Source organism: Tinamus guttatus, unplaced genomic scaffold (genome assembly GCF_059628265.1).
Source record: "Tinamus guttatus ecotype Peru unplaced genomic scaffold, ASM5962826v1 Tinamus_guttatus_pri_ptg000489l, whole genome shotgun sequence".
Lineage (NCBI taxonomy): Eukaryota > Metazoa > Chordata > Aves > Tinamiformes > Tinamidae > Tinamus > Tinamus guttatus.
This window is the reverse complement of record NW_028289023.1, coordinates 2450780-2510530: the sequence shown is the minus strand read 5'-3', so window position 1 is coordinate 2510530 and position 59751 is coordinate 2450780. Positions and strand designations below refer to the sequence as shown.

General features: G+C 43.7%; 2 protein-coding genes across 2 annotated transcripts; one reads left to right on the top strand and one right to left on the bottom strand.

Annotated features, from left to right (window-relative positions):
- The first annotated feature begins 9772 nt into the window (after positions 1 to 9772).
- Positions 9773 to 14001, top strand: SYPL1 (synaptophysin like 1). The gene is made up of 5 exons (XM_010220214.2): positions 9773 to 9851; positions 10409 to 10527; positions 11704 to 11908; positions 12748 to 12936; positions 13669 to 14001. Exons 1-5 carry the CDS (start codon positions 9783 to 9785, stop codon positions 13792 to 13794), a joined length of 708 nt encoding a protein of 235 aa, XP_010218516.2. The 5' UTR covers positions 9773 to 9782; the 3' UTR covers positions 13795 to 14001.
- Positions 14002 to 32940: 18939 nt separating this feature from the next.
- On the bottom strand, positions 32941 to 58962 carry CDHR3 (cadherin related family member 3). Its single transcript, XM_088533261.1, has 16 exons — positions 58893 to 58962; positions 55489 to 55691; positions 51780 to 51948; positions 49486 to 49577; positions 48371 to 48465; positions 48153 to 48257; positions 45735 to 45886; positions 44804 to 44987; positions 43239 to 43404; positions 41663 to 41762; positions 41420 to 41518; positions 39286 to 39512; positions 37463 to 37634; positions 36858 to 37102; positions 34400 to 34581; positions 32941 to 32980 (listed from the first exon to the last, which is right to left on the bottom strand). The coding sequence occupies exons 1-16, from the start codon at positions 58960 to 58962 to the stop codon at positions 32941 to 32943; spliced, it is 2301 nt and encodes a 766-aa protein (XP_088389387.1).
- Between the last annotated feature and the right edge of the window lie 789 nt (positions 58963 to 59751).

Genomic DNA, 59751 nt, shown 5'->3' with positions numbered 1-59751 from the left:
GTGCCTGGAGAGACAGGAGTGCAATGAGTCACTGCAATGGGGAACTCGGAGGAAATGCCAGGCAATTTCTTCCCTCTTGGCGGCGTGCGGTGTCCTGGCCATGCCACAAAAAGCCAGGGCCTATGCTAGAAACTGTGGGACTGCCAAGGGGCGCCCCTGCCCCGGGAAGCCATCGGTGGCAGCAGCACAGTGCGAGCGCTCCCAGGCACCCCTCCAGCTTGGGCAAACCGGGGCCTATCCCAATAGCTGGGAAAACAGCGGAAATTCTTAAAGGGAATCTGGTTTTCAAAACACTTTCTCTAAGGACTGGCACACGGAGAGATGGTTCCAGCTCACATACTTGACGATCTAAACCTGTCAATAGGAAATCCTTTCCTCCCGATTTCTCTGCCATATAGCTTTCTGGGGATAATCTGGAGATGCTGCAGCATCTTCTTTCACAACTGGTTCCCTCATTTGCTCCATTTTCTGCCCAAACTGGGCTCCTGTTGAACACACTGATGTGACAGGCGGCCATGGACAGTGGTGAATTTATTCCCTGCCTCGGAGCGCAGCATTAGGAAAGGGCAGGGGTCAACCAGGCGCCGACTCAGGTTGTTTCTGCTAAATGTCAAGTGCTGAAGCGGCTCGAAGGGAGGACGTTAAACACGTAGCTACCAAACTAAGTGCCAAGAGCACCGAGTGCTTTTCCTTCGGTAATCTAGACCGGGCCAGGCTCTCAGCTTGCACTGAGGAGAAACTCACCTTTGCATTTTGAAGGCTGTGAACTTTTGGACTAAGGAGTTTATGAACTCTTTTCATGGAGCAGTATGTGCATTTAATGGCTTTAGGAAAGGCCTTTATATTTACAGTGAATGCTTGAGACTTTTGTTTTCTAGTAAATTTAACCCAGACTGCAGAATTAACAGTTCCATTTTTTATGCCCCTATTTCAGTTGTTGTTTTGTTGCTCACTGCTGTTTGTCTGATCCAAATGCATTTTTGCAACTTGTGACCTAAGGGATAAGATCTACTCAGTTCACTCTGCTGCTTTTAAATTCTTAGCAGCTTCTCAAAGAGTATCTATTGTGTCTCAGTGATACTCATTGCATCATCTGTATTTGTGAACAGTTATTCCTCCCAAGTACATAGACTTCCTTTCCCACAATTTAGAATGAGAGATATTTATACTGTTGAATAGATAAATTTTTATTTTGTGGCCTCATGTCCATGACCCGGATTTGAGTTATAAACCTGTCATGTGTTAGATGCTGATTGCAGGAGCTACTGTTACCAGGATAAATTTAGAATTCATATGAAATCCACAATTATTAATTTGTCCAGCTCTGCAAATAACACCAGCAAACATCCACTGCCTTTAAGTTCATACATAATTAAGTTTGCCCCTCCCAATCGCCTGAATTTTAGCTGTCTTTATTTGTTTTATAATCTGATATATCTCATTTCAGATTCAAATTACTTGTATAATTATCTTACTAATTCAAGTGTGTCAGCATGTCTTTTAAAGACTAATAAACTCTAAGTATGTGCATAGACAAAGTAGTAATATTTGAAAGAAAATACTGTTTATAACCTTGAATTGTTTTTTTCTTTAAAAAAATGGAATTTTGTGCTTAGATTTTGCTTCAAGATGATTCATCTGAGTCCTAATTTTTTTTTCTTTCAAGTCCAATGATGTATCAGGACTATTTCCATCTGGTAGGAATAGTCCTGTTTATTCTGGAACATCTCAGTTTATATTATGCCTCTGTGTCACAAAATCTATTCAAATCATGCAAAACACCAATCTCACTGCCAAAGTCAATAAAATTACCACTTGTTGAAGAAAATAGCAAACAACGGAACTTCACAACGATGTCAGTAACACGTCTTTTGTCAACACTAGGGAAATCTGCAACCTTAAAAAAATAAACCAAAGTAAGGCATTCAGCCTAGCTATACTATTAATTATAAATTAGCAGGTCCTTTAAGACTTAAAAGAGCTGTATGGATCTGAGTTCATGCTGAGCCTGACGCAAGTCACACCAGCATATTTGGGAGCTCCCGGGGGGTTTCCCTCATGCTGCATTTTCAGCTGGGTGCCGAATTCTCCGGCCCTTCGCGCCTTTTGTGTGAGCTCTGCTAGGGTGCCATCCTGAAGGGAATTATCTTCCCTCTTCATTGCAGTGACATCTCTTGTAGGGGACAGCTCTTTTTTTTTCTTTTTTTGGGTCCTTGGCAGTGTAGTCTTTGGCCAAGAAGAGATCTCTGGGGCAAAGCAGCTGAAAAAAAAGACGGAAGAAAAAGGTATTTCCTTTCCCCAGCTTCTCATTCCCAAACCATCTCTTGCTTCGTGCCAGCGCAAGGTTTTGTGCAGTCATGTGAGGGACCACACTGTAGAACTGATCCAGATGAAAAACAGCCATTTCTGTGGATTTGATTTTCATCCTGATGAGGTCAGTATGTCACAGCACAACATTCTGCTAAGAACAGTGCAGCCACAGATGGGAATGTTTTTAAGTGGCAGGGCCAACCAAGAGGCTCTAGAACCCATCAAAAGGTAAAGTCAGTAATTGCACTACAGACTGCACACGATCTTGTGCTTTGGAAAAGATATAGATCAGATAGATACAGTAGTAAATGCCAGGCTTTAGAAGAAACCACTGTGTATTAAGAGATGCCCACAGCCTAACAGGTTTGGCTGAAGCACGGAATATATCCTACCACCTTTTCCCTGTGCTTTCCTCTCCCAATATCTGCTTTCAATTAGCATCTCCTAGACTCCCACCTCTCTCCCCTTCAGCCAAGAAATTCATGGTCAACTGATTGATATCAGGTTTTACAGACGATGAACATAAATTAGCAATCATTTGTTACAATAAAAACAGCCAGCTCGTCCTGAAAATGAGGCAATTCCCACAGAGTGCACTATCCCAACATGCCACTAGATGGTATAACAGGATTCTGTCTGCAGCATTTGGCAGGCACTTTGTACTCCTGGGTACAACCTTGTCAGTAAGTAACTGAATTAATTCTGGCTGAAGATTCATAAGTCTACAGTGTAATTCAGGGTTTGTCATACAAGGACATACATCATATTCTTTGTCCTTTATAGGGAAATGTTGTGTTCCAACACTGTGTCTCAGAGATGACTTTCCATGCATTTTAATCTGCAAGGCGTATTTACAGAACGATTGTACAGAGCAAGTCTCACACCCACCTCGTTAACACCTACAGGACAATGAGCTACCAAAACTAAGCCATGGGCCTCTTTTTTGGATTGCAACCTATGGGATCTGCTTGGAAGGTGATAGCGGCCAAGAGAGGCTCCTGCACCGACGCATCCTCCAGAGGAGCCCCCCGCTCTTGCTGGGCACCATCAGCTTCCCGCAAGTCCTCTGCAAATTTACACAGAAATGCTGCTTAGTGCACTTAGAAAATCACAGCAGAGACCTCAGACCTGGCGGGGTAACCCCCACCTGCTCCATTCACAGGGACCAACCTCTGCCATCTCCCTGGACGCCAACATCCCACAGCAAGTGGCACCTGAAGAACAGTTCAACAACGCAGCCAGGCCCCAAGCCCCAAACTGCAGGAAATCTCATACTCAATCATGTGCTTGGGGGGAAAAAATCTTACAGGATCCCCAAAGATCCCCATAGATCTTGTGGCCTTTCTGCAGGCAAATGTAAGGAGATCATTGCTTGCCCTTCGGTGGATTTCATGGACTGACTGACTAGCGGGATACTTTAATGCTTGATCAAGGGGCCAAGGGAAATAACAGGAATTTTTGCACATGCAGAAGCTGCAAATTAAAACTAGAAACAATAACGATACTAATAAGCAACACAGGAACTTTGAAATAGCTGAGCTGCTATGAGGGAAAGAAATAAAAGGCAGTCAGAGTAAAATATCCAGAATTTATTAAAACATTTTGATATAGTGTCTCACAAAATCTAACCTATTTTAAGCACAGTATTTGAAACTGGCTTAGATATGACAGATGAAAGTCACATGGAGTGAAAAATCTCTTCAGGACTATTAGCAAAGGGCAACAGTAAGCAGTAATTTCCAAAGGCTTGGAGAAAACGCAAACAGGTGCCAGAAAGGACAGGAAAAAAAGGTAAAATGTAACTCAGCACTGTGATTAGAGTGCCAAAAGAGAAATAAAAAGATTAATAAATATATCAACAGTTGTAAAGACTGTTAGTCTGCTTTAAAACATCAGAGTACACAGAAAAGTAATATAGAATGATGCAAATATACTAGAAAATAGGCAGAGAGCTAACGGAATAGACAGAAAAGGCATCTTATTACATTGAAAGGAACTATGTGTAGACAGCTACGTGCTAGATGAGATATATTCAATGAGGGAAGAAGAAAAGCACTTTCTGCACCTGAAGTTTCAAGAGTTAGGGCAGACCTGCTGAACAGACAGTATTGCCACCAGTGTAACGGTGCTTCCCCTGCCGCATAAGCATCCACTCAATCATCCACTCCTGTCTTATCTGGCAACACAGAGCCCAGGACTTCCCTGAATTAATCTCTGTTTGGACTGTGCAGGGAACTGGGATGGGAAAAGACATCATGAGTCATCAAGTTCATTCTTCTGCTGTCACAAGCAGCAGTATCGCAAATATTCTGAACCCCCTCTTAAAACAGCTCCCAGGGCCTGCCTGCTATCGAGAGACATTCCAGAATCTGCTGCCTCCACTTCATGTTCAGCATAAATTTATATTTTGATTATGCGCTATGATCCCTGTAGTAAAATTGCCTTCTAGCATAAATCTGCCTTCCCTGCCCCTATTCCCTGGTGTACTCCAGCACAGCAGTTATTTCTTCAGTTATCCTTCACTTTGCCACGCTCTTTCAGTCTAAGAAAATGAACTCTCCGTGATCCTTAACCATCCAGGTCGCTTGAACCACACAAGTTGCCCAGGGAGGATGCAGGTCTGCATACCCAGATCTATGGAAAGGCTGCCTGCACGTGGTCCTGGGCGCTCCAGGTGACCCTGCTCGAGCAGGGGGTTGGACTAGATGATCCCTAGGGATCTGATAGGATCAACAGAGCTCCTTTATCAGACCTGCCCAAACTGGGCTTGCCAGGGTTCGACATCTGCTGGTATGAAACCTCCAGCCCCCGTGACTCAACATTTTCCTGAGCCTTGCGGGAGTGGCAAGAATTTATTACACTAGTAGCACACAAAGACTTTCCTGTATTTTTTTTTCCAATAGAAAATGTAATATTGATCATTCCTGCCTTTTTTTCCGAGTTGGCATTTCCCCAATTTCTTTCTATTTGATTTGTTAATCTCTTTTCTTTCTCCTGTGTTTTAAGAATGCATTACTATTGTTCACAAGTCTGCAGACCATTTTTTGGTCTATTTGCTTCCTTATCACTTTTCTGCAATCATCTATCTTCCGATTCATATTCATTGTTATCTACTTCTCTTTTCTTCCATTTGTTATACATATTTTTATATTTCCATTTCTCTCCAACCCCAGATGTTTTTCTAAGCAAAGTTACTTTCTTTCTATGTTGTGGTCTTTTTAATTATTAAAACGGTCTTAAAGCAGTTTACAGTTTACATGCTTAAATTCTTCCTTGCAGGAATTTGATTCAGTTGGTTTCAGTTTATAAAAATGGCCCTGTGGAAGCACCAGGTACTATTTAAAATGTCTGACGTCGCTTCGCGGTGCAATCCACTAGCAAAAATGTTCCAAAATACTTTTAACCCCAGTGGAGAGATAAATTATATGGAGTGAAAAATTAAGAGCCTTTTTCAATTTTGAATTAATGAGCCTGCAGCTAGAATACTGCAAGTAGTTCAGAGCGCTTCCCTACCAGACAGCTGACACCTGAAAAGACTTTCGAAAAAAATCAGTCAAGGACTGAGAGCACTTTTGAAGAATGCTTGAAGTAATGAAATATTCTTAGCTAGCTGACAAGTGGAGAGCCGTCAGGCAGGTATTTTCAGGAAATGCATTGCATATAAGGTTTTAAGTAAAATATGGGAAGGAAGGAAGATGGAGATATGAAAGAAGGTGTGTTGGATATGGATGGGATTCAGAAGGAGGGATTAGCTGGTTCTTTTAGACTGAAAAAAGACTTGAAATGCCACTTGCACAGATGGGACAGTTTTCCTTGGGCATGAAGCTCATGGAGGAGACAATGGCCAAATAGATTCTCCATCTTTTTATCTTGTCCTGGACCTTTCTTAAAATTTTGATTTTACTCCTTTTCACTCCTTTGGTTTTAGTCCTTTACTCAGTTAAAAAGGAACTGGCTGTTCGAGGCAGTTAAACTAAACAGGATGGCTTGAACCCGCACCGCTTTTTCTGGACTGTTTTCTTTGTGACATTCACGTAATACATGGCCAGCAGGCAGCACAGATAGTCTCCCATAGGGCATGCTTTTTGAACGCAGCACATTTAATTCAAGGTGAAATGACATTGAACTGTGACAGACCCTTAGACTGGAGGGCCTTTTCAAAATCTACACTAAGTCCTTTAACAGTACCACCACGAAGAACAGAAAAACATGATTACAGCTCTGTCAGTTCCACCAAGAGACTTCTCCAATATACTCTGAGGCTACAAGATCCGCACAGGCCAAACTAAACACTGTTTGACTTGTGCCACTGCAGTATCCCTGTGAGAAAGACCTCAGTACACATTTGCCATACAAATGTGCAGATTTTCTGTTCCTCTGTTTAACATCATTGGTTTTAATGGGGACTAATTTCAACATGAAAATCAGGGATTAGTGTTCTCCGCTTGCAACATTAGTTGATGAAATAAAATTTTGTTGTCTTAGACCTTGCCTCAGAGGTGCTCAGGCAGCCTGTGCTCAGCGCATCTAAAACGCCCCTGAAGCTGCAGGACACAGGCTTGGACAGAGAGCCGTGTCCTGGAAACGCTAAGGACAGCTCTGCTGCACGTAGAGCTTCCTCGGGGCAGGATCCTGGACTGTAGCAGGTCCACACCATCACGCATCTTGTCTCCCCCACTGAAAATGTACCGTGCAATTCTGCAGACCGGTGGTGTAGACCTTGTTATCCGCAATGCTCCCACTTCTGTGATACCCTGCTATGATTTCTGACAACATGTGGAGTTTTCTGGTAGCAGAAAATATTTTGCTTAGAAAGCCTGCACTTGTCCGGGAGGGCTTTGCAGCTATCACAGAAACAAGACAATACAACTATTTAAAAATCAGGTTTAGAAGATGCTTGATGATGCCGGTTCATTCAGGTTGGCTTGGTGCCATGTGCCTGAGTGCTCTGTCCTTGCAGGACTGCCTCACTCTGCCAAGGAAAGCTCCACATGCAGCCTTCGCTATGCAGTGGTCCTCGCCCCTGCCCCAAGGGTGTTTTGTATCCACAAACACGTATTCTTGGGAGTCTCTAATATACATGCCAACTAGTCTTCATTTGTAATTTATTTGTTACTATTCTGTGTTTTGCCTTAAAAGCAAGGTTGCATAGTAATAACACAACCTTAATAATAAAGTTGGCAAACCTCCAATTACATCAGATTTGAAAAGAGTTTATAGATACTGTTAGAAAGAGAACCAGTGCTGGGCAGCGGCAGCTGTATTTGTAATGCAGCAGTGAAAGAAAGGACAAGAACCATGCTTTTCACAGCCTTAAAGTTGGCCTGCTTCCAGGAGCCACAGCAGCAGGAGGCCTCCATACCCGTCTTGATTGTTATGCAGAAAGCTAAGGTAGAAATTTCTCCTTGAACAGAGAAACGAATTGTGTGAGAGTGTCCTATCCCTGTTGCCAGGGTTTTGCAGCAGTGCAACCTCAGACCAGTTCAGAGACTGACACTTTGCTACCATCCTCAGAAGTATTTCCTGACCTGGCAGTTTCTGCCTGTATTACCACCCCTGGACAGCTTCCCATGACTTATGCACAGTAGTAACATCTGTCACAGTGACAAATATTTCAAAGTCAGGAAAGTCTAATTATTGCAGCTGCTCAGCACTGGAACACACCAAGCCTGAGACATAGAGCAACTCTAGGGATTGAGCCGAAACTAGGTGAAAATCCCAAGTGGCAGTCGCAGCGCTCACTTCTCCCAAGAGTGGAGAGGAACTTTCTCAGGTCACAGCACCTGCACAGCAATGCTCTATGTTTGCAATATCCTGTGAATAATATGATTGGCAAATCAAATCCTCACAGTGGAGTTTCACCTACTTTTCTTCCAGCAAGCTAGCACAACAACTCAACTACAGCTGTTCTGCCTGGCATTGAGAGTTGAGCAAGTTCTGATCATCCTCCATCTCCTGTGGAGTGAGAGAGTGGACGGTTTGTGGTGAGGAGGCTTCTCAGTACCTTGTCTCTGCATATCCATAGCATGCAGGAGCAGAAACGAACCATGTTGTCTAGATTTGCAGGACTCACATCGGTCTTTACTGAGATACAGGCAACTGATGAAAATGCAAAACATTGGGACGCGCAGGTAATACACAGAAGCATTTTATAAAGGCCTGACATGAGAGGTTTTCCTAGTTGTCATGTAAGGCCTGGCAGTCTACCTGAAACAACTTGGACTAGAGTCAGCAGGGAGCTTCCCACCCTGACCAGCACGGATTCTGCCTGCTCCTGCCTCTGCACTGCTGGGGATCGGGGCTGTGAAGTTGCAGGGACTCAGAAGGTCAAGTCAATCTCTCATCAGGAAGACTACACAGTCTGCTGGCCTCCTCCTGAAGCTCCTTTACTTGGTGACACCAATACACCTCTCCTGCATGCAAGAGATCAGCTGCCCTGGCCGCAGCTTCAGTGAGAGGACTCAGGAAACCCTGGGACCTCAGGCCTGGACAGCTGCATCCTGCTTTGTCTGACTGTCCCCGGCTGTAGTGGGGACAGTGTCCTGTGATACATCGTCACTATGATGGAGCAGGTGGGTGCTGCTTGGGGAAAAGTCTCCGGTCCCCTTCTGTGCATCCTTCTGAAAGCTGTGCCCTGTCTAGCCCTAGGACAGGCCTTTCCACGCACCTGCGAGACTGGTGCCTGATCCTCCCCAGTCAACAGTCAGCTGGGACACAGCACCAAGCTCCTGCGGACCAGAAACAGCTGACAGAGCTTTCTAGAAGCCACAGCTCCCAGCAGTCACCCTCTCCACACACCCTGGCATTCCTCGGAGCCTTCCCAGGAGCCTCTCGATGATTCCAGAAGTCTCGAGGGGAATAAGTGTCTGGAAACTGCTGTGCCTGCTCACAGCCCCTGCCAGCCATGTTCCGCTGTGCCACATGAGCAGGGCGAGACTGGGGCCTCTCGCACAGGCCTACGGCTTCTTGGCAGTTTTAGCTCTTTGGTTTTGCAGAAGATTAACATCTCAGTTACGGAGCACAGTAACAGAAATTATTTGTTTTTTTTTTAAGTAGTCTATAGGATTGTAGCAAACTGTCATCGCACAAGAAATTTTTAGGTTGAGCTGTTAGGATAGTGTCACTTTGTTATTGGCACTGCTAGGCTGTCCAGCTTCATAAAATGGCTGCTGCTACTCCTTGTAACACCTTCCTTGACCCATGGGATGTGGGTCCATTTCCCAGCCAAGCCCCACACCCTGAGACGGCCCCAGCAGGCCCCAGTGGCTCCCACACAGGTCTCCATGCGGGGGGACCACCCCAGCCTCCTCCCTCTGGGGGCTGTACCACAAGATGGCCACATGCAGTGTGGGCAGGGCCAGGAGCTGCCACTCAGCCCCAGGGTGGTGCCACCCATCCCCTTTATAGGGCTCCTCGGCCTAGCCTGGGGCAGTGGTAGTTGTGGTGTTCTTGTGTGTTTGGTTCCTGCCAGGATGATGGGGCTGCGTCTGGACTTGGGGCTGTTCCTGGAGCCCCTGGGCTTCATCAAGGTCTTGGAGTGGGTGAGTGGAACCCTGGGCTGCTCCTCATGCCCCTTCTCTGGGGGTGTCCCTGGGGCTCATGGCAGGAGCCTGAGCTTGGCTTTGCTGGTGTCTTGTAGCCTCTTGGGCCCAAGAAGGAGCCTCCTGACAGGCTGCTCTCCTAGCCTAGTTCTTTGCTTACTCATTGCCCTCACCAGCTTCTTGAGCTAAAAGGCTGGGTTTGCCCCCTTTGAGCTTTGCTGGTATGTTTAACATCCAGCACTTTCCCTGGAAATGAAAGTAGTAGCTCTAGTCAAGGATGAGATAAATGTCCAGGCTTCATGTTCTTGCCCTTTGACAGTCTTAAGGGAATGAGTGTAATTAGGCTTAACTGCTGGAATACTTCCTCTTGGATGACTTTAAAACTGCTTGTATGCAGGATGGCAGGCTTATTCCTTCTCCCAAATGTTCTGGGGTATGAAATAAGACTTAAATGGGCTGGTTGTTAACTTGAAGAAATACAGATCTATAGAAAGTAGAGGAAGACTGAAGATTAGGGTCTGCTGTTGTAGTCATATGTTCTGTGTATGTTTCTGTAGGTTTTCTCCATCTTTGCTTTTGCGACATGTGGAGGTTTTCAAGGTGAAGTTACCCTCCTTGTTTCCTGTAAGGGAGTGGAAAACAAAACAGTTACAGCTGCTTTTGCTTATCCATTCAGGTGAGTCTTCAGCTGTTGTTCATTCCTTCTCCCATGTACCCCACTGAGTTCCTTCTTTCTGTCTAGCTCTTACAGATACAGACATCTAAAAGTAAGTATTTGTGGGGAAATCACCTGAAACTTGTGGCTTGTTCACAGCAGTCAAGAATTTGAAATATTTTTGTTGCACTCTTTCAAAGCATTGTGGTTGTCAGAGCCCTGTAGAAAGAGTTTCGTAGGTATGACAATAAAATATATTGCAGCTTTTTATTGCCATGTTCTAGCATTGCGCAGGTGTTATGGAAAGTGATTGTTTAATAAGCAAAATAATATAATCTTAACAGCTTCTTCATTCATCAAACTGTAGTTGCACTGGTGATCCAGATAAGGTTATATATGAGCCGCTCGTATAAAAACTATTGAAAAATGGGATGGAAAAACTTGCTCTTTCAAATTATTTCACTATTGTCTTTACAAGGCAGCTGGGTACATGGTAACCAAATACTCTTCTACCTTTTGTACCTGCTCTTGCAGGTAAAAAGATCTAGAAGTGTAAAATGGGCCAATTTCTCTTCCCTCTGTACTAAGAGGGAGGTTTCCACTGTGATCTAGAAGATGCGCAGTTGCAACACACTCAGGCTCTGTGCTCAATAAGTTTGTGAGAAGTACAGATGTAACAACAGAAAGGGATTCAAATGCCAACTAGTAAAGGCTGCTGCAGAAATGCAGAGCTCGGCTGTGAAGCTGAGCACTGTAAAAGCACTTGGGGAGGAGTGCAGGAATCTGAAACACTTCTGTGCTGCCTGCTTGCTGGTCAGCGGGGTTGGGTTGAAATTGCTGTAATTGGAGGCTCAGTGCTTGCCTGTGCTTTTAATTAATGATGTAACTTGGTGTCTTAAACCCTCATCTGCTTGTTTAACTATCAGTGTCTGAACTTAATAGTTTAACTGTAACAATCTGTTTCCAAATTGAGTTTTCTTTCTTCAAGAGAAATTTTGATCTTATGTCTCAAATAACTGAGGTTGCTATTACCTTTGTTTTGCCTCCTACACCAAATCTCAGAGATCTTCACACATCTTAGTATTATGGCTACTGCATGAGTCAGTATGTTTTATTGTGTAACTTCAGACAGCCTAAATGCTGAAGCACTGTTCTTGTAAAGCATGACTAACTACATGAGGGATATAATCTTTCCAGGTTAAATACTGTTGTGTTCAGCGTGCCGGATCCTAAACGCTGCGGTGGTACTTGGACTGACTTCTATCTTGTGGGCAACTATGCCTCTTCCGCCCAGTTCTTTGTTACACTTGCAGTGTTGGCATTCCTCTACTGCACTGCTGCCCTTGTCATGTATATGGGATATATGCATGTGTATCAGCGTAACAGCAAGTTTCCACTGACTGTAAGTAATGCTAAAATATGTTAATTAAAAACATAACCTCTAAAAAGAGAAATACTGCTCATATGAGTATATCAGCTAACTCATGAAATGCTAGGAGGAGCATGAGTGCAAATTTGAGACTAGTGCCCGTGACAGTTGAATAGAAAAGGGGATCTGAAGTTCTTGAACATCTATAGCATCTTTTATTTTAGACAGTTCCTGAAGCAAAGAGTGGAATGAAGTTCTAACTTTCCAGGTGAACAGTGTCCTCCCCACAACTTCTTAAATCATGTGTAGGAATATACCACTATTCCATATGGGGAGCCCATCTGTTAGGCTCTAGGAGTGTGCTGTGTAGAGCACCTGCTGAGCAATGCAGTGAGTAAAGGGAAATAACTTGGAGTTTTAGTTATCTTTAAATAAAGTCCTGACTAGCATCTTCAAGAGGGCTTCTTCAGCATGCCTAGAACCAGACCTAGAGACATTTGATATAAAATTTGAGCATTACCAGCCAACCAAATATAAATTTTCTGCATTTTCTCCCCTGCTATTCCCACTTCATTGAACTTTGATGTAAAGTTTCTACTGTAAGTTAAATTAGATACCTGTTTTACAATGGAATTTCTTATCAAGGATAAAATTGCTTATGTTTGATAGATTCAAAAGGCAGACAGCTTTGTGTAGTTGATCATCAACACAGGTTATACCTTGTGTTGTAATTAACCATATCAGTGCTAACAAGCATAAGCATGCTTTAGGTACTAATGATATGGTATTTTGAACTAGTAATTGATACTCTCTGATACTTTTGTCAGATTCATGCAGTTTTTAGTCTACTAATGCATATTCCTCTTTTGTAGGACTTAGCCATCACTGTGATAACAGCCTTTCTGTGGCTGGTCAGTACTGCTGCTTGGGCAAAAGCAGTTACTGACATCAAAATATCCACTGGTGGCAGCATCATTCTAGAAGCTGAGTCTTGTAAAGCCCCAGGAACAACCTGTCTTCTTGATTCTGTAACCCGCATGGGAACTCTGAATGTGTCAGTGGTATGTACATCTTAGGATGCAGTTACTGGCCCCATATGGTGTTCGATAGTCTCTGGCAACAGAGAGCCCTGTTTGTTACTACTCGCATTGCTGCTTAAGATTGCTTTATGGGTCACTAGTCATTCAGGTCCATTAATACTGCACCAGATCACTGATCAAAATAGCAAACAAAACTGTTAGGTGTAGTATTTACAGACATACAGAAATTCCTGTGTCCTGACTGGAGCTAGGAACTTCCAATATATTACTGGATAAGCCCATTGAAATGGTTTGAGGGGTACAAGTAAGAAACTTCATTCCCTGTTGTCTTTGGTGTCAGACTTGTTCTTTTATCAACTGTGAGAATCTCTTGCACCTCAGACAGCTTCTTTATAATGCCACGATTGGTATAGAGTGCTTATGTTAATAGAAAACTTCTTCTCCAAAGCAGGACAAATGAGGCACTCCCTGTACAATTCTCCCAATAAATCAAGCTTTTCAAAACTGACTGTTCATTAGCTTAGCAGTGATAAGTTTTGTGGTCTGAATGTGCATATGCAGAGCTGACTTATTCTGTCCTTTGCATTAAATTAGAAAAAGTTGATTAGCAAACTTCTAAAGTCTGTTAAATTTTCTTCTAATGTGCCTTGTGTCTTGTACCAAAATCAAAGAGATGCCAAAGATAACTGCTGCTTCTGTTTTATTTTGTGATCTCTAAACTTCTCACTATTTTTTTTTTCCTCTGACCTGCAGATGTTTGGTTTGCTTAATATGGTTCTGTGGGGAGGAAATGTTTGGTTTGTATACAAGGATACCAACTTGCACAGCCAAATAAACAAGACTTCTCTAAGCTCAGGAATATATCCAAGAAGAATATAAAAACAGGGAGATACTCTGCTGCTCCTACTTCATCACACTGCCAACTGTCTGGATTCATTAAGATTTCAGTAATTGATGACACTTTGGACCAACTTCTTTGTACTATGGTTTGACACAAGATCTTGGCTATCCTGATTGAAGCATTTATTATCTTACAAGATACTAGGCATTTTGAAGTTGTGCAGCTTTTTATTATAGTCTTGAAGAGCAGAATGTTTACATTATATGCTGATCCCTTCAAGAGGGTTCTTTGGCCAGTATCATAGGAGGGATAGGTTTGGAGAGCACCTGCATTTGGGTGATTGTTAGAACCAAGTAAGCTGTAACAAGCCTTGTTTGAAAATTGATGTGTAAATGCAACTAGGACATGGGAAATACCAATGAAAATGCAGTTGAGCTGCTGCTTAGGACTGATGTCTTATGAAGGCCATCAGTAAAACTTACAGATCTGTCAGAGTTGCAGCTATCATATGTTTGTAGAACTGTTACTGCTGTAGCAAAAGCCTACTGATAAGTCTGAAAGGGTCTTATTTCAATATTTGATGCATTGTTACTTGTTAATGGCTTGGAGCAATCTCCAAACGGGAAAAGAGCTTACAGCTTAACTATAAACTCAGTTTGCTAAATCATTTGTTTTGTACAGTAAATGCCTTTGAAAGTATTGTCCCAAGCTGACACAAGTTCTGTAGAACTTGATGCAAATGTACCCCAACTGCTGGTGTTGGGGCTCCTGTAAAATCCTGAGGTGCATGGGCAATAGTTGTATATACACACATAGTAGAGGCACATAACTAGATGTGTGAATGTGCCTAACTCTGGATTGGCACTGTTCACTTTGTTAATACTTATGGGGAGCAATGTGCCTCTCTACTGAGGTATCCAACTTACTGTGGATTGTCTTAAGAGAATGTTTGTTTTGATAAATCCTTTAAACAAGCTGCTGTTCAGTCAGTTTCTGTTTCTTAAACTGTTTGTAATTAAAAATAGGCATAATGGTGTGCATGTACCACAGTTTAGTATGTCAAATAGTGATGTTTTGAGGGTAAACTTCCAAGCCAAAGAGTATAATAAAATGTCTGCTGCTGAAACCATGTGCCTGAAGTACTAACTGCTCAACAAAAGCAGGTGTGGTAGTGTGGGTGTGGTGTGGGTGTGGTGTGTGTGTGTTTTTTTTTTTTTTTTTTTTTTTTCTAAAGCTTCTGGGACACAACTCATTTTGCTACTGAGGTCTGGCCATAGCTAAAGCTTTCTATGCTGCAGAAGGACTCTTACATCACTGCCTTGGGTTTTTGTAGAGAGGGCTAATTACTCTTGTAAACTCCAGCTGCTTGATGCTAGACAGGGCTTCTTTCTGATAACCCATGCTAGGGAGGGATTTTAAGCTATTTCAATGAAAGCTTAGACAAGCAGCAGTTTTAGACAAGGGGGGTGTGATTATTGCTTTTTTGTGTGTGTGTCCTTTCACTTTTAGGATAAGACAATTAGCTCATCTTCATGTTGTTCTTGTTAGTAACTGTACTTATACATATATGTTAGTACTTATAATACTACCCTGAGAACTGGCTTCTGTTTTCTTAAGGGTTACTTAATACCAAATTTTATCCAACCTTACAAAGGCCTCTTCTAAGGGAAGGTAGGAGCAAAACCACACATGGCTGCTGCTTTTGCACCAAAAGCATGGAGATCAAAATCCTTTCCCTTGCATCTCACTTCAGATAGTGCTGAGAAAGAAGCTGCAAATTACCCCATTGGCTGAGCAGGAAGTAACTCACAGGGCAGACTGGAATACAGCATTTGGAAAGGACAACAGCACTTGCCTTGCACATGCCCTACCACCAGAAGTGATGTGGTAAACATGGGGCTTGGGGTTTCATGATAATAATGATGGCCTTTCTTGCTTTGGAGCATCTGCCTTCTTTCAGCAGCTCTTAGCTGAGTGTTCTCAGCTGCCCTGTCTTCAGGATTGGTGTTTGGGACCAACTCCAGCACAAACTGCTCTGCAGAAACTATGGTGAAAAGCAGGAGGCTTTTGCTGTTCCCTGAGTTGTGTAGAGTATGAAGCTTGTCTTGACTTCACCCTCTGTCATCTTCAGGATGTTCGTGATGGATGTTAGTGCTGACTGAAGCTGCAGACGTGCTGGGTCATTTAGGTAGGTTTTGGGTGCCAACTGGTCAGCATGTGTGCATCCTGAGAGTAGTCCCTTGCTGTTGGCATTTTTGACTGAAACACTAGGAAACTACTTTGAGCTGGGTGTGTTTCCTGTTGCTTCAGCAATCTGAAGTGGATCTTAAAAGATTGGTTTTAAACTTTGATTAAAAGGTGAGCCTGTGAAACTAGCCACAGGTGCAAGTAAGGTGAAAGCCTTAGCATTTCAGCAAGAAAAAATGTTTAATTTAACGTGCTCATTCTGTAACACTTTTGTAAAGAGGCAGTTACAGTCCTGCTCAGAATGGGAATTTTTCCTGATTTTTTTTAATGGATAAAGTAAGCACATGCCCTTCTTAGAGCCATTCCATTCAGAAGGCAAGGTGAGAAAATGTGGCAGACAGAGCAACAGCTGGCAAAATAAAGAGATTGTTTCTGAAAGGCTTACAAACCAACCATAAATGTATGGGATATGGAGGGGAAAAAAGGCAGTTTCAGATGTTAGAGAATAGCCCTTGTCAAGAACACCTGATTAGTGACCAGCACAAAACCTGCCTGCATTTGCTTAAATCTTGCTCTCAAATGAAGGTGCAGCCATTGTGAAATGCATGTTTTTCTAAAGCAATAGATGATGTTTTACTTGCTGCCAGTCAGGGGAAGAGTATAGCAATTAACAGGGATGGTGTATTGAAGACATTCACGCAGCCTGCGTGATGTGGAATGCTCCACACAGCTAAATATTAACAGCACCCTGGCTCTGCAGGCATAGCTGAATGTGACGTGTAGTCCACGGCAAGCAAGATTTTTTTAAAACGGAAAAATAGCTGCATGTCCCCTTCTGCATCACTAGGATAAGACTTGTTTCCCTTTGCACAGGGAGGGACTGATGCTGGCTGCAGCCCTTTGCTGCCTGCTAGCCCTGCGGCCGAGATGAAGCAGAAAGCAGCATGTGCGGAGCAAGCAGCTGCTCTTGTTTACACTGGACACCCACAAAGCGTTGGGAAATCTTTGCCTTTGAATTGACATCACATTCCTGCTGGCAGGACTGAGCTGCTTGGTGCCTTACTCAAGCGGGAAAGGAAAAGAAAAAAAAAAAGGCTGGTTTATCATTCATCTTGATGGCCTAAGAATCACCATGCCTGAAAGAAGAGGCACTGTGCAGGTTTGTTGTACAAGCTAAAGCAGAGTTGTCACAAAGTGAGAGGCCAGCTTTTGCTACTCAGTTACCATTAAATATTAACCTGAACATTTGAATTATTTATGAGGAAGATGCATGATAGGATTGCATCCCTACTTTTAAATACTGGCAAATGGATGTGCAGTTTTTTTCTCAAGATTAAATCCAGTTAAAACTGAACTTGCCTGCACCCTGTAGCACTCTTGTCTAGGTATTTTGTTTTTCATTTGTGCTTCAGGAAGGCACCAGTTACAGCTGGGTCATTCTATGCTTAAGATTTGCACCCCTGTTGATGCAGTCAATTGCTTTACTCCACATTCCAGGCCAAGCACTCTGGTTTGCAGAGAAATTGGTGCTAACCCTGACTGATTTGTCTGTCTATTCTTTTCTCAAGTCTATAGACACCCTGGTTGATGCTCCAGTCTGTAACACTCCCCATGCCCTGGTGTGGGTTTGGTTCATCTGATTTACTGCCTATTGCTACTGTTTCCTGCAGCTCTTCCCCTTATTCCTCTGCCTCAGCCACTTCCCCTGCTCCTCTGCTACCCATGTCCCTAGTTACTGTAAGTCATTGGTCCTGCTTTGCCTGCATGGGAACATCCCCCCCTTTTATTTCCTGAAAATCCCATGTTTTTCCATAGCACTCAATAATATTTCATGCTGTTCTCCTAGTTCATTTCAGGTGGGCTCCCCTTCATTCTGCCCTGTCAGCCTTCGCTGCGACCTGCGTTTGTGCAGCGAGTTCTCGTAGTTCATTCCCGTTCAGGGAACCTGATGGATGTCATTGCTGCCAGGAGAGCCACCTCCAGCAGGAAATGGGGGCTGGCAATTGATAGATGTCCTGCCAATGTGTGAGCTCCTCTGTCTTCATTCACAGAACACTCTACATCTTCTGTTTATGGATTAATGTTAGTGCCACCAGCTGATTTTTTTTTCTCACCTATCCGATGGACAATTTGACATAACACACTTGTTGAGAAGTGGAAGATCCAGGTTATCCATCTCAAACCCCGTGGGGTCATTTCTTGTATTACAGCAGCAACAATAGTTTGACCTGTCACATCTCCCTGCCCTTGGGATTGTAATCTACTAGTTTTGTGTATGCTGCTCTTCCCAATTCCTTTTCCTCTTCCCATGCATACATATTATCCCTCAAATCATCTTCCTCTGATGATTCTAATTCTCCCTTGCTTTCTGCAGCTACAGCAGCTATTTTTAATGTTTGCATCCTGATTTGCTTTTGCAAGCATCTAATTTTAGCCTTGCATTTAATATAATGCAGTTTCTTTGGAGCTCTCCCTTGCTCCAGGGTGAGTCCCTGCACTATGCATGTTAATCCTGGAATGTGCTCCTGCAATTTTCTGCTGCTGCAGTTTTTCTTTCTCTTTTTATGAATTAAGAAAGTTGTACTTCCTTACTATGTTTTTGAGATGCTAAATTGCTAAGTTCCTTGATTTCTTCCAGACACAATTTTCAGATCCAAGCAGTGGATGTTCTGCTTTTACCCTGGCTCTAAGAACGCCAAATGTTTCATCAGCTTCCCAGAACAGTGCCACTAAATCAGGAAGTTCATCCTCAAGTTTCAGCTCTTAAGCTTTATGCTACCTAGAGAACATTTATCCTGCAGCACCCACTGTTCTCTGGGCTGGATTGACACATCCTTCCTTCCATGGAGAGGTGCCTATAACCTGGAAGATATAGAGGGGGCAGGAGAAGGTGTTTGCTGTCCTCCTACGTGGACCAGCTCTTCAGCCAAATGGGTTTGGGTGCTGCTAATGGCCTCATTGAGATTCCTGCCAGCTTCTGTGTCAAGCAAAGAAGCAAGAATGGGCCAGAGGTAAAGGGCACACTAGGGCGAGCTGGAGAAAATAACACTGTGTCTGGTGCCATGCAACTTTCTAGCCTGAACAGAGCAAAAATGCTGGATAGTCTTCAGATCAAAATTGTGCAGTTCTCCCATGCAGGCTTCTGGGAAAACTGAACCTCAAGATCCCTTCACCCTAGTGCACAGGGGGCAGTGCTGTGTGCGAGCTCGCTAGCAGCACAGAGCCCCCGCAGGGTCTCTGGAACAAGCCACGTTTACACCAGGGAAACAGCCTGCGTTAAACTGGCTGTTTCCCTTGGGTAGTAACCGAACTGACCAGCAAAGGGGAGAGCCCTGCCCAGAAACAGAGGAGGGGGCAAAATGAAGCTCTGTGTAACCTTGGATTCAAAGCACAACAACAGGGAGAAGGTCCTTAATATGGCAAAAATTCAGAGCTGATCGCCAAGTTATCCTGTGTTCCCAGCAGTGCCTTTGGTGTACAGGGTGCTTTCAAGACAGTGTCCAAGCAATAAACCCAGTCTTGCTACTAAGAGTAGCCCTGGCTAGGACTCAGAGGCTGCAGAAACAGGCATGGTGCTGGTAGGGTCTGTTTCCAGAAGTTCATAGGCACAAGAACACCCAACAGTTACATTTAGAGAAGAATATGGCATGTGCCAGGCTAGATCAGCACAGTTATTTTTAGCATTAGTTTCCACAGAAACTGCATCAAAAGTAATGAGAAAGGACTAGCGGGCTCAGGAGCCTTTGAGGTTTGCATTCAGTTCCATGAAGAGCAGCTGTAAAATGAACCTAAATCAGGACATAAGTTTGAGAAATGCATTACTAAATCAAAAAAGCCAAAGGGCCCAATATTCCAATCTCTTCCTCTGCCCTGGAACCTCTTAGTCAATGAAATAAATTATTTCATTTTGAATTTTACGGATTAAACGCCAGCACAGTTCCTGGCTTGGTTACACTAGGTGAGTCCAGTATTGGGTTTTTTTTTGAGTTTTCCCTAGCTTCCCCACAGAGGATGGGTCCAAGGCAAAGCAGGAGAAGGTAGAGAGAAACATTTTACTACACTGCACAGCAGGCTCTGGCCTAACCAGAGCCCTGGTGATCCCACGTCCTTTGCTCCAACCTCTTGAAGACCTTGAGGAGGCAATGAGAGCTCTAGCAAGAAATCTACTGGAAAAGGGGTTGCCATTGAGACCCCTTCCAAGTTATTTCCATTTATCTGTTAGGAAAAACACAAATATGAGCTGAGATTTGGGGGTTATGCATTAACCTTGCTTGTTAAAACCAATGCCCAGATTACAACTGCCCTTCCCTCTCATCATCCTCCAGAGCCAGTATGCAGTAGATACAAGCTAAAAGTACTCCTCACTTCCAGCAAAGTAGTTGGGGGAATTCCTCACCGAGACTGAGGTGTCAGCTTGGCAAACTGCTGCTTAGCATTGCCAGGACTCTCATCTTCCTGGGCAGGTCTGGAAGGGGATATTTGGGTATCTGGGGAACTTCTGGGAGGGGCTGATTGACAAATCTGGGTCTCAAAAGCCTTCAGACGCTTTCAGAGCTGAGTAGATGATGTTGCATCTCTACATTTTAGTCCTTGCCTTTTAATCTTTGATGACAAGTAAGTACCGCAGTCTTGCAGTTAGCGTAGGGAATAGAAAACAGCTTGTCTGTCAGACAATCACTGGCAGAAACTGGATCCATTCTGATCTCTTTGAACTCCTTCATTTTCCTGAGCTTCTGAGTTGCTGAACTGCTGGGTTGTTTTTCTGGAATTCGGGGGGTATGTCTGATTCCACAGATGCTTCTACCACAGGCTGTGTGCTCTTACGGCAGTTCCTAAGCAAGTATGTTACATTGGATACGACAGGGAGGAGTGTTCAGGGAATCCGGAGTGAAATTAGACCAGCTCTGGCTCCTCTTTCCTGCACTCTCGCTTTGCTGCCCCTGCCTGTGCATGGAGCTTTGGAGCTTCCTTGCCACTGTGATACTTGCATCCAGTCCGATGAAGCACAGGAGTATCCATCCTGTAGCATATATGAATGTTAGGGAAGAGGTTCGGTTAAGTCTGGCCAAGGTGAAATCTCAACTGAAAAGAGGCGGGTTTATTGTTCCAGAAATGACTCGGTTTGCTCGCCAAAAAGAAAATCATGTAATCGGACCAGCTCTTTACAGAGAGGTCTATGCTGTTTTGGTTCCTTAGTCCCTCTCTCATCCTGGTTTTCTCAATTTTACTTGTTCTTTCCTCTTTCTTTGTCCCAATGTACATATGCCCCTTCTCGTTTGGCTGGCTGCCTTTCAGGGGAAGCGTCATACTGCGCCCAACTGCTCCATATATAATTTTGCATTTGCACAGTTTATTTCCATATGGAAAAAAGAGCCCCTTTGGCCCGGTTCCTGCCTCAGCAGCCTGTCAAACCACCGGGGGTCAGTGTTGTTCCATGGAAATCCGAGGAAGTGGGCGCTGCTGGGGAGGCCTGGCAGTCCCCGAGTCCTCTGGACGCCCGGGCTCTTCCCATTCCCCCCAGATGCTCCCTTTGTTTTCGAGCTGCTAGAAGGCAAGGGGGTTGCTGCTGGGCTGGACACCGCAGGTCCCCAGTGCTGTGGCGCTGCGGCCACAGGCAGCAGCATCGATCCCTTCCAGGCTCTCAGTGGCTCTGGCAGCTGTGAAGGTGATGGAGCCGATGGGGCCTGAGGTGATGCCGCTGTGGCACGGGCTGCCCAAGCTCCCCACCGTATTTTAGATAACAAGTTTTTCCACTTAGGGCTGCTGCAGAGCTGTCAGTCTCCTGCAGCCTCAACCTGATACCCAGGCTGCAAAATGTGTGGGGACGTGAGCATTGAGATGGAGCTGGAGGGCCCAGTCCCATCGTGGGGAGCCACTACCAGGGCCCGGCCTGTGGGGGCAGAGCACTGGGCAGGGTATGGCCGAGGCTTCCTACAGCTGCCGAAGGAAAAGCCAGTGCAGGAAAACGGCTCCTGAAGGATTCAGAGCTGTAAGAGCAAAACATATTCTGGGAGGCCAATGCCACAGAGGGAAGGGTGCAGCGGTGGGAGAGACGCGGGCTGTGGAAGTCTGTCACCCCCCCAGGTGTCACCCCCCCCAAGTGTCTTCCAGGTGAGGCTGCGGCCTTGCGCATCTGCACCTGCCACGGTTGCAGCCACCACGGGGCCAAGGTGGCCAGAAACTCAGGCCGACAAGCAGTCCTGGCCACCACAACTCCACTGATGGTGACACACACGGGGGAGAGTAAAGCTGAGCCTGGTGCATCGTGACACACTGCAATGGTGCTTCTGCGGAGGAGCTCTGCGCCCAAGGCTCTCTATGTGAAAAGTAGTTGCCAGCACTAACCTGCCTCCCTTCCCTCATGCTACATTTGTCTGTCAGCAGTGCCCAGAGGGCCTGGTGAGGGCCTTGAGCCTGCTAATCACTGACCAGATGGGCAGAAACCCCTTCTTCTCCCCCATGATTTTAGTAACTGCAGAATGGGACACATGGATAGAGCAAGCAGGGATTAGGCCAGGAAAGGTGACGCTAGTAGTTCTCCTTTCCTCAAAACCTGGCCCATATTCTCCTACCTGGCTTCTCTGAAGTACATTTCATGCCCTCTTTCCACATGTAGAAGGACTACAAAGATGGTTCCCAGAAAGCAACCCGTGGGTAGCAGCAGAGCAGAGGTGCCTTGTTGTGATCTGAGCAAGTAGCAGCTTGTCCCATACTCAGCTGCCTGCTAATTTTAAACTTCCTTGGGCACCTGGTGCAGTAGCACAGACCTACCCTCCTCTGAGCAACTTGGGTTGAGATGCTGCTGATCCAAGGGCGCACTTGACGTCTCTAGTGCGTAGGCACGGGGATCTGAGCTAGGGAGCCAGGAGGAGCTGCTTTAGGGTACAACTGAGCTGACTTCTAGCCAGATGTCTGCTTTGCAATAAGTTACCCCAAAACAGCCTTTTTCCGGCTGATGCCCAGGGAGCTGGTGGTGACTAGCTCAGACAGGGGCATGTGTGGGTGAAGCCCAGCAGGTGCCAGGCTAGTGCTGCAGCCAGACGAGGCCCCACATGTGAGTCCCTCTCACCCGGAGTCTTGCAAAACCCTAATTTGTTTGGGGATCTCAGACAGCTGACAAACCCAGGCAGGCCTGGGGCAAGTGCAAATAGAGTCATAGCTGCTTGCTGTTAAAACATTGTTTACATTGTTTTCATCGTGGCATTGAATCAAGGTCTCATGCATTAACTAGCTAGATTCTTTGCCCAGGAGAAGGAGCAGGGCCATTGTTGTCTGAGGGAGCCCAAGACCCATCTCCTGCATCTCATGACCCACCAGCTGTGAAGCGACAGAGTCCTGGACAGACCTTCTCCATCTCCCCAGCCGAAACCGCTCCTGTGTGTACGGAAGCCCTGGCAAATCCTAGGGGAGGAAAACAAAGGAAGAATGTGGTCCTGGAGCCCCGCGCCTGGGGACGTTATTAGAAGTTACTGGGTGCCTAATGCCCCAGGCCTGCAAAAAGCAGGCCCCTAGCAGAGGTTTTTGCTCTGGAACTGTCCTGGTGAGTGCCGCTGCTCCTAATGAAATGCCCAGGTGCCAGAGCCTTCACCGGAGGCAGCCTCCTGGCCAGATCCTCCTCCAGTGCCTTCACCACCGTGATAAAGCCAGCGATAAGACAAGAAACAGAGCAGGTTTAAACAACCTAGCACATGCTCTAACCACTCTGTCTCCTGCTCTCTGAGAGATTTTACTGCATATCAAATGCCAAAAAGTCTGGCTTTTTGGCAAAAAGGTCTACATATTTTGATTTAATTGGTAGTTTGGAATAACCACCATAACAATATCTCTGGTTTTGATTATGTGAAGTAAAGATGGTGGTTTATGTGGGAAAGAGACTTTTTTTTTTTGACTATGTTAGGTGTTTTGAATATCGTTTTCAATTTTATGGCCTGTAAGTAAGTGACACATTTTGAAATCCAAAGGTGACCTCAGAGCAGATGGATATTGCTAGATGTGTTTCATAGAAACCATGAACAAATAAAGTATCAGAACTTTTGCATTCCTTAATAAAAATAAAATTACATGGCCAGAAGCAACTCAGATTTATGATGCTTATTGCAAATATTATTTATAAAACCAACAAGTCTCAGGTCATCACTGTCATCATTCAAAAATAAGTGACACCAAAATTTACACCTTGTAAATATATGCACATAAATTAATACAGTTTTTGAAGACTGGAGGGCATGTCAGCATAATCTGGTCTGACCTTCGGCAGGATATAGCAGCCATTCTTCACTTCTGAGTCTTCAAATGATGGAAAAGCTCCTTTCATCTAATTAATTGTTCCACTAATTAAATGCTTTTATTGTTTCACTCCTGCATTTAATCCTTGCTCTCAGTCCATCTAGTGATAGTTTTCAATGCTAGATCTGTGTTATTCGAGAGTCTTCTCAATGGAAAAAGCACATAAACCAGTCTAGCAATTAGATGGAAGTTTAAAGTGTTTAAAGCTGTACTGCCCAGCATGAGTATTTTTTTATGAAACCGTATGTGCACATTGAGGTCAGTCAGTTCTGTCTCCTCCGAGTTTGTTCTACCAAACACGGACCAAAGAAACTAATATTACTTTGGCTTGGTAACACCTCCTTGAATTCTTCCCAGGAGGGAAAGACAACGGCACAAGGGGCAGCTGATGGGCAAATTCGGCTCCTTTAAAAAGCCTTGCTCTTCCTTGACATTGTGGTTTCTAAGCAAGGAATTCTTTAAAGCAGCTTTATGCATTGCCACAAAAAGCTCATAGAGTGAAGACCACAATGAAAAGCTAGTTGGATCTAGAGACCCACACATGATGAAACAACAGATCCTACACATGCTGAACCAGCAGCGTGAGGTAGGAAGCACGTGGCTGAGCTTTAGGGCCAGCTCACTTGTTTCCCAAAGCAGCACTTTCATGGGACACACAGGAACATGGCTTATTTTATCTAAGCCTGGAAAGGCGGAGGGCAAGAGCTCCTCGATCTGACAACTCGTGTCACTGGTGCCCTTACACAGGACGGTCAGTCGTTTACAAGCACTGCCAACCCCACCACTGTGGTACCTCAAGAGACCAGCACTATTGGCACTTTGCTTACATGCACGTTCAGGGCATGGGGTGGTACCACGTAATGCTACTTCTATTTTTCCTGAGAAAGAAGGAAGTAAGGAAGTTTGTGTTGGTTAGTAGTAGGAACAGTAGTTAAGGGAGATGCATTTTCAGTCCACTCTTTTCAGGTTTTCTACCTGAAGCTATTGGCTATTTCTGCCTCTCTTTGGCTTCTGTTTAAAAAAAAAAAATAAAGTTGGTAGGGGGATGTTATTATCCCCTAATCATTAAAGCAAAATTGAAAAGAATTCAGGAAGCAGAGCAGGCAGCACTAGAGAAATACCCAGCAGAATGAATAAACAAGCCCGTGCGGTCTTTCTGCCATGTAACCAATGCAAATAACTTCTTCAAGGGACAAAGATTTAAAGTTTGCAAGTGCCAGGCATGCCTGTGGGTATCTTTGTGTCACGAAACAGAAAGATTAGTTGCAACAGTACTATCAGTTACCACAGAACTTCTTTATGTCACCGGAAAGCCACCTACATAGAAATTGGATATATTTTATTTACAGAAAACCAATGCAAACAATGGTGAGTTGAAGCTCTCAATATGTGGCTAGCCCTCTTGGTGCTGCAGGGTCAAACAACACTATAACAACCACTGCAGGTACAGTAAACTGATAACAAGTTCAGAGGGTATAAATCACTCTCTCCTATCTTTATCATTGTGTTGTTCTTGACAAGCTGCATTTCTGATTGCTCAAGGAAATGTCATTTGACCAAAGACATTTGGTGCTTATAAGGAAAGTTGTTCCTGAGCCAAACTGTTCCTTTGGAGTGTGCAAAAGAGCCACAGCACCATGGAGAATGGCTTAGTAAAGCCTGGGATCTTCAGTAAAATTGCCATCCAGTTTCCCCATGGAATGACGGAAACTGATATGTCTGACAGATTAAATAAAATTCATCCTTTCCTGGCCCTGCTCAACCTGAAGCAAATGTTTTCTTTTGCCACCAAGTTGAAATGAGCCAACAAAAAGATTTTTGTGATCAGGAAAGAAACAAAGGAAACCAGAATATCTTTGAGTATTAAGTCAGCATTTATAATTAATTTTCTTCAGGTTAAAATAATTTGCTGAAATCTTGTAGGCTTTGCTTGATTTATATCAGATTCTTAGACAGCACTTGCATTATACAGGCTCATGCTTGGAAAAAAAATATTTCACCACATATGTTTACTGTAATTATTCTTTTGAGCATGTTCCACTTGATTCTGCAAAACTCCAAATACCCGAGAGGAAATACCAAAGGTAAAGATACTGAATGTTGCTAATGTTACAAAAGATAAATAAGCTGAAAACATTAGCATGACAGCTGAGCTGTCATAACAAGCTGTGGGTTTTCTCCAGTCCAAAACTGCTTTCAAGCCATGTTCTCTTCTACAGCAAAAAGGGATGGGGAGGAAGGGCTGAAATAAAATGGTGAATGAAAAGAAATTTTTTTTGGCTATTATCACCAAACTTTTCGTGTCCCCCTTTCTGCTGTTTAACAACCAACTCAGTGGGGAAAAGTGAAACAACCTGACCTCACATTTGTTCTTTCTGCCACCAAGCAGCTCTGCTCCTGGCTCCCGTTGGCTGGCGAGAGTTTGTATCCATACAGACACCACCTGGCCCTTCCACCTCTCCAAACGCGGCCAGAGGACGTGGCTGTCCCAGCATGGGCCCAAGGCAGCCCAGGGCCAGGGTGGTCTTCCCAAAGGCAATTCCTGATGCTGCACTTTCATGGAGTGGGCAGGGCTTTTTTCTGTGATTGTGGTTGCTTCTCATCTCCCCCTTTCACTTCCCTCACTTCTCAAGGAGCTGTTGACTCCTCCACACTACCCAGAAACTGTCTTTGTGCTCAGTGAAGCAGAGGGACTGTGTTTTCTTTAGCTCCCAGGTCACTGCACCAACTGCCATGATGCTTTCCCTTCTCCCCTGGTCCTATTTGCACACAGCAAAGGTTAAGTCCAGCAGTGGCCACCTAATGTTTTGCAGCTAAGATACATATCGAAAAAATAGCATCTGTCAGCACCAGTTGGTTCTTTGGCTCTTTAGAGCGGGAACTGCTGCCTGCTTGGGAGCCTCTGCAGAGTCCCATGCACCGTCTTTAAGTGTGGCTTAATGGTAACACAACATTTGTTCTGGGAGAGGAGGTTGGTAATTTGTCTTGGTTTGGTGAGGATAGCCCCTGGTTTGCAGACTCCTCTTTCGGCTTCTTTAATTTCTGCCCATCCTGGGCTGCTGGTGTTTCTGTTTGCTATTTCGTGGGCTTGGCAGACATTTTTCTCTCTGCTGTTGGCTCCTTCCTCTTCTCTGTGGTTTCTTTTTTGCTTGTAGACTCTGCTTTATCTTTCCCTTTGCCACCGTTTTCTGTGGCATTTGGTGTTACCTGCACAATCGGAGCCAGCTGCAGGGGCTCCTTGGTCTTTTTCCACCTCCGGGCCCCCGACCGCGTATTGAATTCATACATTTTGCCCGTGACTTGGAAGGGAGAAAACAACAAGCAATTGAAATCATTCCTGCTTTAGCAGATGATGAAATAACAGTTGTCCTCAGGATAGGGATGAAACTGGAAACACAAAGCACCTGGAAAATCAGGTGGGCTTGGGAAGGTTGCCCTGAGAGGATCAGCCTCATTTCCTCCTGTGAGTGTGAGGGACCCAGGAGCTGCAGGAGCATCTCAGGGGAGCCACCATTCACGAATACAGAACTGGCTCATGCACAATCCTAGTTGTTATGACCAACTCTTCCCGAACTTCTGCTTTGGCTGTGCTACGAAAGGCTGTTCTATACATGTGTGCCTGTGTTTTTTAAGCAGTGCTACCTACTCAGCAGAGCAACACCCACTAGCAGCACCATCTGCTGCAGGTGTCCTGGGGACCATGCTAGATCACCCATGGTGACCCAGGGCTCTGCAATCTGGAATCGCCCACGGATTTTAGCTGTTTGCATCAGTTTGCAATTTGCACTGAGTGCTTTTCGCACGTCTTGCTGTGAACATTGTCTCAAAAGGCAAGCCATTAATACAGTGAAATAATGTGTATTTTCTGTTTATGTGTATTTTCTGTTTATTCATATATTAAAAAAACTTAAGTTTCAGTTGTTTAGCATAGATTGCTACCTTTTCTTATTATAAATTTTTCTGGCCATCCAGATTTTGAGTAATTTCTACCTCTGCTCTGAAAACAAGTAGCTTTTCCTTCAGTTCCTTTACTACCTAGCAATAGGAGGAAAAATCTGGTGTGATTGTCTCAGAGTCTAAATTACTGCCTCGTGCTAAACAATCAGAGAATCAGAAGCTATAGTGGCACTTCTAATTAAACATTATTCATATTAAACAAACAAAAGCTCATTAAGGCCTGGAAAGAAACATAGGTTACATGTTATTACCTGTTATAGCTTGTATGAGAATTAATGTTTTCTGACACAGTAACACTATATGACCAATTAAAGATGAAACTGGATCTCTTTGCATATTATTTTGATGACTACTTTTAAGGCAGGCATGTTAAAGCAGCGCAGATCAGGAAGCAGTTCCTGAGCAGCCCTCCTAATCATGTTCAATAGATAACATCCTAGGAGTTATTAAACTTCATCTCCAAACCACAAACCCTTGATGCTCTAGGGTTTAGGATGAGCCATAGAGGAGAGAGGGGAGAAGAAGGGAGCACACATTTCTCTGCTGCCACCACAGCGATGGGTTAGAACCTAATGCTCGTGCTTGACACACATGCCCTTACACCAGCGTGTGGTTTGGATGGGCCCAGCTAATTGTAAATCTGGTGTGGTCAGGCCTGCTATGGAAAGAAACCATCCACTGTCCTGCCATAATGCCGGAAGCAGCTCTTGAAGTGGCCCAGGGAAGGCCCATGTCTATTGTTTTTTAAAATGCCATTATATTTGGGAAAAAGCCTGGAATTTGGAGCCCATCCCTTCAGGTTCTCTTTATAAATTGCAAGTGGGCTTATGCCTGGACCAAAGCGGCCTCAGACAGCCTTGAGAATAGGCTTAATTGCACAGTAGCTCCTATTCACTTGCCTAAATCCTACCCAAGTCCCTGTGCCTCATGTTTCCTATCAGCTCAAGGCCCATGACCCAGATCCAGTGAATAAGAAACACGGGGTGCAGGGAGATGAGTGGAAATCTGGTCAGATGAGGCCAATCTTGAAACAAGCTTGCCTTTTTCTGTGTAGTTTTTAGACCCACCATTTCAGACTTATCTTCAGAATGAGTTGTTGACAACCTGTTTTAGCTGATCATCTCTCACCTTCCCAGCCCATGCTGGGAGCCTCAGCCTCCAGGCACCTCATGCCAGGCCGTAAGGCTCAAACAGGCCCTGTAGTGTGGGTCAGAGGGATCCTCCCTGCCAAAAGCATTTCTGTGCCATGGGCCCTGTTCAGAGCCCGGGGGCCCCTGTGGGGAAGGGGATCAACACTCGGGACCTGATGATTAAGGGACTGGAGCATCTATCTCATGAGGAAAAACTAAGCGAGCTGGGCCTGTTTAGCCTAGAGAAGATTGAGAGGGGATCTGATCAACATGTTCAAGTACCTGACGGGTAAATGTAGGGAGGATGAAGCCAAACTCTTCTCTGTGGTGACCAGTGACAGGACAAGGTGTAACGGGTACAAAGTGAAACACAGGCAGTTCCACCTCCATGTGAAGAACTTCTTTCCTGTGAGGGTGACAGAGCCCTGGAACAGGCTGCCCAGGGAAGTTGTGGAGTCTCCTTCTCTGGAGATCTTCCAAACCCACCTGGATGCCACCCTGTGCCACGTGTTCTGGGTGTCCCTTCCAAACTCAACCATTCCGTGAGTCTGTGTGACCTCCTGGGCTGTCCTGCTGGCCCCAGCTTGCCCTAATTTCGCTTTTCCCAAGTGCCCAGCTTGCTAAGCACAACTCAGAGTTAGTAGTTGGAAGGTTCCTGCTTTCCAGGGTGACACACTGGGTAGCTAATGCCACCAAGTGCATCCAAAAACGAATGTTTTTCATATCCTCTGCAGCGAGGAATGCTGCAGCCTCAGGAAAATGCCAGTGATGCTCAGAGAGGAGTGTAGCTCACCCCTTCGGCCCTGCTGTGCTTCCAGGGAGAGTTTTTGGAGATGGAGCGGGTATACTGGTGGTTACATAATCCCTTGGCTTCTTCCCAGACAAGGGAAGGGTGAAATTACATAGCATGACAGCGCAGGAAAAGGAGGCTTGGAGCAAATTCCTCCTTCCCTCCCACCCTCCTTTCCCGCCTCCTATATCAGATCCATACAGGCAGTTTGTCAGAGGAGCAGTGCACAACATAGCCATTACATCCATGCTTTCAGGAGACAAGAGTGTATTTTACCATTAAAAACACTACCAGAGCACTGTCTTGAATTTCACTACCTATGAAATATAACTCCCATTCTCCTTGGAACAACCAAACTGAAATATGAAAAGCAAATGTCGAACCATATTTAAGTCAATGAATCTAGCTTGTTTCAGACCAAATATTCTTATCCACTGTTAATCACTTTTTATTACCTGGGTCTCTGGCTTCTCCATCAAAGACAGTGTTTAGCTTTGTCATTTGCTGTGAAGAGAGACAATATGTGAAACGAATTCTGTGAATTAGTTAAGTAAGAAGGAGCAGTGACTTGGAAATGTTGACCTACCTGGATGGAAGCAGATTTGTATGACCTGTATATCACATTCTTGCAGGCTGAGTTTAATCAGAACTGGCAACAAAAGCTATTTGTGGTGTAGGGTGTTGCTACTGGATGTTCAAAGGTGAAGTAATAAGGTCTGACATGCTAAATGACCACACGAGGGTCATCGCCGCCCTGAGGAGGCCTGGTAACCTCCTTGCTAAAGAACCTGGGGAAGGGGAGGTTAGTTTGAAAGCACTTTGCAGCCTTTATGCCTTTGAGAAGGAGCCCTGAGATGTTCTGTATCTGCAAGTAAACATCTATTTCCAAGGAAATAACCTATTTTTTTTTGCAGCTTGGGTACATCTGGGTCCACCTGTGCTGCTCACGCTCCTGCAGCTCAGAAGTAGCTGCAGAAGTCAGTGACGTTTCAGCACCTGGTGCTGGTGAAGCTGGGGCAAGTTGTCCTCCTCCCTGCATCTCTCATACAAAGGGCTCTATAGCCACATGTCACAGCCGTGTGACGGGGTGGGCAAAACATTTCTTTTTAGACTTGAGGATGGCTATACTCACCAATATCACTTCTTTCTTAGGTTTCTTCTTTTCTATGGGAAATAAAATGCATATTGTAAAAAAAGAAAAGATTTTTTTTCTGACAATGATGGTAGATATTAATGCCATGATTTCCCCAAACAGAGAGATGTTTGGTATGCAGCTTCTGAGACATGTCAGATGAACCTTGTTTCCTTTCAAAGAATGAACCAGACTCCTTTGCAATAGTCTGGATTAAGAATGCCGAGTTGCCAATCACTAATGAAAAGTTTAGGCTTGTAAAGTCTTATTCCTGCAGTAATGAATAACTAACAATAGTTTATTTAACAATTTTTCCTTTCTAAATAGTATGCACAGATAGAGAAATTCAGATGTGGTCTTTATGGAAACTTATCCACACATTTGTTCAGTGAAAATATATATATATTTGCATATCACTCATTCCAAAATGTTACAAATGAAGTTTGCTTCAGGGGTGAAATTCTTCCCCCTGCTCAGCACCAGGTCTCTGCATTGCAAAACTCCAGTTCGAGCTGTATTTTGAGGACTCCTGTGCTGCACGGGCCTTGCACTGGCTCTCTACCAGGAAGCAAACTTCACCAGTGGGGATGTTTGAACTAGAAATGTAGATTTTTTTTTCTCCCCCATGAATGTTTGTACTTGCAAAGCTTGCGCAGCCAAACATTCATTTGGAGGCAAAACAGGGAAGTGCCGCAAATCTAGTCAAGTAAAACTCAGATTGAAGAACAATTTGATTATGTTTGAATTTACCACACAATTAACTCATCCCACATGCAAACAAATACTGCAGCAGTGCCACAGGCTCCTCGACAGCACGAATTTGCGGATGATGCCCAGCTAGTTGCTATAATTTCTTCTTACTAACTCCTTGCCAACTTGCTTGGTACCCTTGCTCTAGAGAACAGTCTGTCTGTGCCCCAGCCGGCTGCTCGCCGGGGTGCGCAACCCTCAGGAACGCGGCAGACGGGCCCGAACCCAAGTACCCAAGGGAAACCTGCCCTGGCCTTTGCCACACAAAACTGGGGAATCAGTTTGTCAGAAAGCACTGGGCATCCAGTTTTTTGGAAACCTGCCAACACTGAGATGTGTCTCAGACTGGGCAACCAAGAGAGCAGACCATTTTGCTGGGTTTTTTTAGTCATGTTTTTTCAAGCTGGGAGATACTGAGTCGAGGGAATCATAAAAGCAGGTTCTTAATGAGAAGACATAAGCCATGCTTGCTAGAGGAAAGCCTATGGGACTAAACTAAACAAGGCTGCTTTAAAAATGCTGTATTTTTTATGCGTAACTTATACCCCTTCTAAGTTTTATAATCCCTTTAAAAACAGTGATACTAGAAAATAAATCCTCAGGTATATAAAGTAATGGGCTCAAGGGAGAAAATGAAGTGGATCAGAGATGAGGGAGTTAAGGGAGGAGAGGGATCTTGGAGGCAGCTATTGAGAAATTGAATTACTTTTTTAACAGGTAGCATATGTGTGAAAATATATCCATGCCAGAATGTCAGGCTAGTCTGAATTTGGTTTTTACCTAATAGTTGAATAGTTTTGAAGGCCAAAAGAGTCATGAAATCAGTTAAGCTGGCCTCCCATAATCAGTCAGGATATTTAACTGGAGCCCTCTTATACTAATCCAAATTTGTTATTTGGAAAGGCATTTACACACTTTACTCTGACTAGTAAACAAGGTGTTACTAGAAGTATTAAAATAAAGAAAAGCGATACACACCTGGAGCATCTATCCTGCAAACAAACAAACAAACAAACAAAGGTTAACAGCGTAGTTAAGAAATGTCAGACAGTTAACAAGTATGGAGCTTTTGACAAGTCAAGAATACTGTGCTTTCTTCTCTTCATTGGCAAGAAGGATCTGCTTCCCTGAGATCGAGGATTTGCTCGATTTGTTTGGTTTATGCTTTTGTTTTCACTGAATGCCTGCAGCACTTAATGCTGCTTCCAAGCAGCAAAAAGCCCTGAGTGTTACTCTAGCACTTCTCCAGAAAGTGATAATATTTTGAAAATTCCTATTAGTGATAGCCTGAGGGATTTATAAAATCTGGAAAATTGTATTTTCAAGCATTAGTCTCGTCTAATGCCATCCGCAGAGGAAGGTCTTGAATCTCCTGTATTCAGATAATAGCTTTTAAAATATGTGAAAGATTTAAGATGTATCGGAAAATATAAAAATTGCTTTTTAATGGGAGAACCTAAATGCCAATGAATCACTTGCTCTATTAATAAATAATAACAATAGCCAGGTTATATGCTGCTAAATTCACTTTTCATTTTTATCACAAATTGCTAAATTTCTTCCACATAGCATTTGAATTATAATCACAATCATTCATAACCTCTTTTCTTTAAAAATGTACTATGCTTTCTGAATTTCAGTCCAACCTAAGGATACTTACAGAATACTCTTTTTTGAACCCAAGAATAGCTTCATTTAAATTTCAGTTCACCCTTCCTTTGTGAAGTAAAATGTCATTTTTAGGCTCTCTGACTCAAGCCCCATAAAAGAAATCCCCGTCCCTGGGGATCTGTACAGCTTCCCAGGAGGAAGCAGAGCTGTTCCAAGGTGCTTCCTTGGCTTTGGCTAAGCAAGAGTAATTAGAGCTACCATGAAGCTTTATGGACCAGACCCTTACAATGGGCTTGGGCAAAACTCCAAGAAATTTGCAGAATCTTGATCTGAATAAAGACTTTGGGTTTAGCATGAGTGCTTGAAAAGGGCTCTGAGATCCTTAGCTAAACAGAACTATGCACGTGGTAACTACCGAGATAGGAAGCTCCCTTGCAGCCGGCACCCACGTGTGTTTGTATTTGTGCTTGGCACAGCTGGGCACTGATTCTGACCAGGCTTTACAGGTTTATCTGTCTTTATAGATAATTAATTCCACAGTTACCACCAGCTAGTGCTTTTGCCTAACATAAATTTAATACTTAAACTGCATAATTAGGGGAGAAAAAGGAAAAAAATTCCATGGACATTTTCTCCTTGATTTCATATCTCTAACACCAAATCTCATCGTAGCCAGTAATAGCACTTATTACAGCAAAGGACATACCACTACGAAATATTCAGAGCCTACAAAATATTCATTACCTCTCAAAAGCCTGAGCTATCTTTGCCGTTACCAGGTATTTGTAGGGAGGACTCACAGCGGAGCGTCGCCGGCTTTCCGTGCGGGAGGGCAGCGAGCGCGGAGGCTCCTCGCCAGCAGCAGCACCGCGTACCCCAGGAGCCCGAGGAGCAGCAGGCTGCCGAGGGTGACGACGAACGGCACGTACCACGCCGACTCCGAATAGAGGTTTTCCCTTCGCGTCACAAGAGTAAAGCCGGGCTTTTAAAGCAAAATAGGAGAAATGCCCTGATGCTGCGTGCTTGCAAGGTAGCGATACTGACGGTGCTGTTTGTCTTGCTTAGCTTAACTCCTGCAGGGCCAAGCTTCCCCCAGGGTGCTCTGGGTACGAGGCAGATGGAGGCAGTGGGAGAGAGCAGCTCAGAGGCTGACTGAGACGGGCCGCCAGGCTCTGGGGCAATTGCTGGCAGGTGCAATGTAGCCCACCCACCATGCGAAAAGGAGGGATCTGACCAGGTTTCAATGTCTTATATAAAGCATGGGCGCTGTGGTGGTGTTTAAAAGCCTTCAGTTGCCTCAGAAGCTGCGAGTGCACTGTCTGAGGAGAACGATGTTCAGGGAATATTGCCATTACTGAGTTAATGGTTTCTAGATACCTAAGGCAAAACTGGAAGTAGGTCATCTTCACTGCTGTGATCGTTCAGCTCCCTTTGTGAGAGGAGTTGAACCCTGAAGAATTGGGTTATTGTATAAAAATAATGAAAATCCTTTTCTTTTTTCCTCCCTGTGGCTTGTTCCAGAAGGGAGCACCAAGCTTCCTGAGCTCCCCCATTTCCCCATGTGCCAGGACACAGTGCTCTGAGCTGGCACGTCACTTGGAGCCAACAGCTCACTCATTAGGTCCCATCGTGACACTAGCTTCAACCAAGTCAGAAATGACTCGTTTACTCTACCTGGGTCAACACCTAGTATAGTATGTGTTACACTGCCAGTTTTCATCATCTGCCAAAGTTTTAATTTTATTTTCTATAAAACATTTGTAATTATACTGCATACAAAAAATAGAGTTTCTCTTTTTCTTTCTCTAGTGATAACTTTGAACTAACTTGTATATTCAAGCAAAAAATCGGCAAGTAGGTGGGCTGGTTTTGACTGTGTCTTATATTGTTCTATTAGTAACTGTTAAAAGATAATATTTAGGATGAAGAGTGATCTACTGTCAGTCAGTAGTGCTGGGCACATCAAATCATTAAAGAAACTATAAATAATGTTATCATCACTCATGAGTGACTTTTGGTGATGGGGATCCTTCTTTATACCACCAGCCTTCCAGCATCCGTTTCACCAAGCCACACACTGAACACACATAACTAGTAGTGGGAGGAGCAGATGCTGTAATGAAAGTGCTCTTCTGGAAAGTAGCCTGAAAGTGGAGGCCTGATATCTCCAGGGAGGCAGATTTAAGGCTGTGGTGTGCGGTCTAGACTATACTGTGACTGTGGTAAAGCACAGGGAAGAAATACAGAGCAAGTTTTGTTAGCTTAAGTTTTTGTTCCCACATCAAGTAGGGGGAGGAAAAGGCCGTGAGAAAACCATTTATTCCTTCCCAGCAGAGCATTAGATAATAACAGGGTTATTCATCAGTCTTCAAATTCGGACTTAAGCATTTTCATAACAAAGCTTTCAGACTTTCATGTGCTCCATGTGCAGGATGCTCTGGCTCTGGCTTAGTTACAGGTAGTCCTTAGCAGATCAGATAGTTTTACAGTTAATAGCTCTTTTATCCCTTCACAAGCCTTGTTGTATTTTCACTCCTGCGTGTGAGGAAGAAAAGGCTAATGCCATCAGGCAGAAAATAAGGGGACTTTGGCAAGGGAAAGACTCTGTCCCACATCTGCGATGTTGCCCATCTTAAACTTCGGCAACACACTGGGGATGTGCAGAGCTACTTTAGTTCCTGGCAAACAGGTCAACGTTTTATGTTGGGGTGACCTCAGTGATGGAAAAATGTCCCTTCCAAGTGATTGGGATTTCCTCTTGTTCTTGTTGCTGCCTATTTTGACCTTGGCAGCTGCAGATTAATTTGTGTCCCACTCTAAGGAAACAAGTGGAAGTGCAAGGCAGTGGTAGTGACTAAGGTAGTGACTAGCTGAGAGTAAAAAACAGGCCCTGCAAAATGCGTGAGGTCATTATAATGTTCCAGGCAAGGTTGACCCCTACTCTGTCCTTACTAGATTCCCAAACCTTTAACTTTCCAAGCAAATGGTAATGGCAGATGTCTGCCCTTTGGATATTTGCCTTTTTGTTTTAAAAACTAAACTAAAACAAAAGATACATTGCAAGTCAATACCTGGGACCAATCCTTCACAACAGTGAACATGTTAATCACCATTAGCTTTACTGTAAGAGCACAGGGGTCAGCACTTCCCAGGTCTGGACCTGTAGCAGTTTTTCTGTTTTACTGTGTCTACCCACCCTCTTTACTCCCAAAGAGAGAAGCCCAGGAAAGAAAAACAGATGAAGTTCAGTGAACTTACTGTAGTGGTAATAACAGTAGTTGGGTTTGGGATAACTCTGATGCTCAGAGTAACTGTACCAGTTTTAATCAAGTCTGTAGTTTTGTCCCTGGCAGACAGCAAATTGTCATCTGTTATATAGACACGCAGTCTGTAAATCCAATGGGTATCGAAACCACTGTCATAGTCAAACCTAGATGCAAGAATCAACCGCGACGTGTTGGAACCAGCACTCGGTGAAAAGGTGAAATGATTGTTCACGTTGCCTGCAAATGGTAGCAAAAAAACAAAATTACATCACCAGAAGGAAGGAAAAACAAATAATTGCCTGAAACAAGCAAACAGATCATTTCCTATTGACAACTTGCTATGGATCACTTTGCATCTATGTGGTGAAATATCATTAACAAGAATGGCTTGATCTTCTTGAATACCATATCAAATAATAAAGTCATAAAACAGTCATAAAACTGCAGAACAGGAGACCTGTACAAGCCAGCAAACAGGGAATGATCAGGAGCTCTCCATGAGAAGTAGCACATAAACTGTGCTAGACTTTTAATTACAAATACAAACGAATCATCAGAATTCAAGAATTTTTGCATTTTTGTACTGTGACACAGTACCTTCATTAATGAAGTATCGGAAAGACCTGGGATCAGAATCACGATCTTGACATACAATCCTGAATCCATTAATATTAGTCCCAACAGCCAAGCTAACTGGGATTTGAAATGAGTAGAAATTGGGTGAGCAAACTGGTTCTTCATCATTTACTTCCAAAACATTGACAGTTACCTGAAAGAAAAGAACAATAATCATCTGAAACACGATTCTGAATTGAGTTGGCTTCCATTGGCTGTTTGACTTTGCCCTTTTCATTCTTTTGACAAACAGATGTTGAAGATCAATAAAATTCCCTTCCAATCTGCCTTCTTTTTAACAGTAAATGTTGATGATTGTTTGATCTTCTTTTCATGTTGTCACCAGCACTCCTTTGACAATAGGTTCCTTAACCTGAATCATGTCATAAGACCAAAGATCTTTTTCTGATTTGTCTGATGATTTGAATTACCTGCGGTGTGTCATAGTAAGAATGAGAAATAGTAGTAGAATGTATTCATTAAGCTTTCTTTCAATGGCCTGAAATTGCTTCACAGTCATTAATTAGGCTTCTTAGCACATTTAATAATAATTAAGAGCATTATTCATGGAAGGAAGGAACACTGCCTGTAGATTGGCCCTTCCCAGTGAGATAGAAAGGATGTTCATGGCCTTCTGCAAGGCTACTGGTTGGAGTCAGTTGTGCTTCATGCCAGCTGGTGTTAGTCACCTGGTAGAAGGAGGCTCCCTTCTCACAAGCCTTTCCTCTAATCCTCGTAGATCTTTAATATACAAACAGATAAACTCATCATCCTTAGGAGTTCCTGATGCTGCGTTTTCCTTAATCACCTCCTTGAAACATTACAGGAGATAAAGAGATAAAGTATTTCTCTCCTAGCTTCTCGGTGGATGGTAATTGTCTGGAGTGAAAAAGTAAGCCCAGCTTCTGTATCCCATGGGATGGGATTTGGCAAAAAAACAAGTGCAAGGCAGTGCATACGGAAAAGAAGTGAACCAGTAAAGTATGTGAAGAAGCTGGGGATTCTTCAGAAGGAATGACTGCAATTGCCTTTGTACACCACCTACAACTATTCTTCTAAACAGAAGAGCTCTAGGGAGCTTGAGCACTGCCACAGTGTTTAATGACACCGTGGTCCCTGGCATACAGTTGTCTTGCACCAGCTAGCACTGTCTGGGACAAAAGTAGGTGTCAGGGTCCACTCCTAGTAGAGATCATGGACAAGGCTGTCCCAGTCTGCCCCCCTCCATATATTATTCTGACAAAATACATGGCCTCAGGCCTGTACTTCAAGTATAGAGCACATTCCCTTTGTCTCACATCATGAAAACACATTTCTGGTGGGCTGCAGCACAGTCTTAACATTACTGCAGGTGTTTTGCTGTGAAAAAAAAGACACACACAAAATCATAAGGATGCTTAATAGCTATCTGAAGTCCAGAAAATACTCAGCACTAAGCATAGATGCAATTAGGCTGTGCCACTTGTCCTCAAGATCCTGTCCTTGTTCTATTTGCTGGCATATGTGGAGCCTTAGAGAATACCTTAAGTTGTCTAAGACACACACACACAGAAACAATTTTACTGTCCAGGTTAAAAAAAAAAGTCTGAAAGACAAAAACCACAGAGCTAAAAAATGAAATCCTTTAGTAAGAAATAAATCAAGACTGAATGAACACCACCTCTTTCATCTGAATAATATACAGCCCTGTGCAGGGATGAACTTGCCTTATACACACCAAAGTGCTTTGCCCAATGTCTTACTGTTCTTGGCAGGAAAAGAGAAAAATGCAGATAAACGGGGAGAAGTAGAGTGGCTTTACTCACAGATACTGTTGCAGTTTTCTCTTGGTCTGAGGCCTGTACTGTGAGAAGGAATCTTTGAGTGGTTTCATAGTCTAATCTAGCTAAGATCTTCACATCTCCTTCAGTTGGATTGATCCAGAATATATTTGTGTAATCCTTGGTGCCCCCTCCAGCTACAATGGAATAAGTGATGACACTGGGTGGCCAGTCTTTGTCTTTGGCATTCACTTTTCCAATGCTGGATCCAGCTGAAAGGAACAAAATCCATATTTCATTAACATTTTAAACTTAAAAAAGGAAGTACAGAGTACTTGTTCATACCAAAGCCTGATGAAACTGTAACTAAGCATTTGTCTCAGTGTTTCCCACCAAAAAATGTAAAGCAAAAGTGTGAGAAATACTAGGTTATCACGCTATATTACAGCTCTCCCATGTATAGACTTGCCAGTTAGCAATAAATACCAAAATGTGTGGAGGCTGTGGAGAACCACAACAGAAGAGCTTTGACGGGGAGGACCACCCTGGAGCCCTGCACTGACACGCACTAATTACCGCCCAACGCTGGCTGGGGTGGGAGGAACAAGGTGCTTTCTTTTTGTCCACCTTGCAATGCAGCTGCCTCCCTTTCTTCCCAGGTGCTTAGAAGGCAGCTTGAATTACCTTCGTTGGGAGCATTTACAAAGCAAGTGGCAACAGACAGTGCTGTGCACTGGGAGGACTAAGATGGGACTGTGCTCGCCATTCTGCAGACACTGATTTAACCCTAATTCCATTCATGTTGCCTGCAGATATTCAGAATATGTCAGTGCATGCAGAGCAGTGACTTAACAGGCAGGTGGTGGACAACACATCAACCAGCGCTGCATCCTTGTGTGACGGAGACCACATACTGGGTGGTATTAACAAGAGCATTTACAGTACTGCACGGGTGGTGGTGGTTCTCCTGTCTTCAGCACTCACAAGGTTGTATCTGAAAAACTGTGACCAGTTTGAGACCCTGAGCATAACAGACTTGAACAAACTGGAGAAGGGCCGGTGGAGGAGCAAGGAGATGGCAGGGACCAGGAGGAGAGGCTGGAGTGGGGTTGTTAAGGCTGGAGAGGGGAAGGCAAAGGAGGATCTGATCGCTGCTCGGCACTGAAAGGTGATGCTAGAGGAGACTGAGACAGACTCGTCCCAGAAGTGAGCAGTTAAAGGACAACATGCAAGAGACAGGAACAATTTGCAACATGGAAATGTTGAATATAAGGAAAAGATCATTTGGAATGGGGGTTGTTGAACTGTGATAGGAGTTCAGAGAGGCTGAGGAGTCTCCATCCTGCAAGATTTTCAAAACTAATTGGATGAGGTTCTGAGCAACTCAGTCTAACTAAGCCCACTTTAAGGAGGTGCTGGATTTGAGACCTCCAGAGGTTACCTCTACCTGCATTTCTCTGTGATCCTAGGAAGTCTAGAATAAGTATCGAGAATTACTTGGCATTTTTCATATCTGAAGACCTGACTTTTTTTTCTAAGCCAACAGAAAAGACATGTAAGTCAGGTCCTGGGACAGAAGGCCTGTGTTTACTGTGCTGGATGGTATGAGGGGGAGGCCACAGCAAGATGATGACGCTGAGAACGATGCCCTTCCCGAGCCAAGTTCCTCTGAGCACCAAGCGGCGCAGAGCAGGCCAGCAGTCCCACTGGGCACACAGCTCTCACTGCGAAGGCGAGAAGCCACCACACCACCCTGCCGAGTCCTGAGATGTGGGACTCAGGAACAGGAAGGGCCACTCAGCCCAGGAGGTCCTCTCTCATCTGCACCACCACCTGTGGTGGCTTCTTTGCATCACTGCAATCCTTCTGAAAAGCTAATCTATCAAGAGTAGAAAGGTGGTCTGAAAAGCAGAAAGAAATCCGAGTTTGATTCCTGGCTCTGCCACAGATTTCTTGTGCAACTTGCTGGATTTGTCTGTGTCTCAGTTTGCATCTGTACTACTGGAGTTGCTGACAGCCTTGTCTGTTCAGGGGTACTAGGTGGTTCCACAGTGCAATCAATCGAATTGGGACTTTGAGCCATTCTCCTCTTCCAATTAAATAAAAATGTATTTGGAGCAAAAATGTACTTATCACCATGACATCATTATTTCTATCATGTAGCTGCTACTTACTGTACCTTTAGTAATTTCTGAAACATTAAATTCATACAGTAAACTACCAAAGACTGGAAAATATTCATTCACTGGCCTTATCCTGATGTAAATGTAGATGATATCTGGAAATATAAGAGAAGATTAAATCAGAGTTATGTGTGACTGTGAAATTTTCTCATGCATATATTCAAAATGCATATGTCATTCCTCTCTCTCCATGCTCTGGCAGCACAGGAAAATATCAAAAGTGTAAAGGGGATACTTGCTTGAGTAGTTAGGCCAGGCAATATCTTGTACCCTGACAGTCAAAGAAAACACTTCAGCTCCTAGATTAGTTGGGTTTTCTAAATCAATACTTTCCGTCATCTAAATTAAAAAAAAAAAACACAGTTGTATTTATACTTCCTTACATAAATCACAATACACATGGTGTTGATTAGTTTTTCTCAATGTTCTGTGAGTGGGATCTCCCTGTGAGTGGGGTATAGAATTGCCATATAGGAGTTACATAGGCTATTACTCAATTACAGGACATTGAATATCATGTTCACTCTTCGCTGTCTCTTGGCAATTCAAAACCAACTGCCTTTGCCAAGGAAATATCTGTTCCCCAAAGTGCAGGAAGTTGGACTGCTTGGAGCAAAAGGTCTTGGCCTTTTACCTGATGAATTCAAAGTGTTTGTAATAAATGGGCTGTTTCCGAGCCCTGTATTGACTCAACAAGAATCTGCTCTTGCCAAATAGTAGGAGTTGCTCCTTGACATCATGTTTGCAGACCTGCCTCAAAGGTGTCAGGTTCACCCACAAATGTTTATCCAGGAAAAAACTGTTACTGAACAGAGGCTCTCACAAATACTTAAACCCTAATTCCTTGGACTCTCTGGAGGAGGCCTGAAAATGCTGGTTTTCCAGGACTAAAGAATGTGCAGCCACAGCTTATAATCTATAGGGGAATTCCAGGAGGGACATGACACTGCATTGCACAGACATGGCAATGAAAACAACACTCTCTGCAGCCACAAAAATGCTTGTTATATTGGTAGATGAAACTAAGGACAGTGGTCATTGACACTTATACTTCATATCAAAAATTAAAGAAAGATATCCAAAATCATTTTACCCATCCTGAAGCACTCTCATTTTTTAGATAGAATGCTTGTGTACTTGCTAGTGTGTGTAGTCTCTGTCCTGTTTTCTTTATTTGGCCACTGGTTTTGGTAAATCAGCGAAACAACCACAATTGCATATGGACAGCAAGTGGTGGGAGCTCTGGCCACTGTAAATATATCAGCAGCTCTCAACATAAAGCACCCAATTTTTGATAAACAAAATGAGATGCAAATCCTACTCTGCTTTTATGAAAGTTTACCCATCTAAGTGCTTTTACGCTTCTGGTCAATCAATCTGGGAAATAATTACTCAGTCTGGGGTTTCTCGAGTGTTTTACTTCTTCATGCTGAATAGCATGGATCTTCAGTGGTCTGCCTGAATAAAAGAGTATGAAATGGCATCAGTTTTCTCCGCTAATGTGTAAAAAGTTGGTTCTTCACACTCTCTAAAAAAGGGATTTTTGCCCAGATCTAACACTTAGATTAAGAACGAGAGAAAAAAAGCTCTCTGTTCACCAAATTCTCCAAAATCCATACAAAGCAGCCTGTCAAAAGGTATGTAGTTCTCATTCTGTCAAAGCTGTCATTTTCCACATCATACCATTAATTACACTAATTCCTTTTTTTCTTGAACAGATAATGAATTCAAAGTAAGAAAAGTCCTTAATAATATTTCAGAAGTTATCTCCTGAAATGAGACTATCTATCTAACACAAATCTATAAATGACTGACCACAAGTCTCCCAGACATGGAATCCAGAGCGAATTTATTGCTTCCCAAACCAGACAGTCCAGTGAAATTAATTAGATTGTTGGGTGGATCTACATCTGAGTCTTTACAGAAACTTCTGAGATCCAGAAGAAGTGTCCCAGCAGTAGTATTTTCATTTATTTCTTCCCTGTTTAAAAGAAACATATTTCTCATCAGAGTTCTTTACATTTCTTCTCTTAAGCTGTTTATGTTTACAAATTATGTGTACAAATTACTAATTTGTATTTTTTAAAACCTTTAAAACACTCACTTCTTCAGGTATATGGCAATATTTTCTTTTTTTTTCTTTTTTTTCTTTTTTTTTTTCTCTTTCTCTTTTTAACTAATAGATGGGCCATTATGCTATTTTTTGAAACTAGTATTTCTGACCCTACAGGCCATGGGTGATTTCAGGCACATGTGTGAGGCATGTGATGGATTTGGGAAGAAAGGAGGAAGGTGTCAGTTTTATTTTTAATTTAGAGAATTATTATGAAAAGCTATAGAAGAACTGACTGAAATATCCTTAAGCTCTGATTTTGTTTCCCCTGTACAGTCCCTGTATGGCTAGTTCTTTACTATCTGATCACACTTTTTACTGAAGATCTTTGCTTCACTCAGATCATAATGTGAATGACGACTGGACGTTAAATAGACTCTTGTGTTTAGAGTCATGGATTTAGTATCTAAACAGTGCTCTGAAGAACTGCTGCTCCATAAAATTATGTGATATCAATGCAAGGCATTTAAATTAGCCACTGAGCAGGCAATTTAAATGGACAAACACTAACTTGAAATTCCTCTCTGGACAGGTCTGATGTGTTATGATACCGGTCTTGGCTTGAGACTCTGGATTCTCACCTGCAGGACCATCAAACTACCAAAAGTGCCCCTGAAATCTGTGAGCCCCCCCTGAATGCTTCGAACAGGACAATTTTGACATTGGTCTACCTGTTAAACGGGGATAATGGCACAACAAATGCCATACAACTTCAAATAAAAACTAGCTGATCATCCCAAGTGTCTCAGAGCACACACAGCCATAGCAAAGCCCATAGGTAAGTTACCATGTACAGAGAAGGCAGGAGGGTGTCTGGGCTCTGAAGACCTTACAGAATGCACTAGACAAGAAATGTGCAAATAAACGATAAGAGATTTAGAAAGAAAGTTCAAGAAACTTAAAATCCAGCTCCAGAACTGCCTGGCAAGCTTTCTGCAGGGAACAATTCCCCATTGCTTAGCAAGTAAGAAAGACGGAGCTTTGTATTGTATGGGTCACAACCCATGGCGCTGATATATTAAGGGATTTGGTACTTGAAGAGAAAGATAAAATATCTGACAATATACAGGTATTTTCAGCCCAAATTTTCAGTGCAGACAAGACAGAGATTTGAATCTTGTGCCCTAAGACGCTTATAGTGAGCACTAAGCTTTGAAGGCTCATGAGGAATGTCCCTTTGAACTTCTAGCTATAGGACTGGGGAGCTAACCCATGTGCTCTGGGCTGGGCACTGCTTAGGGCGTCTGAGGCTGTTCGAAGGCAGTACCTGAAGGTAGAAGGTTTGCATTCGGGCAGGTTGTCGTTGATGTCTTCGATAACGATCGTGATTTCCATTTCGCTGGCCTGACCTCCGCTGGGGCTGTCCTCCACACGCACGATCACCGAGATATTGGGGTGAAGTGTCAGGGCTTCTCGGTTGATTCTCCTGGCCACCTGCACCACACCGCTCGCTAGGTAGACAGGAACCACATCTTAGATGGTCGCTCTCTGTGGGACCCTTGGGGACCTCAGCGGAGGGCTGGGAAGCCACTCGTATCTCCCATAAACCTACCAGAGCTCGCACTAAGCAGCCTTAACATAAGAGCATTTTTGGGAAGCAGCCACGGCACGCTCACCCCAGCTCAGCCTTGTTCTACAGGGCATCTTCCCTGAGCACTTTGTGTGCAGTGGGGTCAGGAGTTGCCCCCTGCCCCCTTCAGGAGAAGGTAACAGAGATGCCTGCTTGCACAAGGGACATCCCAGTGACACAGATTTCCCTGCCTCACCTCTCAGACCTGGACAGCCACATGTGCTTATCCAGGCAGGAGGGAGACAATGTGAGAGTCCTGTGGTCTAACTGCAGCTGTTGCAAGAGCCCCAGAACCATCTCTGCAATCCTCAGAGATTAAAAAAAATAAGAGTGACCTTATGTCTGCCAACAGGACTGCTGTCTTCCAGAAATAAGTCAATATTTATGAGTAAATCACCTTTGCTCTACCCTCTTCAGGGTATCTTGTTGAATCCTAGTCAGCTGACTGAAGAATTTTTCCCTAAGAAGCTACGTACTGAACATTTTCTTTCTGTAGGGATGGCCCCAGAAAAAAAAAAAGAAAAAAAAAAAAAAGTAAGCTTGTGTAAAACTCTGGCAAAAGGTTTTTTTTCCAACCCTGGAATGCTTGTTTGCAAGGTGTTAGAAGGCACATTTTTGTTCGTCTTACATGGATTTATGGAGAAGTACTCTTCAGAAGACTGGATACTGTAAAAAAGTCTGCTGGGAAACTCTTCTTCATCATCAGGGTCTTTAGCTGTTATATTGGCAACAACAGTGCCTGGGCTTTGCTCCTCCGGGATCTTGTAGATTCTTTGTTTCCTACAAAAGAAAAGAAAATTCAGCAAAGGACATGTGTGTGTTTGCAAGGGCTGCCAGGCCGAGGCATAGCTGAGTTGTAACAGCAGAGCCATGGCCATGCTTGGAGATGGCTCCAAAGCTAGTCACCTATCAGGGTAAATATCCAAGCCACTGGCTCTGCCGGCTGGATGTGGTCACAAAGCATTACAGACACCCAAGCAAGTGTCCCTCCCTTTCCCTGTAGCCTTTTAATAGTAAAGGTGACTTGACGTTCACTGAATCATGGAAGATGGAAGGGGATGGTAAGCGTTTGGACACACAATCCTTCTCGCTACTGGGTCAAAGGCTTGCAAAGCCACTTCCTTTAATTCCATCGTTTTGTAGGAAGAAAACAAAACAAAACAATACAAATCAGAAGCTACAATGTGATTTTTTTTGAATGAACGATGTGGCAGTTTTGGAGGGACAACAGTATTACACTGCAAAATATAATATGCCCCCCCCAAAACTCCTCACGTCTCTGAGTGCAGGGCAATATGGACAGACGCCTCCAACGGGCTCATCCGGATGAGGGACAGCCCAAGCTGACCTGCCCATAGGACCAGGTCTCCCAGCCTCTTGTCCTGTCCCCACTGCATCTCTTACAAAGAAGTAGAACATTTTCAAGCCCACCCCATAGCTGCACAGGAGAATGGGAGACTTCCCACACAGCCCTGTCTGAGCCGTGTCCCGTTGTCAATTTATCTGCAGCCTGGGGTGGTTCAAGCAGCTTTTCTAGACACTGCAGTGTAATGAGGAAGGAAGTATGCGTGTGTTTTCTTGACTTCTTTGTTTTCCACAGGCCAAAAGTTTTCCATTCATTTTACAGCCAGACTTTCAAAAAGCTGAATGCCAGTGCAGTGCTGTGAACACCAAAAACAGATGCGCTTGCATATACTATGGGAACAATTAAAAAGACCCCTTAAAACTTTGGTATTGAAAGCTTTGATCAGGAGAAAACACAGAAGGGTTGCTAACTTGTCAGGTTTCCCCCACTCCCATCACAGCACTAATTATTGGTGTCAGAAGATGCAGAGTCACAGCGTGCAGCGCACATTTTAGCAGGGGAGAGGGGATATGTGTGCATAGTGAGGACAGCCTAAGAAGTATAATCAAACCTCAAGCTCTTAACAAACTGTTTGAGCTTTCCTTTCCAGTCTGTAGTGTCAGTAGAAATCCTGACTCCCACAAGGGAGAAAATTTAAACAAATACCAGGCTTTATCTGTGCCACATAAGAACAGAGTCTTACACCTTAGATGTTATAGATGCTGAAGTCACGGCAACTTTCACTGGCTTGAACAAGTAGATAAATATTTAAGAGCTTCTTTAGCATTCCAGATGTAAGCAGAAACAAACAGAAATGGCAACGTTTGGAGGAAATAATCAGTCTAGAATGTAATGTGAAAGTGTTGGCACCAGGGTGTGGATTCCTCCTGCTTGTATCAGTACAGTAACACGGAGCAAGTTGCTAACCTTTCCTTATTGATTATTCCACCCATGAATTTCGAGTGCTAAATAAATCGCAAAAAAAAAAAATCTCTGTTTCTAATATTTCTGGGGTGCTTTCCCAGGCAAAATGGCCTGGGTGGTAGCATAGGTCTATTTCCCATTTTGCAAACTTTCAGTTGTATCCCTGGTTCCAACTAAAAGTCCATTAATCTCCAAAAGCTATTTCTGACTTGTGTGTTATGACACAACCATTTCCTGCTTATGACACTGTGAGAGGTGGGAATGTTTCGGAGATGACTGGAATTGTTTACAAGTCTAAGTGTCTGGGAAGAGGAGGAAAAGTCAGATCAAAAGTGAGACCTTTTTATGTCTAGACACTTCTGCATGAATAAGCATCATTATGGTGAAATGCACACATGCATGAAGGGCAAAATCTGTGTGATTGTATTCACAGAGAGTAAAATTCACCTCTTTGTCTGAACTTGTCCAAAGGTTTTTGCATAGCTTTAACCTACCTAAACACTAACAAGTGCAATAAACTTGATTGGCTTTTCTTGGCATGAGGGTTCACACTGGAAGACTAACAACTGTTTCTATAAAAAATGAGAATAAGCAAAGGAAATGAGGGCAAAACCTTCCAGCAGAACACTAAGAATCATAACAAAATGAAAATACTGTTTCCGGTAATACTATGTTGTTGTATTAGCTTACCTTTACATTACACATTGACACTAGTGCCAAAGCAGTAAAGCTGGAAAAATATCTATATTTGAAATAAAATGGAAGTTTTTCACTCACGTGATAAAGTAAGGTCTTTCATCATTGGTGTTAATGATATTTATATTCACTGTTTTAGTAGAGCGGAGTCCCTCCGGATCTGTCACGGTTATGTTTAAAAAGTAACTGATAAATAAAAAAGACAAAACAAGAATCACACAAGATCAACCTGCATACCAAAACTCCCCTCTGCCTACAGTGAGCACACAGAAAGAGCAATGCATAAAATAAATTCTCACCTATGTGGATCTTTCTCATAATCAAATTCTCTTTCAGAAAAAATGGCTCCACTTTCGAAGACTGAGAAGGGCACTGATGCAGGGGCCAGTGAATACTGAAATTAAGAGAGCTACGATTTAATGTTTGTGTCTTTTTGTTTAAACATCCCTGCATTCATTCCTTGCCTTGAAGAATGGGCCAAGTTATAGCACAGGATTTGTAACAAAACATTGCAGACAGAGCAAATGCCATCTGCAAAGAGAATTTTGTCCCCACGGCTCCTGGCGAGGCAGGGGGAGCTGTGCACAGGGCAGCCACAGTGCCCATAGAGTCTCACACGGGCAACATTGAGGGATCACCCACCATGCAAGCAGTCTGCAAGATCAGCTGAGCAGATCTGTCCACGTGATGCAACTTCTCTAGTGCTCCTTATGATTCCTGAGATCTGTTAAAGACTGAAAGGCCAGTGGAACTCGCTCTTGGTAATGAAGAACGTCGTTTCATGGTTCGACTGGACAAAGCCTAAGTAAGGACTTCCCGTGGTCTTCCACAGCACAAGAGCCCATGAAACCAAGCTACAAAACAATTCTTAGGTATGTAGTGCCTCTTTTGGCCTTTCTGCAAACTTATCACTTTCCAGAATTTTCTTCTTCCTATCAAGAGTATTTTCTGATCAACAAACACAATTTTTTAACCGTTAGTCACAGTTTGCCCTACGATTGCCAAAAAGCTGAAATTCATTTGTCTTGTAAGCAGTTTCCCTACTGTCTCATCTGAAAGAATGGTTGTTGCAACACAGAAGATTGAAAACTGCATTTATTTTTAGTCACGCTCATGTACAAAAAATGTCTTGGAAGCCATTTGCAAAAACAGAGAGCCAATTTCTACCAGATCAGCTGTATCAACTGCCTTCACTATCCCTTAGTCCTGGGGTGATGAGAGCTTAAAATATAGTTCATGTGAGCTGTTGAGGCATGGTTTTCTTGGTTTACTCTTGAAAATGCTTCTTTCTAACTGACTAAACCTTTTTTTGTGTTTGTGATAAGGAAGTTCATTGCTGAAAGCTGCCAGCTATGAGCATTTCAGATACGACGGATTACATTATCTCTTTTTTGTTTTCTTTAGCACAACTTACCTGGAGTTGAGCATCTTCAGGATCAGCTGCTTCAACTTGGTAAATAAATCCAGGTGGTGTTCTGCTTCCTTCCAAGATGTAGATCTCTACAGCTGCAGAAACAGAAATATAGTCAGGTAATTGGGTAAGAATGAAGAACAGGGAAGTAAACGTGCTGATACATCCAAGCTGTCCAGATGTATTATTGCCTGATGCGCAATCTCACTTCACAAGTGTAATTCCAAAATCGTCAGGGGAAAGAGCACGAATACTCGAAAGACAAAAAGAGAGCAACTGTCTATGCACGAACAGGCGGTGGTCACTGGTAGCTGCAGGACAGACCGTAAAGCCTGGTCGTTAGGTGCAGCCTCCTGCAAGCTGCCCCCGAGGCATGCAGTAAAACAGCACCGATGGCCTGTGTACGCATCCACCATATGGATGTGGAGGAGGCAGCTCCCTGACAGCTCCCTCTCCCCAACGGAGAGCCCAGGACCTTTCCTCTTTTGTCCTGCTTTTCCCTTGTGCACAAGGTAAATAAATGGTAGATGGTCTGTGCTAACTTAAACCCTGCCTTGCTAAGGATGCTTACAGAGTGCCAAGGGCATTTCAATCTACAGGAGCACTCGGTGGGTCCGGGCTGTCCCGCACGGCGTCACTGGCCACGCGAGGGCTTCGGGCACGGCGCTGAGCGGAGCGTCAGCTCTTCGGATCGCGTTATCTGCTCCGTGCCCTTTCACATCTGCTGGACCTGGTGTTTCCGGACTATTCATCCCCAGCGTGACCCCTGCCGAGTGCTGCTTCTCATCAGAGCAGTGGGGATCCCGAGCAGAGTAATGAGGATCCCCAGAGGACAACGATATGAGTATAAAGTTTAATGAGAGGGAGATGCTTCTTAATAGCCAGCGAATGCGCAATTAGTGTTTAATTGTAGCTGGTGCTGTTAACTAAAGCCATACAGTTAGACAGTTCAGACATGTGCGCTCACAAATTTATGGCAGCTCTGGCTGAGAATTAAGCTGATGCATTTATTTGTAACAAGCTCCCACGTAGAGGGTGTCTCATGCTGTGCCGATCCCCTGAAGTGTCACATTTAATTATTATTAGATTCCAGCAGCACCCATGATATGCAAGACACCAGCGACACTGAGAAGATGACACAGCCTTTCCCTTGGGGAAGCTAATTTGCTTTACAAACGAAGCTCCGCTGGGAAGCAGGAGCATCAGTGCTCTGTGCTCAAGAGGCCTTGGTTAAAGGGGCTGCACGGCCGGGCTCCCCGAGGGCCACGAGCCACAGCCCGCGATAATGCTGAGCTAGGCCTGATTGAACCGGCAGCCAGTTCAGCCCATGAACCCATCGCAGTTCAGTATTTCCAGATAGAAAATAAATTTTGTTCTGAACATTGAATTATAGAATGCTCTTTTCTGTAATGCTGTTAGAATATTAGCAAGGACCTCAAGCCTGGTCTCAATACCTCATAAATAATGAGAGTATATTTTCACTTACTACCTGAACTGTATAGGCACAGGTAATAAATACCTCATTATATTCTGCTACCCCATGCTACAATTTTTTCAGGTCCTTCTCAGTAGTAAATGGAGAAGATAAGATTGCTCAAAGAGCAAGACAAATATTTGCTATGCTTTCTATTGGCACTGTAGTCTCCTGTATCATCTGCTGTACAGCCTGCAAACCTGGCACAGATGTCAGCCAGGGTCTGACACTTCGGCCTCGCTCCTGATGCTTACAGGGCCTCTTTGCTGTTGCACTCTCCCTGAATTTTTCCATTTTCACCATCATAAATCAGCCTACGAGACCTTGCTTTTCAAATGGTTTTCCCACTTAATCCCTCATATGCAGAAATGCAATAAAGAGATGTAAAACATTGGCAAATGTACAGATGTAAAACATTGACAGGGCATTACTTTTACTGTTTCCCCCCCTCCAAAAAAATATTGCACATACATAAAATGCACTTTAAATCTATACTGCTTCTCCAAATTAGTCCAGTTTCCACGAAACTACTAAAACATGTACTCAGGCTTAGATGGTTTTATCTCTACCAATCCTCAGATTCCTAATGCCTACTTCTAGGGCACTTAATCTCATCAAAAAGAGAACATAAATATTTATTAGTGTAAATAAGAGGTTTTTTTGCTGAAAATAATGAAAATAATGAAAAACAGTGTGCTGTTCCTCCCTCTTTTTACTAAGGGAAAATGTTTAGGCCACTTAACTATGAGCACTATGTGCAGTTACATTTTATCTCCAATATCATCTTTTCAAGTGCTGTTCTTCTCAAATACCATTGTCTTACTTTGAATTGCCATATTTCCCTGAAATACAGGAGGTTCGTTTTTATCTTGTACTTGGACAGCCAGTGTGTTAAGGTCAGTTCTCCCACTTGTATCTTCCACAAAAATCTGTAAATCAAAACTCTTCGGCATAGTTTCATAATCTAGGACAGGGTTTCCAGTGGTAACAACCTGAAATGTAATAAATTATTATTAGCACAGTATGCAGTGGATATAAGTTATAGGCTCTGTGAGTGAACACATGCAAATGGAGAGCTTCCTTCCACGAGTGGAGAGCAGTATCACAGACCATCTATTTGCCAGCACAGTTCTTGTCAAGGGCAGAAATGGCAGAAAAAAATGAATCGAAAGACCACAATTGTTGAGGTCAGGGACCTTTTGGGTAAGGAAAAGTCTGGGGAGGAAAAAGCCTAAAAAGATATATGCTCCCTCACAGACAAGGCTTTGCCCTCAAGCCCAGAGGGACGTCTGGCTCCAAGCCTGGTCCTCTCCCCACCAAGCTCCAGTCATGAGACTTCAGACCAGGGGAGAGACCTGCTCGGCACTAGGACAACTTCACTGTTCTGGAGGCAAGGCCTTGTCCAACCGAGACCTGGAGCTTTTGGGATGTAGGATGAGTCCAGAGCAATGGCAGGACGTTGAAGCTGTGTGCCATGAACCTCACTGCTGCAGCTAATAAAGAAATCGGCCCTTCTTGTTCTTGGGCAGGAAAGGAAAAGGCGGCTCATAAAACTGCTATAAGCAAAAAACTTCTGAAGCTTGAAGCCCAAGAGCGGAGTGTTTTGGGACTTCAGTGGGGAAGCACTGGGGCCTGGAGCTCGTCAGTGTCGCCAGAGCTGTGCAGAATGGGGGAGTCTGGAGAAGGGAGACGATGAAATAAATCCTTGATTTTAGCTGCAATGTCGTGGCCAGCAGCCAGCAGAATCAGACAACAGAAGCCAAAACAGAGCTGATGAACGGAGACAGTTGGAAGAGAGTGAGTCGGGTCACACACTTTTTTGGTCTTCCGGTGCGTGAAATAGCTGATCTCTGGGACCCCGTGGATCTCTCTGTTACGGTATGCAAAGAGACAGCCACAATTTCCTGGATCGCCTCTCCCTGTCCTATACTGTGTGAATAGAAGTAGCCTTTAATAAAAATAAAATAATTAAAAAGCTCTTACAAAACTTGCAATGTGGATTGAGAGTGTTACTCTCCAAAATGAACATCTACTGGAGAACGGAATGCAGTAAACAGATGCAATTAATTCAGAATGAGAAACTGTCTGATTCCTAGCAGAAATGACGTACTCTGGAGACTACCCCTCCAATTCACAGCCAAGTGTTTTCACTAGAGCTTTAACTGCTGCCAGATTTCCTAAATCACATCTCCCACCCTCCTTTGCAGAGACCTTGCAAGAGAAGAAGTGAATCCAGATTTTCTCTTCTCTAGTCTGTGGGAATGGACCAGAGTTCCCGAACCTCCAGGCAAGAGCAATGCTTACTTCTCGAGGCAGCCCTGCAGGCACTTGAAGGAGCTGTAGACTTAGGGAGTTGAGAGTCACCTGGAACTATCTATCCCACCTGATGGGCAGGTCTCTTGCCCAGCTGGAGACTCACTAGTTGCAGGCAGCAGAGCCAGGGCTGCCTCAGTAGCAGCGTGATGGCAGCTCCAGACAGTGCAAAGTGTTCATACATCCAACATATCTTCTCTCCATGGGACTTTGAGATAAGAGTAAGGAGAGGAGGAACCAGCAGGGCTGAGCTCAGTGACTGGCTTTCTCAGAAATTCCAGAGCACATCAAGAAACGCAGTATTTCCTAGGTTCATTGCCACAGGAAAAAATTAGCCTTAGCAAACACAGAATATCCTGTGCTAACTTTGCTGATCCACAAATCCCCTAATTCCATATATAAAAGACTGTCTTTTTCTACATTGCAACAAGACTTAATAGCAATAGATAAAACTGAGGTATCTCATTACTGGATCACACTACTTTGACAAAACGTAGCACCAATCTGCTACAAAATAGCATAAATAATTAAAAGTAACAATGCTCATCAAATAAATGAATTAAGCACACTCACGAGGATTTATAAAGTCACAGAATTTATATGTAGCTTTCACTGCAAGCTCCTCAAGATGGATCTGCACAGGGCTGACCTTTCCTCCCAGCTCTTTGAGCGCATTAGGAAATGCTGAGAACAGCCACAGCTCAAGTAAGGCACGCAAAGCCCCCGCAGACTGCTCTGGTACAGGGGCCACGGTCTGAAATGAAGGTAAACTGGAATTTTGGAAAAAAAGCAGTCTCCAGCCTACAGCTTTCTTGGCTACTCACTTTCATCCTTGTATCATTTTCTTAAATAAACAATCAAGGAGCCACTTTCTATCTATTTGCAAGCTCTTTTTCCTCCAGATTCATTTCTCAGTCCCGTTCACCAAGCAGCAACACAAATGCTTGTGTTGCACAGCCCAGAGAGGGCACAGGGAGGAACAAGCAGCTAGCAAGAAGGTGGCGTAGAGGACTGTGTTTTGCAGCAGAAGGGACGGCTTTAATTCAAGATACCAAAATACAGCCTAGGATGAGAGTTCCACATTATGAATTTTCTAGCTTAACTTCACCATCTCAACCTGAGCCTGATCAAGTGTGTGTCCGGCCATGCTCCTACACTTGACAAGTGAGAAACATTTTTTGGAGACTTTTTTGACCAGGTCATTTCACTGATCTGCTTCAGAAAGCAGCTAAGCAAAGAGCTAAACAGCAGAGCTTTGGTAACCTGCTGGGTGGCAGAAGCACAGCTTGTACCAATGAGCCACCAAACCCTTGGCATCACAGTCCTACTACCTTCTACTTTGAGAAATGCTCTTCTCAAAGCATCAGCAAAGACAAAGCCGGAAGGGTCCTGTGGCAGGTCTATGATCAGACCTTCCTTGGGAACACCCACAGAAATTAATTCAAATTAGTTTTTAATCCACTAAGTGCCCAGCAATGTCTTCTAATGACACTCTTCAGTGTCACTGCTTAGGCTCAGACATATGAGCGAGTTACTAGCGGATGACAAGTTACCACACATTGACACTCAATGCAATGTAAAAGGCCACAGCTAACAGAAGTGGCTTTGCATTTGCTGTAGGAGAGCACACAAAAGGAGAGAAACCATTTTCTAGGTTCTAGATACCTACTTTTCCAGTAGGTTGTGGCATATGGAAGTGTAGCAGCTTGTTCCATCATGACCACTTTCTTGTGTATCACAACCCTGATTCAGAAGGAAGTGTGGCTTTGATCTGACTCAGCTCACTCTGTTCTGGAAGAGAATCAAATCTACTTCATTTACAGAGGAGAGTGGCCAAACTGGACCTGCATGTGATTTTACTAATGCACTTTAAATGCACAGTTGCTTCACTTAAATTAACTCGAAACACTCTGCAGAATGTATGGCCTTCCTCCTGTATGGCCTTCCTCACCTCAGATATTCTAGAAAATCACATTTGCTATCACAGAAAAAATGCTGTTATGATGATCAGTGTTTTTGCCCAGATGTAATTAAAAATTGTAAGCTACAAGTGCTATTCATTTGCCATATCTATTAAAGCATGTCCAAATACTAGCACAGTCTGCTTTTGCAACTCTTTTTGATTAAAAGATGAGTCACTGTGTGCCATCAGTTCTCAATAAACCAGAAAACATCAGCACACATGATGGAACAGTGCTCAAACGAAACATAAAACTCACCCTGTATGCAAGGCCTCCTACGGGTATAATATCAAAGGCTTTTGTAAGTGGATTTGAATTTATTATGGTAGGATGTATTGCAACACCTTCAGAGGACAGTGGGGAAACAGTCACATTAAAGGTATAAACAGAAACACCAGCTGGTGAATTTTCTTCCACAGTGCTTGTTGTAGGTAAGCCCAGAAGCAGCTGGATTCTTCTTCCTGAAAGATGAAAATTAAGGTAAATTTACCCCAGGAACCTTCAGTTAACAGGAGCACACAGCTTGTGCCAAGAGCTGCCATCAATGAGCACAAAATGACCCGCTTCTCCCTTTGCTTATGCATGGTGGCATCATGCTCTAGCAAATCCAGTGCCAATGGCAAAGGAATCAACATTTTCTCTAATTCAGTCCCGTACTACTGACACCCACATGACTGATACCAACGTAGCATGTTCCCTCACTGTCTTTGGATATGCCTTCGTATTACTCCGTTTTACCCACAGACACTAAAATTAATGCCCCTATGCCCTAGTCACATCAAAAGGCACCTTGAATCCCATGGGTCAGGGTGGCTGAAGAAGTGATAGTTTTTATGAATTGTGGCATCTGCAGAGCCCATTTCCTCCCCTTTCCCTCTTCTTTTCCTTCCAGCATAGCTATATGCATGCCTTCTTCATGAGTAGCATGAGTTAGTGGCAGCTCTTGGGTTTGGGCTGTTGCATTTTCTGTTGTGAGCCTAGGAGAGAAGTGGTCCCTTCCTTGGAGCAGGGGCAGGCCAGGAAAGACCATGTGGTTCCAAAGTGCCTAGGGGCAGCACAGGAACATACCTCAGTACAGTATGAGAATACAACCCAACTGAATGAGTTGCCTGTGGGGCTTCACTATCTGTCCAAAAATGCTTGCCAAGAGAGGTGGCTGTGCTTAGTAGAACCTCCTACATGCTGTGAGCCAGGACTGAGGCAGATGCTGCTCATTGCAGGGCCAGGCCAGGCTGGCCACACACCACAAGTTCCTGCAGCAAAGGCAACCAGTGTCTTTACCTTTGCTGGGCACCTGCAAGGAGAAGGTGCTGCTGGAACCAGCATGAGGCCATCAGGACTGCAGCATGTGTCCACGTGAACATCCAGGATGCTCAGTGCGGGGCTCAGAGACATAACGCCAATGGGGATATGTTTCTTTCCACTTTTTCTGGGCAGTAGGATAGACCCACTTCCCTCTCATGCCCACATGGGTGACCCACATCAGCTACCAAAGAGCACTCCCTCACTGCCATCCCTCCAACAGCAGCAGCATCTTGCCATCTGCAGGGTAAGAGTCCAGTCCCAGGGCTTTTCGGTAAAGCTTTGGTGACTTTTGTGCCACTTTCTCCAGGATCTTGTTTTCTGCATCCTTAGCAAAATTTTGGAGTATTTTAGAAAGATCACAAATGGCCTTTGTATGATAGATACTATTCCTATTAGCAAATTCCAAAATAATTGCTCCCCATAGGATCACAGAAGAGCTTGGATCACAGTACCTTTGCTGCATCAGAGAGCAAAACTAATTAACAATGTATGAGTCAGTGAGAAAGCATGGAGCCCATGGTCCATTTCTTCTCCATCCCCTGCCAGGAAGCGCTGGTCCTTGCAAGGTTTTCTGGGGCACTTATAACAGTGCAACTCCCTCACACACACCTCAAGGTCTTCCTCTCACAGCCAGCAAGAATTCACACACTGAATATGGGGAGGAGAAGGAGGGACCATAGCGATCCTGGTTGTATAACCAGCTGTACTAGTCTGCAAAGCAAGATTTTGACTCTGGGGATACCCTTGGTCTCTTCAGCACCAAGCAACCCTGCAGCCTTACCCAGGAGCTTCTCCACTGCTGCATGAGAGCTTCCATGACCCTGCTCCAGGCTGGATTGACTCTGGCATGTGAAAAAACATCTTTGAAGGTGACCTGCCAATGGTGAGGTACAGGCTGGGATGGCGGGGACGGTGAGATGGAAACCACCTTTACAGGGAGGTAAATCTGCACAGGTCCCACTGGCACCTCCACAGGACTGATTCCAGCAGGGACATGACAGATCTATGTCAGTGAAACTGACTGACAAGGAAGAGACTGAAAGGGACCCAGTGAAGGACGATGCTTACATTGATCTTCTTAAAGATACTGGAAAGCAACATCAGCAAAAATCACCCATGCAGATCAGACTGAACTGAGAAGTGCTTCTGGGGATGTATTTCCATAAGAAGTCCTGAACTTTTAATGTAGTCTTCTGTTGATACTACCAGCTGAACCCAGTTTTCTTAGTAAGCCACAGCTTGCTAATAAAATCATTTTAAAAAATCAATGAAATCATTTAAAACATTTTTTTTCTGAAGACCGCAGAAAGAAGAGCTCCTATTTTCACAAAACCTCTAGAGTTTTCTTTGGTTCTGTATTCAGGATTTTTTCTTTCTAAATCATAAATTCTTACTCCTTGCTCATTATTTTTAACTGAAATTTTCACTTTTGTCTATGAGGTTTCTTCTTCCAAATTATTTTCCAAAAGCCCACCCTCCATATTCACAAGTTCTTGGTTACTTCCTTACTTCAGAGAACAAAACATCCTCAAAGCAACTTAATACACTATTTACCAGAATTACCAACCCCAAATATTAACAAACCATTAGCCCAAGATAAAGAAATCATGGGACTGACTTTGAAGACTGTAGATACTTAAGGTGTTATTTGACTGTGATGTGTTAGTCTCTGTTTGAGCTACGTCTTCAAGCTTTTCTCTCTCCGCTATTGTGCGAGTTAGAAGGACACTATTTTTGCAGGAGAGTTGATATTCACATGCAGCCTCCTGATAACAGTTTGGGGATAGCAGGGAATAAAACCAAATACTGAGGGCTTCCTGAGTGCTGGCAGAAATCTTTCAGTGCCTTGAAAACAATGTGACCTTACAAGCAATAGGAGGTGCTCCAAGTGCTAGTGAAGTTTGGAGACCTACTTGCAAAACTTCCTTTTTTTTTTTGTACTGAGTGAAGATAATGGTACTTTCTTACTAATGTTCTCCACATTTTCTTTTGTCCAGTTGTTTATTTCATCAAATATTAATGTTATTAATATTTGAAAGGAGAACAATAGAGTATTAATACTAGCACTGGTTTCTTGGAGGAGTGACCTCCTTTCCAACACTGCCATGCTGAGCAGTGCCTGCTGCTCACTTAAGAATGCCTCATCAAGCAAAGTGTCTTAAGGAGGGAGCCAATTCTCTTCTTCATTATACTGCTGTGACCACAGAATTCAAATCTATTTCAGTGAGAAAATAATTGTTACTTGATTTTTTTCCACTCATGTCTGATCTCTAAATATGTATTCTAAAGCTCCCAAGAGAAAGTGCAACAGCCAACAGTGCTCTAATTTTAGCAGTGTAATGAAATCATGTTCTTACCAGATATTATTCGCAGCAAAATGAAGAGAAGCAGCATGTTCTTCATTGTCCTTATGATCCTGTCCTTCATGTCTCCAGGATGCAAACTGAAGGAAGATCATGATATGTTTCCCCTATTTTACATCAGCTCCACCTGAATTCTTTCTTTATCATGTTGTTGCGTGAGAAAACAAACAAAGGACCTGTGTCTCTAAGGGAGTTTCGAAACACGGTCAGCTTGTTTGCTCGTCAGCTCCTTGTTGGCTCCATCCGCAGACCCGAGACTTGAGAAGACAGTGTCATTAACAGTCCTTTTGCTGCAATCACCTTAGTTCTGAAGCTTTGTGAAAAGAATCTAGAGAGTTCCAAATTTGCAAATATAGTGTTGCTTTCATAGCTCTGGCAAATGAGGTGCTCTCTTTGCAGTCCAGGATGAAATACTCATGGTTTCTTTCTTATATCAAGAGACTGAAGTTTCCCCATATGCTCTGGTGTCAGAGAATTACTCAGGCTATACAAACTACGTACCTGGAGGTGAAATTGTAGCTGAAGTGTGTAATGAAGTTAGCTTTATTGTATTCAACTCAGGAACTCATTGCAGTCAACGGCGTGGACCACAACGTAAAATGTACCACTCTCTTAGATTAGCTAGCCACAGGGTGCCCACACGACCTTTATTTTTCTTGTACCTAAGGGTAAGCATATCATTTTTCAGTAGAACTTAATAAGGATTGACACTAATAGTAAAACTGGATGCAGTACAGCATCATTTGCATCAGCTCACAGAATAATTTAGGTTGGAAGAGACCTGTGAAAGTCATGTAGCCAAACATCCTGCTCAAAGCAGGCTGAATTAGATCAAGTTGCTCAGGATATTTTT

Bases quoted from the DNA above. Each gene is read 5' to 3' on its own strand.
- SYPL1 (XM_010220214.2), top strand. From the start codon at position 9,783: ATGATGGGGCTGCGTCTGGACTTGGGGCTGTTCCTGGAGCCCCTGGGC. The intron at 10,528-11,703 runs GTGAGTCTTCAG...TAATCTTTCCAG, and splicing joins GCTTTTGCTTATCCATTCAG to GTTAAATACTGTTGTGTTCA. The intron at 12,937-13,668 runs GTATGTACATCT...TCTGACCTGCAG, and splicing joins GAACTCTGAATGTGTCAGTG to ATGTTTGGTTTGCTTAATAT.
- CDHR3 (XM_088533261.1), bottom strand. From the start codon at position 58,962: ATGAAGGACAGGATCATAAGGACAATGAAGAACATGCTGCTTCTCTTC. The intron at 51,949-55,488 runs GTGAGTTTTATG...ATTACATTTCAG, and splicing joins TAGGAGGCCTTGCATACAGG to GTTGTTACCACTGGAAACCC. The intron at 34,582-36,857 runs GTAAGTTCACTG...TTGCTTTAAAAG, and splicing joins CTACTGTTATTACCACTACA to CCCGGCTTTACTCTTGTGAC.